The following is a 66,253-nucleotide window of genomic DNA, read 5'->3' on the forward strand; positions in this document are numbered from 1 at the left end:
TCACGTCGTCCTCCCTTTGCCACGGCATCTTGCAAAGGGTGTGTGGACAAGGTACTTGGGGCATCTTCCAAGGCATCTGGCATGCATTTTGCGCTTTATCTTGTGCTTTTCTTCCTTGAAGGCAACAGTGCAGGATTTCCCAGCCTCTACCAGATAGGTCATCTCAAATCCTCATCGACTTCCTTTCTTTTTTTATCTTTAGCAACTGCTCTGTTCTAGAGTGTCTTGTCGTTTTCACTGTCTTGTCACGACTGGATGAATGTTAGTATCCCAGAGGATATAGGCCATTCTTTGCCAGCCGCGACTCAGGGACCCACGAGCAGGGCCCTAAGGTGCATAACAGAGATGTGTAGCTTGGATGCCACAGAGTATGCGGCCTGCTCCCTCAGGCCAGAAATGACAGCTGAGGGAGGAGAGCAGAGGGAAGCAGCTCAAATTCTGCCTCCTCCAGTCTACTGAGCACCAAGCCTTCCAGTGTTCTCGTTGTCCCAATGCCCCTCGGTGTACGTATATGGTTTATGGAAAAACGCAAAGAACTGGGGTCTGGGTGGCTTTTCTCTCTGCCTCTCCATTCAACTGTGTCCTGTGCCAATGAAAATTGGCCATGATTATTCAGAAATCCTGTGTGGGCAACGTTGTCTTTCGTTCTCTCTCTCAGTATTTGATCCACCTCGGCTTGGAGTATGAGGCTTCCACACAGGCACTCAAGTGACCAGGGTTGGATCACAGTTGGCAGGCTATGTCCGTGACTCAACAAGTAACTGCCAATGTTTCACTGCGTTAGCTTTTCTTCTGTCCTTGGAGACCTCCCCTGGGAATTCTGAGACCTCCAACATCTCGCTTGCCCAATTTAAGGGACACGCTCTTTGCCAGAGCAAAGCTCTATTAAGACTCACTAAAGTAGTGTCTGCAGAGGATGGAGGCAGTGAGGAGGAAGGTTGTTGGTAGAAGAGAGGCAGGCTCAGCAGAAATGGACTAGCTGACAAGGTGTTCAGGGTTCAAAATGTGAGGGGGCATGTACCACCTACAATGTGCCCTATTCCTGTGTCCGGTCTCTACAGATTTAGAGGATGCAAACTCAAACTCCGCTGAGAAGTTTCTGAGACCACCTCCTGGAGGCGGACCACCCAGGCCCCCTCCTCCTGAGGAAAGCCAAGGTGAGGGACATCAGAAGAGACCACGACCACCTGGTGACGGACCGGAGCAGGGACCAGCCCCACCTGGTGCCAGACCCCCGCCCGGACCGCCCCCACCGGACCGCCGCCACCCGGACCGCCCCACCTGGTGCCAGACCCCCGCCCGGACCGCCCCACCCGGACCACCGCCACCCGGACCAGCCCACCTGGTGCCAGACCACCGCCCGGACCGCCCCCACCCGGACCACCCCACCGGACCAGCCCACCTGGTGCCAGACCCCGCCCGGACCACCGCCACCCCTGGCGGACTCCAGCAGGGACCAGCCCCATCCCATGTTGGACCAAAGAAGAAACCACCTCCACCCGGTGCCGGACACCCTCCAGACCACCCCCACCTGCTAACGAATCCCAGCCGGGACCCAGACCTCCGCCGGGACCACCATCACCACCCGCTAACGATAGCCAGGAGGGATCATCCCCATCCGCTGACGGACCCCAGCAAGGACCAGCCCCATCCGGTGACAAACCAAAGAAGAAACCACCCCCACCCGCTGGCCCACCCCCACCACCACCACCCCCACCGGACCACCGCCTCCTGGACCAGCCCCACCTGGTGCCAGACCCCGCCCGGACCGCCCCCACCCGGACCGCCGCCACCCGGACCAGCCCCACCTGGTGCCAGACCACCGCCCGGACCGCCCCACCCGGACCACCCCACCGGGACCAGCCCCACCTGGTGCCAGACCCCCGCCCGGACCACCGCCACCCGCTGGCGGACTCCAGCAGGGACCAGCCCCATCCCATGTTGGACCAAAGAAGAAACCACCTCCACCCGGTGCCGGACACCCTCCCAGACCACCCCCACCTGCTAACGAATCCCAGCCGGGACCCAGACCTCCGCCGGGACCACCATCACCACCCGCTAACGATAGCCAGGAGGGATCACCCCCATCCGCTGACGGACCCCAGCAAGGACAGCCCCATCCGGTGACAAACCAAAGAAGAAACCACCCCCACCCGCTGGCCCACCCCACCACCCCCACCCCCACCCGGACCACCGCCTCCTGGACCAGCCCCACCTGGCGCCAGACCCCGCCCGGACCGCCCCACCCGGACCACCGCCACCCGGACCAGCCCCACCTGGCGCCAGACCCCCGCCCGGACCGCCCCCACCCGGACCGCCGCCACCCGGACCAGCCCCACCTGGCGCCAGACCCCGCCCGGTCCGCCCCCACCCGGACCCGCCACCGGACCAGCCCACCTGGCGCCAGATCCCCCCGGACCTCCCCACCCGGACCACCGCCACCCGGACCAGCCCCACCTGGTGCCAGACCCCCCCGGACCCCACACCAGGACCACCACCCGGACCAGCCCCACCTGGGCCAGACCCCGCCCGGACCGCCCCCACCGGACCACCACCACCCGGACCAGCCCACTGGTGCCAGACCCCGCCACCACCCCCCCCCCGCTGAGAACCCCAGCAGGACCAGCCCCATCCTGTGACAACCAAAGAAAAACCACCCCCACCCGCTGGCCCCCCCGCCACCACCACCCCCACCCGACCACCGCCACCCGGACCAGCCCCACCTGGTGCCAGACCCCCCGCCGGGACCTCCCACCACCAGGACCACCGCCACCCGGACCAGCCCCACCTGGCGCCAGACCCCCGCCCGGACCGCCCCCACCCGGACCACCGCCACCTGGACCAGCCCCACCTGTGCCAGACCCCCGCCCGGACCGCCCCACCCGGACCGCCGCCACCCGGACCTGCCCCACCTGGTGCCAGACCCCCACCGGGACCTCCACCACCAGGACCACCGCCACCCGGACCAGCCCCAACCTGGTGCCAGACCCCGCCTGGACCGCCCCGCCCGGACCGCCGCCACCCGGACCCGCCCCACCTGGTGCCAGACCCCTGCCTGGACCGCCCCCACCCGGACCACCGCCACCCGGACCCGCCCCACCTGGTTGCCAGACCCCCGCCACCACCACCCCCACCCGCTGACGAACCCCAGCAGGGACCAGCCCCATCCGGTGACAAACCAAAGAAGAAACCACCCCCACCCGCTGGCCCACCCCGCCACCACCACCCCCACCCGGACCACCGCCACCCGGACCAGCCCCACCTGGTGCCAGACCCCGGCCGGGACCTCCACCACCCGGACCACCGCCACCCGGACCCGCCCCACCTGGTGCCAGACCCCCGCCCGGACCGCCCCCACCCGGACCGCCGCCACCTGGACCAGCCCCCACCTGGTGCCAGACCTCGCCCGGACCTCCCCACCACCCCCAGGTCCCAGCCCACCCAGACCTCCACCAGGCCCGCACCCCAGTGACCCGGAATTCAAGGACAGGTATGATCCAGTTTTCTTTCCTCCCCTGGCCTGAAGCCCTGCAGGTGCAGAACTCTTCAGTGTTTTTCTTGTTTTGGTCATGCCCATGGCATGTGGACGTTCCCTGTCCAGCATTGAACCTGGCCTGGCAGCGGTCACCACAGCCACCGCACGGACATTGCTGGGTCTTTTACCTGCTAAGCCCGCAGGAAGCGCCTCAAACTTTTGGGTGTCCTGAAGGCAACTGGAACCACCGCTGAAACCTGCCTAGCCCCAGGCCCGAGTTTTCAGACATCCCGGCATAGAGTAGCAAGCCTTGGCAGGTTTCACATCCTATCCGAGGTGATTCTCCACCCTCAGAAGCAGACAAAAAGTGCCTTTCCCCAGTCATGACCTGGTCTTACTCAAGTGCGCTGGGAACGAGCAAGGAGAGCTGTGCTTCTGCCTTGGACCTCTCGTCCCCTCGTCTCAGCACACTGTCTTTCTGTCTCAGGTTTCACCTGACCAGGCCTCTCCGGTCCACTGTCACTGCGAAGCAATACTGGAAATACATACGGCTGGATGCTAGCTAGTGTTAAAAACCTCTCCAGCATGTGCTCAAGTTAAAACTAGTAAAGAGAAAGGCCAAGAGGCCACCTCTCAGAGGCATAGCACATCCTCCCTCCCCACTTCCTTCCCGAAAGGGTACTCCGGTTCACGCTGTGGGACACCTCCCTGGACACATTTCTACCTATTTAAGTGCACACGCTTCTTTAGCCACACAGGAGAGCATACGTCTCGATTGCTAATTTCAATAACGCATTTCTTAGAACTCTGCCAGGCAAGCTCATGGACCTCGGTGGAGCTATCTGGACCCTTGTTTTTGTTGCTGCGGTTTTGTTTTAGCACGGCACACCATCCATTACCTGGCTGTGCCGTGGTTTCCTTTACACACCACCCCTACCAGGCTGGAGTCATTCTGGAATATACGGCAGGAACTGTTTTTGTTCACACACCACACACGTATGCACATTATTAGACAGCAATTCAGAGAGATGCCAGCCTAAGAAGGATCTGGCCAACAACAGTTGCAGAGCCCATTATCTGCTGGGGTACCTCAGGCCAGGAACGAAAAGGAACGAGGCAGGGAAGAGGAGGAGGAGGAAGAAGAGAAGGACAAATGTCGGGCTCTCGCCCGCTTCCCTTTAGTGAGTGGCCGGGCGTTATAAAACCACCTGCACACCTCTATGACCTTGCTTTTCTGTGTTCCAGAAAATTGAGCGCGAAAACACCCGTCCTTCGGAGAGCCGTGACATTTGGAATGTGACGGTTGAGCTTCGATTACCAATAAAATCATCTGCATCCAGTTTTCTAAGTGCCCCGTGTCATTCTGGTGTTTGGGAGGCTGACATTCGAGGGCCAGGATCGTGGCATAGGAGCATCCAAGACCCTGTGTCACTCTTGCGTCCAGCAGTTTCCTCCCGGACCGCATGTCTACAAAGCATTTCTGCTTCGTCCTTTGCTTGCGGAAAAGAATGTTTCTGTCCTTTTCTACCTGCCAGGGCCTCTCCTCCTCCCCACTGACCACCGTATTCACAAGCCAGGGGCCTGTCCTGCCCTTCCCTGGGTTCTGCAGCACCAGTGTCCTACGGTGTTATGACTTTCACACCTTTGACTTGAGATTTCTAGGAATTTTAGGGAAACAAGGAGAATAAGCAACTGTGGAAGGAGCTGCACAGGCTGGAGGAAATCCTTAAACTTGCTAAAGTAATTCACCCTGCCGCAGAGGGGCACAAACGTGACGCGAGGTCCCGTTCCCTCCAGCCCACCGTACCCATCCCCCCTTTTGATCATGGCTGAGTGTTCACCCTCCTCGTTTTCTCCCTCCCCGCTCTTTGGCAATCCTGAGTGCGTTTCATAAAGGAGGCACTTTTTGTATTCGAAAAAGCGAGGTGTCTGGATCAATTCACAGCGGGCTAACCTGCTGTAAGAACAGACAGGGCAGACCAGTCAGAAGGCCTCGTGGAGGGATCAGCACCATTAGCCACGACAGTGGCGCTGCAAGGGTCGGAAGCCCCTCCCGAAGGCCGCCTCCAAGTGTGTTGGCGGATAGGGGGTGCCGAGTCTGAATCAGTTGAGGTTCTGAATCCTGGAGAGGGAACGCCCTTCCGGATTCCGCAGTTCACCAGGGCAGGCCGCGGTTAAAGGCCACTGGGGATTGATGCCATTGCACGCCTCAGATGACCCCAGGGCCACCATCCACCTCAGAGCTTCGCAATTTTCACGATGACTAGCAGTAAAGCAGCATACACCCAGACACCAGCCTGACTTTCACCCTTGGGCCTTCAGCCTTGTCTTGCCTGGTCCAGTACATTCCCGGACATGGAGCTGTCGGCTTGAGAAGATGATCAAGAAGCCAGATGCCACTGGGAAAGCACGCTGACCGTCTCTCACAGCAGCCAGAGTGCCGCTCTGTAGTCACCTTATTCATTTTCACGTTGGTTACTGCTTAGTTCCCCTGGTGTCTAGCTTTGCTTGTTGCTCTGGCTATCATCCTGTGTACCGCACATAGAGAAACGTCTATCTTCTTCTGAATCTTGAACGTCTTTCACCTGAATCTCTATCTCTCGCTCTGACTCTGCTGAATTCTAGTCAACTGAGGCTACACTTAGGCATTTCAGGGTCCTTCCTCCTCACGCGGCAGGTAATGTCCATGAAGACACCAGGGCGGGTGGGTGTGCCCGGTTATGAGTCATCTGCTGCTCTGTCTTTATCTCCCCACGGGTCTCCAGTGGTTGGCCCCACAATGGCACCATGATGACTTTTGAGGCTCTAGCTGGTTCTGCTTGTCAGGCAACCTGTCACCATCCCATGGTGTGCCTCTGTCCAGTCTCTCTGCTTCGGCCATTTTCCAGGCCAGTTCATACCTCTCTCGTTCACCTGGGAAAAGACTGTGCCAACGGGGGCAGAGAGGGACCGGTCCAATCGTCTTTGTTCAGTCATTTCCCATCCACTGCACAGCTTCTGGCTGGGCAAGCAGGTTCCTGCACAGGGTTTCAGCTGAAGGCCATCCACAGATAGCCTTGGCGTCATTCTTCCAAGCGTCTTGGACAGACTGATATTTCCTCTGGCAAACCTCAAAATCCTATAGGTTTGGGGTGTGGGCCAGGTGTAGTGGGAGCTTAACAGAGCCTAAAATGCATTTCTCTCCATCGCTTTCCCCTGAGTCATTCTTCTCTGTCCCTAGGCCCAGGGAATTTCTTTGTGACCGGAAACCCTTGCTCTTCAAGTATTTCTGAAGCTTCCAGGCCAAAAATAAACGTCCTCCTCTGTGTATTTTGCAGCTTCGAATACCTTTGAGCGTAAGAGAATTATGGTTGTAGCCGGTGAGTCCATAGTTCAGCTAAAAATGTGGAGCCGGTTGCCACGTCTGAATTACCAAGTGAGATGCACATGGGAGTTTCCCTAAGGAATGGAAAAAACTGGGCTCTTCAGGACTGGGTGAGGCTACGGAACAAGGAGGAACCCAGGCCAGGATGGAGGGACGAAGAATTCCGATGACACAACAGGGAAAGGATGTTTGAAACTCAGATTACCTGCAATGCTCACAAGGAGCAAGTGCATCTGAGGAGGATCACATTCTGCACAGGGATTATGGAAGGGAAAAGTGACAAGCAGAGGTGTTATGGGAGTGCTCAGCTCTCAGGAAAAGGACAGCGCAAGTGGGGGACTGACGACAACAACAACAACTACTAAAATAAGAAGTTAGGTAAACTAAAGAGGCAGGAATGTTCTTCTCAGAAAAATATCCTCCTTTACCACACTCTTCTATCCTGGCAGCCTCCAGTCAGGTTCAGAGCTTTTGCGCCTATGGCCTGAACCCATCAGCTCACAGAAACTAGCAGTGCTTCTCAGATGTGTGGAAAACCCGTTGGAAGTGGGTTTTCTCCCAAATTCCGTCACAAGACTCCTGACTGAGACCATAAAGAAAAGGCACATGCCTCATGAGCTCTTCTTAGAGGCAGCATAGGTTAAAAGGAGAATATTTTAGAAAGGAGGGCTTTCTCACGGACAGTCTCATACATGGGACGTACACGGAGTTGTTGTTGTTGTTGTTGTTTTTTTTTTAGGTCCACACCCGAGGCCTATGGAGGTTCCCAGGCTAGGGGTCAAACGGGAACTGTAGCTGCCGGCCTACACCACAGCCACAGCAACGCTGGATTCTCAACCCACTGAGCCAGGCCGGGGTCGAACCCGCGCCCTCATGAACGTTAGTCAGATTCGTTAACTGCAGAGCCACGACGGGAACGCCGGCGTGTACAGAGATTTTAACTGGAATTTGATTAGCATTTAGGGTATGTTCCCCGACAAGAACTACATTCCATCTTCCCCCTCCATGTCATCTCCTCTCCCCGTCCCCAAGATCCCATGTTCTTCACTTTTCCTTTTAGGAGAGTCCATCTTTCCCCGACAGACGTGAGCTGTGCTGCTCCGAGTCTTGTTATGACTCTTAAAGGGGAAACCTTAAGCTTTCGCGGGCTGCTAAGGCGGGCTGTCTGGGTCGTGAGGGCCATACCAAGCGGAGGGACAAGGTCCACGTCCAGGAATGTGGGTGCTCAAGGGACTTTTCTGAATTTTCCTAAGGTTCACTGTGGCTACAGCTTCACTTTTGGAAAATAATCTTGGATGCCGATAATGTGACTAACGACTTTTATCACAGACCCATAGGGTGATTCCACGTGAAGGAACTCAAAAGCCTCCTGCCCTGGTTTTACAGATATGCCCCCAAACTACTGCACACTCCTGTCAAGTGAAACCTGATTTCCCTTTCCATTAATGCGGACTGGACTGGCTTCTATGGTTACCACAGGCCCAAAAGTACTGGGATGTGCTTTGTGACACACGGTTACGGAAAGATGGTGACTTCCATTTCTGCTTTGTCCCAGCATGGCTTGCTCCGGGGCAGCCGGCCTGTGAGCCGGAAGCTCGCTGGTGTGCTGTGAGGGCATCGGGCCTATGAAGAGGTCCACGTGGTGAGGAACTGAGGACCACGTGCCACCGTGAGGATGTGGAGCAGGTCTTCCTCTGCGGAACCGAGGGGACAGCCCTAGAGGACGGCCTGACTCCACCTCCTGCAAACCCTGAGCCACAGTCACCCATCCATCCACTCCTGGACAGGGAACCCACCGAAATCATGAACCAATGGATGCTGATGCTCAAGCTGCTAAATGTGGGGTAGTTGCTGTACCGCAACAGACAAGCAAATCTCCCTCGTTACTCTCTTGTCCTTTTCAAAGCAAACACCACTGGGAGAAACTTCAAAGGGAGAACTCCCTAAGGACAACGCATCTATTTCCCGGAGGTTGCCTCTACTCTTAGAGTCACCACATAGGATGTCAGGTGCTAGCGTTGTTGTTATCTATGTAGTTTGTTGCCAACTCAGGAATGGATTATTTTTTTTACCCTTTTCTGACAAATGAAGGGTTATTTGGCTTCCCAGTTCACCCTACCACCAATGCTATCTGTCAAGAGGAGTCCATGGTCTGCAGAAATATACTTTACCGAACGGAAGACTTAAAAATCCAAAGCTCCCAATCGGGAAGTAGGAGACCTCCTGTAATTTCAAGCACGCTCAAGTTCCCAGAAGCAGATGAATTGCATCCTTGCTCATTAGGGAACTAGTAGATAGGATCTGAAAGGACAGAACATTTTGAGTTAAACAAGTTCCAGGAAAGAAGGGCGCATGAGGAGAAGGGTTTAGAATCCTGGCCTCCATCCAAAGTGGAACAAAATAATACAAGAGAGAACGGCAACAACAACAACAAGTGAAAAGGCGTGGGGGGATTGTCCAGTGCTGAAACCATAGGACATGGTTGATTTTGGGGGGCAGCCTGCCCAATCCTTGTCTCCGGGGAAAGTACTTCAAGATGTGGCATCCCATTAAAGCTCCCCATCATAGGTGCCCAACCCCAGGCCACCGAGTTGGTATAGGTCTGGGCCCACCATAATACTTAGCTTTACTCCCAGGCATCGGCTGAGCAGCTGGCATTGACTGGAGCCTCCCTGGTCACTGTCTTCCAGAGATTTCATATCTGAGTGAGCCGTGGAAGATGCGGGGACGGCATACGGAGCTCATACCAGGTCATCCTGGCAGCCGCATGGAAGACGAGGCGTTAAAGCCTTCTCATACACGGGCCATTAAATCCACGCATATTGGACCTCTCTGTTTGTGCATTTCCCTCCCCTTTTCCGCATCAGCGAATTTTCGTGGGGTTCTTGCCTCTGGAACCAAAATGTTCTGGGGGCAAGAAAAGATACAAATTGTGACCCACAACATTTGAGACATTCCTGCCAGACCCAAAGAGTTTTGGACTTCCTTGATAAGAAAGCACAGATTTTTGTCCACCAACTGATGGTCCTTCTGCCAAATTCTGTTACCTTGACTTTCTGAAGCTGGAGGAGGGGCTGCAACAGGAGTCCCCTTCTGCCCCTTTGGGAGCCTCTTTTTCTGTCACAGACCATTGGACTGGAGCTGCTCTGAGTGGGTGCGGTTGGGGGTAGGAGGGCTGCAAAGGAGAGTAGATATCTCAGGCCATTTTCTTGCAAGCCGGCTTAGGGGGGCACTTTGGTGCTTTCTGCCACTTTCAGCGAGCAGAACACACGAGGGTCTCCTGGTCAGAGCTTGGGAGCACCACTGACAACAGGTCCTAAGACCACGTAGGTGTATGATTCACTTTGCTGTAAACCCGCGAGGCTAGGGCGACACTGTAAATACTCTTCCCCAATAAAGCAGTTTCAAAAAGTAATACGTCTGAGGAAAGAACAAAACGCAGAAAACACTTGCCGGTTGTAGTAGGACGTGGGGAGGCCCGGCTCTCCCGGGCCGGACCTAAAACGCGCCAGAAGAGGCATGGACACGGCTGGCTGGCGAGAGGGTCGGCCCTTCGGGTTCCGCCCCGGGGCTCGCGCCTCTGCCGCCGGCCGGGCGGTGGTGTGTGGCAGGCGGGGGTGCGCAACGTGTGCCGCCCTGCTTCTCCCGCCGGTGCCCCACGGGTCCAGCGGCCTCGGCCCTCCCAAGGGGCAAGCCTCAGGCCTGGCCGCCTGGGCGCGCGGCTCGCCGGAGGCCCGCCCCCGCCCGGGCGGGGGAGGGGGCTTCGCGCGCCGCCCCGCGCCGCGCTCGGGGCGGGAGCGCGCCTTGCCCGTCCCAGGGCGGTTTCCCCTGCCGGGCTCGAGGGCCCTGCCTCAGGCGCCTGCCCGCTGGCGCCGTTTCCCGCTCCTGCGAGCGCCGGGGGATCCCCCTCACGGTGCGGGGGCTCCGCGGGCCGCGCTCTGGGGGTGGAGAGGGGAAGGGTGACCCTGGGGGTGGAGGCGGGGGTTGCCTCGTCGTGCTCCTTCGCGCGGCGTGTCGGGGGCACCGACTTGGCTGCGCCCGCGCCCTGGGTTCCCTTCATCGGGTTCGGGGCGCGCGCACGAGGGATGGCTGGCGGCGGCGGCGGCGGCCCGGCGACGGAAGGAGGCTCTGTGCGCCTCCAGGAAAGTGCCCAGGTGAGGCGGGCGGGTGTCCCTGAGGCTGCGCAAGCGTTTTCCCTGTTGCCCACAAAGGCGAACGTTGGCCCCACTGGTACCCGAACTGCAGGCCACGGCCCAGCCACGAACTGGCATCTCCGGAAGTGCCTTGGTGGACCCGCTGGGGAGACGCTGTGTGGGGCGCGAGGCGCCTTTCTCATGAGAAAGCCTCCTCTAGCGAGCAGAGAGGGAGCCTTGAGTGTGGGACCCCCCAGCCGCTGCTCCTCTCAGGGGTGCGGTTGCCATGTGGACCACAGCCACAGCCTGTGCCCAGAACCCCTCACGTCTGCCCGAGGGGCACGGCGCCGAGACAGAAGTTAGAGAAAGAAAGTAGAAAGCGGAAAAGAATTTCTTTACAAAAAGACTTGTCCAAATTAGGCGAAGTGCATTTGTATCTCTAGAGGAAAGGGAGACCAGAGGGAGCAGTTTGAGGACAGAAAGCTGAAATTTCTTGTTTCACTTGGTGGATACCAAAGTCAGGCTTGGAAGTCTCTCAGTTCAAAGCGACAGTCAACAGCGTATGAAGTTTTGAACTAGATTTAAACATGCACTACTGGAGAATCAAGTTTAAGGGCAGTCTCTTTGGTGCAGTTAACTTTGTTTCGGCCACCTGCTGGCTCAGTTGGAGTTAGTTGTGTGACATAGTGTGTAAGAAGTTAAAATCATTCAAGGGAAGAACACTGACTGACAAGCCCTGGAGGGAGGATGGTTCTAGCTCTGAAGGAGTGTTCCTCAGATCCCTTCCTGCCAGGCTATGCGGGTTGTCAGAGTTTCCCAGGGATGCTTGGGGATGGGCTCTGTGCCACCATGGAGGTGTCCCAGAGGAGATTTTCATCACTGGCGGAGTGTCGGGGGCAGGGACCCGGCTGCGCCCGCGCCCTGTGTTCCCTTCACCGGGTTCGCGGGCGCGAAGACAGATGGAAGTGCCAGGTGCAACCCAAATATACTTTTGCTCCCCGTGTTAACAACACCCCCCCCCCCCCGCCCTGGTAGGTTTCTTTTTAAATGCTGATTTCCTCGTGTCCATTGTAAATGTGTCTGTTAGGCCAGGAACTCTTCCCAAGTTTGTGAGAAAAGGGAGGGAGGAGTTAGCAGTGTGTCGTGATGGAGCAAGTATTGCCCCAGGAAACAAAGACACCAGAAGATGCTCTTAAAAAACAAACAAACAAACAAACAAACAAAAAAATAGACAGAGTGACTGTTTTCCCTTTCTTTTTAAAACTTGTAAGACGCATTGTCAGAGAATATTGTTGTCTGATATTTTGGGAATGCAGTCTGAACAGTTTTCATTTAGGAGCCTTTAATTTGTTAGCAATGTTATGTCTATGGTTCTTCCCTGTCGTCATAATTAGGAAGTGCTGAAGGCGATCTCTGCAGGGCTTTTCTGTATGCTACCTCAATACTCTGTGTCTTCTAGGGTAGATATTATTATTATGAATATCCTCATTTTATGGGTGAGGAACCTGAGGCTCTGAGAGTCGAAGGAGCTTGCTAAAATGCAGTGCGAACAAAAAACAGAGAGGCTAGAAGCTGATGTCCGAAGGACTCCAAATTCCTGCTGGCTTTTTAACATATGGCATGCTGCCTCGTTCATGAAGTACCCTCAGGTTTCCTTCGAGAGTGGTGGGGGATCTAGGCAGGGAGAGACTTGGGCAGTGAATCAGAAACAGAAAATGGGGATGAGTGGGTTTGAGGGAGAAGGAACCTAGAAGCAAGCTTCCTTCCCTAGCAAAGAGGATCAGTTATTTTGGCCATCTTAAGGATTCTTCCCTTGGGTTGAGCACCTGCTTCACCTTTGCAGTCTTTCCTTGTTTCCCTCACATTTTCAGACTCTCAGGAAAAGGTCTGAAAATGATGAAAAGCACTGCGTTCTTGGTGTGGAATCCAGGGGAGGTGAGAAACAATGGAGCTTTTTGACTCGCAGCTGGCTTGTGCATAAAGATGTCATTGGCAAGGAGGTAGACAGCCTGGAGAGATCTGTTCCTGTCCCCGAATCAAAAAGCAAAGCAGAAACGTTTTCCAGGAAAGTGTTCCTGGAGGAAGCCTGCTAGAAACATCCATAAGAAGGGGTCTCGGACGTTCCTATGCTGTGTTCGTGGCCCTCACATCCCAGACTCGCAAACACCCAGAACGACACATGGCGCTTAGAAACGGGAGGCTGGCTGATTGTTTTATTGGTAAATTGAAGATAGCTTGCCTCGTTCCAATGTCATGGCCTTCTGAAGGACAGGTGTCTCCCTACTCATTGTCTGAAACAAACAAAAAGGAAGTTCAGAGCGGTTTGGCCGGTGGTTCCTTGTCCCTACCGGTAATTGGCAATTGAAGGAGGTCGGTGAGAGCCCATCTTCTCTCTCTCTTCTTCTTCCTCCTCTCCATTCCTTCCTAATTCCTCTTTGTGTATGGTTTGTATGCAGCTAACAGAGAGTGGGCTCAAAATTGTTGCTTGCAAGATGAATGAAAAAGATCTTCTGAAGTTCTTTAGCTCTTGAGTGCTGTGGATGATTCTTAGTACGTCTTTACAGAACTATTCACTGGAACCTATCCTATAGCAGCAAAAGCCTGCATCCAGCCTAAGTGTCCACTGATGGCGGTTTGCTTAAAGGGATCATGGCACAGCCAGGCGATGGGCTGGGGTAGACTTGAAAAGAAAAGGGAGAGGGGCCAACTTGATCCCTGTGGCTCTGGGCAACGACATGGACGTGTTCTGCGAAATAAGTAATTTGAAGTGAGCAGCGTATAGGGCTGCATATGAAGTATGAGAGCACTTGTGGATCAAAGAAGAGGGTAGGTATTTATAGAGGCCTAAGCGCTTCCAAGGGTTGTTCACAAGACTTGACTGTGGTGGCTTTGGGGGAAGCTTGTGGGGAGGGAAGATGTGATCTGCCTTTGCAATTTGGCCTCATATCTTTGTTTTTGGTTCTCTTTTCTGTTCCCTTGAATGTAAGTGAATGTAATAGGAAATATTTAAAAGACCTGGAAAACACCGACCAGGATGAAAGCTAAGGTGTCATTGGCAGCACCACTGGACCTGATAGGCCTGGCCAGCTGGAAACCTGAGATGGGAAGGCACTGAGCCTGAGGAGGAGGAGGAGGAGGAGGAGGAGGAGGAGGAGGAGGAGAGGAGAGGACGAAAGGCAGACGCTGCTCTACTTGCTCATTACCAGCCCACATGAAGAAGGTAGTCATCGGGGAAGAGGCAGTTTGGGGGCCATGGTTCTTACAGTCAGAATCGCCCTGGCCGGTCTGTCAAAAATATGCAGGCTTGCTCCTCTCTAGCAGGGAACGGAATAGAAGTCATTAGAACTGGTATCCAGGACTGTGCAGTTTCAAGCTGTTTCTGGTTGATTCCATGACACGTTAAAGTTTCAGACCTGTAAGGCTTAGGGCCCTCGATCCTCCCTGTCACTGAGTTCCAGATTACCGGGGTGGCTGTCCTGGGCGGGCCTTTATGGTTTCCCCCCTGGGTGGGGGTGGTCTGTGGTGTTCTCAGGAGGAGGTGGAGGAGGATGGTGATGCTGATGATGGTGTGCTGGTGGGGTGGTCTCTGCTGAGCTCCATCACCTTGTGGGGGTGGTCCTACGTTGGTCCATCACCTTGGTCTTCACCATTAGGTGGAGGTCTCTGCGGTGGTCCTCCAGGTCCTCCGGGAGGTGGGCTGGGAAACTGCTCCTGGGAGCTCTGATTTGAGTTGTGTACATCTGTTGTAAGGTATGGCACAGGAATAGAGGAACTAGGGGAAGGAAAGGGTTCCTCTCATTTTGGTCTCTGGTCACCCCATCAGGCAGTCTCTTCCTTTTGAACCTGCCTCTCCACTATCGACTTCCCTCCCACCCACAGCGTTATTTGGCAGTACTCCTATTCATTCAGACACTAGAAATGTTGCATCTTAGTTCTTTGCTCTAGAGACAAACGAAATTGCCTTAAATTGGGCAAAAAAAGAAGTCATGGAATTCTTAGGTTTCCTAGAGGTTGTTTCCAAGGAAAGAAGAAAAGCAAAGAGATTATCAGTGTCAGTTATGATGGCCCTTACATTTGGAGACAGTGACAGGGCTTGCCAACTGTGACTCCAAGTCTGGCCACTTGAGTGCATCAGGGGAGCCCTCATGCTCCAAGACTGGATGAAGAAATACTAAGAGCAAGTGATGGCCTACACAGGATTCACTAAATAACTGTGGCCAGTGTTAATTAGATATGAGGACACATTTGAATGGAGCAGCACAGAAAGAGGGAACCAGACCCCAGTTCTTTGCATTTTTCCATAAACCATATACGTATACCGAGGGGCATTGGGGACAACGAGAACACTGGAAGGCTTGGTGCTCAGTAGACTGGAGGAGGCAGAATTTGAGCTGCTTCCCTCTGCTCTCCTCCCTCAGCTGTCATTTCTGGCCTGAGGGAGCAGGCCGCATACTCTGTGGCATCCAAGCTACACATCTCTGTTATGCACCTTAGGGCCCTGCTCGTGGGTCCCTGAGTCGCGGCTGGTAAAGAATGGCCTATATCCTCTGGGATACTAACATTCATCCAGTCGTGACAAGACACTCTAGAACAGAGCAGTTGCTAAAGATAAAAACAGAAAGGAAGTCGATGGAGGATTTGAGGTGACCTATCTGGTAGGAGGCTGGGAAATCCTGCACTGTTGCCTTCAAGGAAGAAAAGCGCAAGATAAAGCGCAAAACGCATGCCAGATGCCTTGGAAGATGCCCCAAGTACCTTGTCCACACACCCTTTGCAAGATGCCGTGGCAAAGGGAGGACGACGTGAAGGGGTGACGGGGTGGTTCTTATGCTGAGGGTCCACCACAGACTCCAAAGAGAGGAGGCCCTGGGTTTTCGTTTTGGTTTGGTTTTCCTGTCCCCCTGGTTTCCGGTCTACCCTCATGCTGGTTCAGGTAAAGTGCTGGGTGTTTCTGTGTCTTATTTTCCTGTCCTTCTGCTCTCCCTCCACATGAGACACTTGACCTACATTAACATGGCCTCACCCAGGTGGGGTGACCGGGAGTCAACACGCGGGTACCACCTTCCACAGCACTATGGAACGGGGCGTGTGAATGGGAGCAAATTGCAACCCCTGGGCCCTGGGATCTCTGTGTCTCTGTGGAGAGTGAGCTAGAGAGATTGAGGGTCCTGATCCCTTTCGCTTCAGTAAAAAGTCTGACCCGGGCGTCCCTCCTGCATGTGTGTGACCCCCTCTCGCGAGGCCACCTTCTCCCCCTGCCTGCTCTGATGACTGTAATGCCTTCCTGAGGACACTTCTCTGTATTGGTCGGGCCTCCCTGCAGTGCATCCCTCACAGTCGAGTCAGTGAGACGTGTGCAGAAATGCCAGTCTTCCCTTGTCAGTCTGTGGTTCAAGACTCTGTACGGGGTTCCAGGTACACTTTATGTAGCGTCAGCCAGGGTGTGAGGGGCCTTATCCTTGCCTTAAGCACCTGCAGCCCAGGCTTTCCACCTCCCCGCCCCTTCTCTACCAGCACCCTCACTCCCGTGGCATCTAACGAACCCCACGCAGAGTCTCAGCAACGCCCCCCCCCCCTTCTTGGTGCTTACCAAAAAACGGGCTCCGAGCTGAGCTCAGGGCCAGCAAGGCCACTGAGAGCAGGATCGGCAGCATCTTGGAGGAAGTGCTGCGGTTGTTCTCAGCTCCGTCCTGGGAGAATCCAGGCAGCTTCCTTTATAAAGACCAGCAGGACAATGGTATCTTTGAGCTCCGTGCTGGGCGGACCTCATCACTGGATGGAAAGGTTAGAGCTGAGCTTTAGCCCAGCAGGATGGAGGGGGTAAGAGGGTGTCCGTGTGTCATTTCTCAAAGGTGCAGCATGTGACTTGAGCCCGAGTTGTGAAGGAACAGTGTCCAAGCCATCGGCGCAGACGTCAAAGTTGTTCTGTCATCCTTTGACTGCCATCTGTTCCCTGAGACTGTTGCTCTGTCCTTCGTGGAGCTGTTGGTGTGTGGGCTGTGCATGTGTCTGCGTGTCTGTGTGTTGGCCGTGATCCTGTAGCCCAGACGACGCTGGTCAATATCTCTGGCCATGATCGTGGCCCGGGCTCCATCACTCATGGCCTGTCTGTCCATATGTATATGCTAGGTAGCAAAACGTCTTGCTGATACACACATCCTCTCTGTCTGTCTTTGAAACGTATGTGGAAAAGTGCTGTCGTGCACACACGGGTGGCGGAAGGCTGAGCCTCACTCAGCCTGCCCGGGCCCCCAGAGGTCGTCCGGGAGGCTCTCCCTCCACTTGGTGGTGTGGAACAAAGGTGACCCGATACTCTTCCTTCGTATAAACAGCCTTCGGTGTGCTGGTATTTACCGAAGGCAAAGGTAGACACAGAACACTCCGGGGACCTTCTGGGACAGCACCAAATGCATACACAGTTCCTTGAATGGATCATGTCATTGCATGTGTACAAGACTTTGTGCCGCTTCTTTTGTAAGAGTCCATGTCCCTCCTTCCTGCTAAGCAGTGTTTTCAACTCTTGTTCCCCACTGACTGTTCAGTGGCCACGCTTATGCCATCTTGCTGGGCAAACGGCTGTTCCCTTCAAAACCTCCATGGCATCGTCTTGCCCTTCACTTCTTCCGTCAGTTTCCTTGGTAGCAACTGTGTTCTCGGATCGTTGTTCATCACGGGGAATTTTCTCTGCAAAGTTCTGCCACTCGTTTCTCCCCATCCCCTATCTGAAACTTATTTGCTGATGTTATATCACCTTTTCAACCCTCTCTGATTTAATGTAGAGTTTCACCTCCGTTTGGTTTGTGCTGTGCATTTGGGGAGGAGGTTTTTGGGGGGCGGGACTTGTTTTGTTTTGTATTTATGTGTTTTGTTTTGTATTTATGTGTTTTGTTTTGTTTTTGTCTTTTGTCTTTTTAGGGCTGCACCCAAGGCATATGGAGGAATCCCAGGCTAGGGATGGAATCAGAGCTCTAGCTGCCAGCCTACCCCATAGCCACAGCAATGCGGGATCCTAGCTGCGTCTGTGACCTACACCACAGCTCCCGGAAACGAGGGATCCTTAATCCACTGAGCAAGGCCATGCATCAATCCCACGTCCTCATGGATCCTGCTCAGGTTCGCTAACCACTGAGCCACGACGGGAACTCCTTTTTGGTGTTTTATGGCCGCACCTGAGGCATAATAAATTTCCCAGCCTAGGGTTTGAATTGGAGGTGCAGCCACGGACACAGCAACACCAGATCCAAGCCGCCTCTGTGACCTACACCACAGCTCACAGCAACACCAGATCCTTAACCGAAATTATTCCAAAAAATCACAGAGGAAGGGACACTCCCAAACTCAGTCTATGAAGCCACCATCACCCTGATACCAAAACCAGACAAAGATACCACACCAAAAGAAAATTAATTACAGGCCAATGTCACTGAAGAACATAGGTGCAAAAATCCTCAACAAAATACTAGCAAACTACATCCAACAATACATTAAAAGGATTGTACATCATGATCAAGTGGGATTTATCCCAGGGATGCAAGGATTCTTCAATATTTGCCAATCAATCAGTGTGATACACCACATTAACAAATTGAAGAATAAAAACCATATGATCCTCTCAGTAGACGTGGAAAAAGCCTTTGACAAAATCCAACACCCATTTCTGATAAAAACCCTTCAGAGAGTGGGCATAGAGGGAACCTACCTCAACATATTAAAGGCCATATATAACAGTCCTAGGGCTACCATCATTCTCAAGGGTGCAAAGCTGAAAGAATTCCTGCTGAGATCAGGAACAGGACAAGGATGTCCGCTCTCACCACTACTATTCAACATGGTTTTGGAAGTCCTAACCATGGCAATCAGAGAAGTAAAAGAAATAAAAGGAATCCAAATTGGAAAGGAAGAAGTAAAACTATCGCTATTTGCCAATGACATGATACTATACCTAGAGAATCCTAAAGACTCTACCAGAAAACTGTTAGAGCTCATCAATGAATCTGGCAAAGTTGCAGGATACAAAATTAATACATGGAAATCAACTGCATTTCTATATGCTAATAATGAAAGATCAGAGAGAGAAATTAGGGAAGCCATCTCGTTTACCATCACATCCGAGAGAATAAAATACCAAGGAGTAAACCTACCTAAAGAGACAAAAGACCTGTGTTCTGAAAACTATAAGATACTGATGAAAGAAATCAAAGACGACACAAATAGATGGAAAGACATACCATCTCTTGGACTGGAAGAGTCAATGTTATCAAAAGGACTATACTACCCAAGGCCATCTACAGATTCAGTGCAATTCCTATCACACTACCAAGGACATTTTTCACAGAACTCGAACAAAATCTTTTAAAATTTGTTTGGAAGCACAAAAAAACCAAGACTAGCCAAAGACATCCTGAAAAAGAAACCTGGAGGTGGAGGCATCAGCCTCCCTGACGTCAGACTATGCTACAAAGCAAGAGTCATCAAAACCGTATGGTACGGGTACAAAGACAGAAATACAGGTCAGTGGAACAGGATAGAAAGCCCAGAATTAAACCCACGCACCCACAGTCAACTAACCTATGACAAAAGAGGCAAGAATATACAAATGGAGAAAAGACAGCCTATGCAAAAAGTGGTGCTGGGAAACCTGGACAACCACAAGAAAAAGAGTGAAATTAGAACACTTCCTAACACCATACATAAAAATAAACTCAAAATTGATTAAACACCTAGATATGACAAGTTACTATAAAACTCTTAGAGAAAGCCCTCCGTTCTAAAATATCCTACTTTTAACCTATGCTGCCTCTAAGAAGAGCTCATGAGGCATGTGCCTTTTCTTTATGGTCTCAGTCAGGAGTCTTGTGACGGAATTTGGGAGAAAACCCACTTCCAACGGGTTTTCCACACATTTGAGAAGCACTGCTAGTTTCTGTGAGGTGATAGGTTCAGGCCATAGGCGCAAAAGCTCTGAACCTGACTGGAGGCTGCCAGGATAGAAGAGTGTGGTAAAGGAGGATATTTTTCTGAGAAGAACGTTCCTGCCTCTTTAGTTTACTTTACTTTTTATTTTAGTAGTTGTTGTTGTTGTTGTCAGTCCCCCACTTGCGCTGTCCTTTTCCTGAGAGCTGAGCGCTCCCATAACACCTCTGCCTGTCACTTTTCCCTTCCATAATCCCTGTGCAGAATGTGATCCTCCTCAGATGCACTTGCTCCTTGTGAGCATTGCAGGTAATCTAAGTTTCAAACATCCTTTCCCTGTTGTGTCATCGGAATTCTTCGTCCCTCCATCCTGGCCTGGGTTCCTCCTTGTTCCGTAGCCTCACCCAGTCCTGAAGAGCCCAGTTTTTTCCATTCCTTAGGGAAACTCCCATGTGCATCTCACTTGGTAATTCAGACGTGGCAACCGGCTCCACATTTTTAGCTGAACTATGGACTCACCGGCTACAACCATAATTCTCTTACGATCAAAGGTATTCGAAGCTGCAAAAATACACAGAGGAGGACGTTTATTTTTGGCCTGGAAGCTTCAGAAATACTTGAAGAGCAAGGGTTTCCGGTCACAAAGAAATTCCCTGGGCCTAGGGACAGAGAAGAATGCCTCAGGGGAAAGCGATGGAGAGAAATGCATTTTAGGCTCTGTTAAGCTCCCACTACACCTGGCCCACACCCCAAACCTATAGGATTTTGAGGTTTGCCAGAGGAAATATCAGTCTGTCCAAGACGCTTGGAAAAATGACGCCAAGGCTATCTGTGGATGGCCTTCAGCTGAAACCCTGTGCAGGAACCTGCTTGCCCAGCCAGAAGCTGTACAGTGGATGGGAAATGACTGAACAAAGACGATTGGACAAGCGGTCCCTCTCTGCCCCCGTTGGCACAGTCTTTTCCCAGGTGAACGAGAGAGATATGAACTGGCCTGGAAAATGGCCGAAGCAGAGAGACTGGACAGAGGCACACCATGGGATGGTGACAGGTTGCCTGACAAGCAGAACCAGCTAGAGCCTCAAAAGTCATCATGGGTGCCATTGTGGGGCCAACCACTGGAGACCCGTGGGGAGATAAAGACAGAGCAGCAGATGACTCATAACCGGGCACACCCACCCGCCCTGCTGTCTTCATGGACATTACCTGCCGCGTGAGGAGGAAGGACCCTGAAATGCCTAAGTGTAGCCTCAGTTGACTAGAATTCAGCAGAGTCAGAGCGAGAGATAGAGATTCAGGTGAAAGACGTTCAAGATTCAGAAGAAGATAGACGTTTCTCAGATGTGCGGTACACAGGAGTGATAGCCAGAGCACACAAGCAAAGCAGACACCAGGGGAACTACGCAGTAACCAACGTGAAAATGAATAAGGGTGACTACAGAGCAGGCACTCTGGCTGCTGTGAGAGACGGTCAGCGTGCTTCCCAGTGGCATCTGGCTTCTTGATCATCTTCTCAAGCCGACAGCTCCATGTCCGGGAATGTACTGGACCAGGCAAGACAAGGCTGAAGGCCCAAGGGTGAAAGTCACGCTGGTGTCTGGGTGTATGCTGCTTTACTGCCTAGTCATCGTGAAAATTGCGAAGCTCTGAGGTGGATGGTGGCCCTGGGGTCATCTGAGGCGTGCATGGCATCAATTCCCAGTGGCCTTTAACCGCAGCCTGCCTGGTGAACTGCGGAATCCGGAGAGGGCGGTTCCCCTCTTCCAGGATTTCAGAACCTCACTGATTCAGACTCGGCACCCCTAGCCGCCAACACACTGGAGCGGCCTTCGGGGAGGGGCTCCGACCCTTGCAGCGCCACTGTCGTGGCTAATGGTGCTGGTGCCTCCACGAGGCCTTCTGACTGTCTGCCCGGTCTGTTCTTACAGCAGGTTAGCCCGCTGTGATTGATCCAGACACCTCGCTTTTTCGAATACAGCATGCTACCTGCCTCCTTTATGAAACGCACTCAGGATTGCCAAAGAGCGGGGAGGGAGAAAACGAGGGAGGGTGAACACTCAGCCATGATCAAAAGGGGGGATGGGTACGGTGGGCTGGAGGGAACGGGACCTCGCGTCACGTTTGTGCCCCTCGCGGCAGGGTGAATTACTTTAGCAAGTTTAAGGATTTCCTCAGCCTGTGCAGCTCCTTCACGTTGGCTTATTCTCCTTGTTTCCCTAAAATTCCTAGAATCTCAGTCAAAGGTGTGAAAGTCATAACACCGTAGGTACACTGGTGCTGCAGAACCCAGGGAAGGGCAGGGACAGGCCCCTGGCCTGTGAATACGGTGGTCAGTGGGGAGGAGGAGGAGGCCCTGGCAGGTAGAAAAGGACAGAAACATTCTTTTCCGCAAGCAAAGGACGAAGCAGAAATGCTTTGTAGACATGCGGTCCGGGAGGAAACCTGCTGGACGCAAGAGTGACACAGGGTCTTGGATGCTCCTATGCCACGATCCTGGCCCTCGAATGTCAGCCTCCCAAACACCCAGAATGACACGGGGCACTTAGAAACTGGATGCAGATGATTTTATTGGTAATCGAAGCTCAACCGTCACATTCCAATGTCACGGCTCTCCGAAGGACGGGTGTTTTCGCGCTCATTTTCTGGAACACAGAAAAGCAAGGTCATAGAGGTGTGGCAGGTGGTTTCTAACGCCGGCCACTCACTAAAGGGAAGCGGGCGAGAGCCCGACATTTGTCCTTCTCTTCTTCCTCCTCCTCCTCTTCCCTGCCTCGTTCCTTTTCGTTCCTGGCCTGAAGGTACCCAGCAGATAATGGGCTCTGCACTGTTGTTGGCCAGATCCTTCTTAGGCTGCATCTCTCTGAATTGCTGTCTATAATGTGCATACGTGTGTGGTGTGTGAACAAAACAGTTCCTGCCGTATATTCCAGAAGAGCCGAGCAATGACTCCAGCCTGGTAGGGGTGGTGTGTAAAGGAACCACGGCACAGCCAGGTAATGGATGGTGTGCCGTGCTAAAACAAAACCGCAGCAACAAAAACAAGGGTCCAGATAGCTCCACCGAGGTCCATGAGCTTGCCTGGCAGAGTTCTAAGAAATGCGTTATTTGAAATTAGCAATCGAGACGTATGCTCTCCTGTGTGGCTAAAGAAGCGTGTGCACTTAAATAGGTAAAAATGTGTCCAGGGAGGTGTCCCACAGCGTGAACCGGAGTACCCTTTCGGGAAGGAAGTGGGGAGGGAGGATGTGCTATGCCTCTGAGAGGTGGCCTCTTGCCTTTCTCTTTACTAGTTTTAACTTGAGCACATGCTGGAGAGGTTTTTAAACTAGCTAGCATCCAGCCGTATGTATTTCCAGTATTGCTTCGCAGTGACAGTGGACCGGAGAGGCCTGGTCAGGTGAAACCTGAGACAGAAAGACAGTGTGCCTGAGGACGAGGGGACGAGAGGTCCAAGGCAGAGCACAGCTCTCCTTGCTCGTTCCCAGCGCACTTGAGTAAGACAGGTCATGACTGGGGAAAGGCACTTTTTGTCTGCTTCTGAGGGTGGAGAATCACCTCGGATAGGATGTGAAACCTGCCAAGGCTTGCGACTCTATGCCGGGATGTCTGACTGGAAATCCTGAAAACTCGGGCCTGGGGCTAGGCAGTTTCAGCATGGTTCCAGTTGCTTCAGGGACACCCAAAAGTTTGAGGCGCTTCCTGCGGGCTTAGCAGGTAAAAGACCCAGCAATGTCCGTGCGGTGGCTGTGGTGACCGCTGCCAGGCCAGGTTCAATGCCTGGACAGGGAACGTCCACATGCCATGGGCATGACCAAAACAAGAAAAACACTGAAGAGTTCTGCACCTGCAGGGCTTCGGGCCAGGGGAGGAAAGGGAACTGGATCATACCTGTCCTTGAATTCCGGGTCACTGGGGTGGCGGGCCTGGTGGAGGTCTTGGTGGGCTGGGACCTGGGGTGGTGGGGGTGGTCCGGGCGGAGGTCTGGCACCAGGTGGGGCTGGTCCGGGTGGCGGCGGTCCGGGCGGGGGCGGTCCGGGCGGGGGTCTGGCACCCGGTGGGGCGGGTCCGGGTGGCGGCGGTCCGGGTGGGGGCGGTCCGGGCGGGGGTCTGGCGCCAGGTGGGGCTGGTCCGGGTGGCGGCGGTCCGGGTGGGGGCGGTCCGGGCGGGGGTCTGGCACCCGGTGGGGCTGGTCCGGGTGGCGGTGGTCCTGGTGGTGGAGGTCCCGGCGGTGGTCTGGCACCCGGTGGGGCGGGTCCGGGTGGCGGTGGTCCGGGTGGGGGCGGTCCGGGCGGGGGTCTGGCGCCAGGTGGGGCTGGTCCGGGTGGCGGTGGTCCGGGTGGGGGCGGTCCGGGCGGGGGTCTGGCGCCAGGTGGGGCTGGTCCGGGTGGCGGTGGTCCGGGTGGGGGCGGTCCGGGCGGGGGTCTGGCGCCAGGTGGGGCTGGTCCGGGTGGCGGTGGTCCGGGTGGGGGCGGTCCGGGCGGGGGTCTGGCACCAGGTGGGGCTGGTCCGGGTGGCGGTGGTCCGGGTGGGGGCGGTCCGGGCGGGGGTCTGGCACCCGGTGGAGCTGGTCCGGGTGGCGGTGGTCCGGGTGGTGGAGGTCCCGGCGGGGGTCTGGCTCCAGGTGGGGCTGGTCCGGGTGACGGTGGTCCGGGTGGGGGTGGGCCAGCGGGTGGGGGTGGTTTCTTCTTTGGTTTGTCACCGGATGGGGCTGGTCCCTGCTGGGGTTCGTCAGCGGGTGGGGGTGGGGGTGGCGGGGGTCTGGCACCCGGTGGGGCTGGTCCGGGTGGCGGCGGTCCGGGTGGGGGCGGTCCGGGAGGGGGTCTGGCGCCAGGTGGGGCTGGTCCGGGTGGCGGTGGTCCGGGTGGGGGCGGTCCGGGCGGGGGTCTGGCACCAGGTGGGGCTGGTCCGGGTGGCGGTGGTCCGGGTGGTGGGGGTCCCGGTGGGGGTCTGGCACCTGGTGGAACTGGTCCCGGTGGCGGTGGTCCGGGTGGGGGCGGTCCGGGCGGGGGTCTGGCACCAGGTGGGGCTGGTCCGGGTGGCGGTGGTCCGGGTGGGGGCGGTCCGGGCGGGGGTCTGGCACCCGGTGGAGCTGGTCCGGGTGGCGGTGGTCCGGGTGGTGGGGGTCCCGGTGGGGGTCTGGCACCTGGTGGAGCTGGTCCCGGTGGCGGTGGTCCGGGTGGGGGCGGTCCGGGCGGGGGTCTGGCACCAGGTGGGGCTGGTCCGGGTGGCGGTGGTCCGGGTGGTGGGGGTCCCGGTGGGGGTCTGGCACCTGGTGGAGCTGGTCCCGGTGGCGGTGGTCCGGGTGGGGGCGGTCCGGGCGGGGGTCTGGCACCAGGTGGGGCTGGTCCGGGTGGCGGTGGTCCGGGTGGGGGCGGTCCGGGCGGGGGTCTGGCACCCGGTGGAGCTGGTCCGGGTGGCGGTGGTCCGGGTGGGGGCGGTCCGGGCGGGGGTCTGGCACCAGGTGGGGCTGGTCCGGGTGGCGGTGGTCCGGGTGGGGGCGGTCCGGGCGGGGGTCTGGCACCCGGTGGAGCTGGTCCGGGTGGCGGTGGTCCGGGTGGGGGCGGTCCGGGCGGGGGTCTGGCACCAGGTGGGGCTGGTCCGGGTGGCGGTGGTCCGGGTGGGGGCGGTCCGGGCGGGGGTCTGGCACCAGGTGGGGCTGGTCCGGGTGGGGGCGGTCCGGGCGGGGGTCTGGCACCAGGTGGGGCTGGTCCGGGTGGCGGTGGTCCGGGTGGTGGAGGTCCCGGCGGGGGTCTGGCACCAGGTGGGGCTGGTCCGGGTGGCGGTGGTCCGGGTGGTGGGGGTCCCGGTGGGGGTCTGGCACCTGGTGGAGCTGGTCCCGGTGGCGGTGGTCCGGGCGGGGGCGGTCCGGGCGGGGGTCTGGCGCCAGGTGGAGCTGGTCCGGGTGGCGGTGGTCCGGGTGGGGGCGGTCCGGGCGGGGGTCTGGCACCAGGTGGGGCTGGTCCGGGTGGCGGTGGTCCGGGTGGGGGCGGTCCGGGCGGGGGTCTGGCACCAGGTGGGGCTGGTCCCTGCTCTGGTCCGTCACCAGGTGGTCGTGGTCTCTTCTGATGTCCCTCACCTTGGCTTTCCTCAGGAGGAGGGGGCCTGGGTGGTCCGCCTCCAGGAGGTGGTCTCAGAAACTTCTCAGCGGAGTTTGAGTTTGCATCCTCTAAATCTGTAGAGTCCGGACACAGGAATAGGGCACATTGTAGGTGGTACACGCCCCCTCACATTTTGAACCCTGAACCCCTTGTCAGCTAGTCCATTTCTGCTGAGCCTGCCTCTCTTCTACCAACAACCTTCCTCCTCACTGCCTCCATCCTCTGCAGAGACTACTTTAGTGAGTCTTAGTAGAGCTTTGCTCTGGCAAAGAGCGTGTCCCTTAAATTGGGCAAGCGAGATGTTGGAGGTCTCAGAATTCCCAGGGGAGGTCTCCAAGGACAGAAGAAAAGCTAACGCAGTGAAACATTGGCAGTTACTTGTTGAGTCACGGACATAGCCTGCCAACTGTGACTCCAACCCTGGTCACTTGAGTGCCTGTGTGGAAGCCTCATACTCCAAGCCGAGGTGGATCAAATACTGAGAGAGAGAACGAAAGATTCGCCGAATAACCGTGGCCAATTTTCATTGGCACGGGGACACAGTTGAATGGAGAGGCAGAGAGAAAAGCCACCCAGACCCCAGTTCTTTGCATTTTTCCATAAACCATATACGTATACCGAGGGGCATTGTGGACAACGAGAACACTGGAAGGCTTGGTGCTCAGTAGACTGGAGGAGGCAGAATTTGAGCTGCTTCCCTCTGCTCTCCTCCCTCAGCTGTCATTTCTGGCCTGAGGGAGCAGGCCGCATACTCTGTGGCATCCAAGCTACACATCTCTGTTATGCACCTTAGGGCCCTGCTCGTGGGTCCCTGAGTCGCGGCTGGCAAAGAATGGCCTATATCCTCTGGGATACTAACATTCATCCAGTCGTGACAAGACAGTGAAAACGACAAGACACTCTAGAACAGAGCAGTTGCTAAAGATAAAAAAAGAAAGGAAGTCGATAGAGGATTTGAGGTGACCTATCTGGTAGGAGGCTGGGAAATCCTGCACTGTTGCCTTCAAGGAAGAAAAGCGCAAGATAAAGCGCAAAACGCATGCCAGATGCCTTGGAAGATGCCCCAAGTACCTTGTCCACACACCCTTTGCAAGATGCCGTGGCAAAGGGAGGACGACGTGAAGGGGTGACGGGGTGGTTCTTATGCTGAGGGTCCACCACAGACTCCAAAGAGAGGAGGCCCTGGGTTTTCGTTTTGGTTTGGTTTTCCTGTCCCCCTGGTTTCCGGTCTACCCTCATGCTGGTTCAGGTAAAGTGCTGGGTGTTTCTGTGTCTTATTTTCCTGTCCTTCTGCTCTCCCTCCACATGAGACACTTGACCTACATTAACATGGCCTCACCCAGGTGGGGTGACCGGGAGTCAACACGCGGGTACCACCTTCCACAGCACTATGGAACGGGGCGTGTGAATGGGAGCAAATTGCAACCCCTGGGCCCTGGGATCTCTGTGTCTCTGTGGAGAGTGAGCTAGAGAGATTGAGGGTCCTGATCCCTTTCGCTTCAGTAAAAAGTCTGACCCGGGCGTCCCCTCCTGCATGTGTGTGACGCCCTCTCGCGAGGCCACCTTCTCCCCCTGCCTGCTCTGATGACTGTAATGCCTTCCTGAGGACACTTCTCTGTATTGGTCGGGCCTCCCTGCAGTGCATCCCTCACAGTCGAGTCAGTGAGACGTGTGCAGAAATGCCAGTCTTCCCTTGTCAGTCTGTGGTTCAAGACTCTGTACGGGGTTCCAGGTACACTTTATGTAGCGTCAGCCAGGGTGTGAGGGGCCTTATCCTTGCCTTAAGCACCTGCAGCCCAGGCTTTCCACCTCCCCCGCCCCCTTCTCTACCAGCACCCTCACTCCCGTGGCATCTAACGAACCCCACGCAGAGTCTCAGCAACGCCCCCCCCCCTTCTTGGTGCTTACCAAAAAACGGGCTCCGAGCTGAGCTCAGGGCCAGCAAGGCCACTGAGAGCAGGATCGGCAGCATCTTGGAGGAAGTGCTGCGGTTGTTCTCAGCTCCGTCCTGGGAGAATCCAGGCAGCTTCCTTTATAAAGACCAGCAGGACAATGGTATCTTTGAGCTCCGTGCTGGGCGGACCTCATCACTGGATGGAAAGGTTAGAGCTGAGCTTTAGCCCAGCAGGATGGAGGGGGTAAGAGGGTGTCCGTGTGTCATTTCTCAAAGGTGCAGCATGTGACTTGAGCCCGAGTTGTGAAGGAACAGTGTCCAAGCCATCGGCGCAGACGTCAAAGTTGTTCTGTCATCCTTTGACTGCCATCTGTTCCCTGAGACTGTTGCTCTGTCCTTCGTGGAGCTGTTGGTGTGTGGGCTGTGCATGTGTCTGCGTGTCTGTGTGTTGGCCGTGATCCTGTAGCCCAGACGACGCTGGTCAATATCTCTGGCCATGATCATGGCCCGGGCTCCATCACTCATGGCCTGTCTGTCCATATGTATATGCTAGGTAGCAAAACGTCTTGCTGATACACACATCCTCTCTGTCTGTCTTTGAAACGTATGTGGAAAAGTGCTGTCGTGCACACACGGGTGGCGGAAGGCTGAGCCTCACTCAGCCTGCCCGGGCCCCCAGAGGTCGTCCGGGAGGCTCTCCCTCCACTTGGTGGTGTGGAACAAAGGTGACCCGATACTCTTCCTTCGTATAAACAGCCTTCGGTGTGCTGGTATTTACCGAAGGCAAAGGTAGACACAGAACACTCCGGGGACCTTCTGGGACAGCACCAAATGCATACACAGTTCCTTGAATGGATCATGTCATTGCATGTGTACAAGACTTTGTGCCGCTTCTTTTGTAAGAGTCCATGTCCCTCCTTCCTGCTAAGCAGTGTTTTCAACTCTTGTTCCCCACTGACTGTTCAGTGGCCACGCTTATGCCATCTTGCTGGGCAAACGGCTGTTCCCTTCAAAACCTCCATGGCATCGTCTTGCCCTTCACTTCTTCCGTCAGTTTCCTTGGTAGCAACTGTGTTCTCGGATCGTTGTTCATCACGGGGAATTTTCTCTGCAATGTTCTGCCACTCATTTCTCCCCATCCCCTATCTGAAACTTATTTGTTGATGTTACATCTCCTTCATCAGTCCTCCTGGTTTTAAGTCTCATATCTAAGTTTTTTGTTTGTTTTTTTGTTGTTGTTGCTATGCATTTGGGAAGAGTTTTTAAATAGAGCATCCAAATTAGGTCGAGTGTTTACTAGGTTTGTTGACATTTCATTCTAAAATTTGGCAACTAGGTAAGTTTTCCTCCACAAATTTTCTTCTGTGTTCTTGCTTTTGATGGCCGCACCTGAGGCATATGGAAGTTCCGAGGCTAGGGGTCGAATTGGAGCTGCAGCTGCTGGCCTACTCCACAGCCACAGCAACACCAGGCCTGGCCTGCATCTGCAACCTTTCCTGCAGCCTGGGGCAAGGCCAGATCCTTAGCCCACTGAGAGAGGCCAGGGATCGAACCCACATCCTCAAGGACACTGTGTGGGTTTCTCAACTCAATGAGCCACCGCGGGAATGCCCCCTTAATTCTCTTCCTTACCTGCCTGCCTCTTCTCCATTGCTGGCTATTCTCCTCTTCCCAATATTATCCTCCTCAGCTTTTTTCGTTGGATCCTTGGGACTACACGTAGCCTCAGCTACCCGTTATTTCAGAACCGTGTAGGGCTTGTGTTAGTGGTCGGTTTGCAGCCGAGACAAGGGTCATTTTAGGGCAGAGTGTGTGTGTGTGGGGGGCGGTATCAGATGGAGGGCCATGTGGCTGGAAATGCTACACACTGTCCTGCTGGGCCAGTGTTACATGAGTGGGTCCTGGTCTCTGCATGTGCGTGTCAGAATGTGGGCCTTGCTGAAGGGCTGCCAGTAACATTTCAGGACGGCTTCCTGATACGGTGGGGTTTCCTCCAGATACCATTGCCCTGGCAAGGTGACCGGGCACATTGCTTCCTTCTCCTGGCGTAGCTACGGCTGTCGTCCCGAAAAGGGACAGCCGTTGGCAGCGTGGGAAAGCAGCATGGCCCCCGCTGGGCTTGTGTGAGGAAAGGAGTAGCTTCTTGGGCTTCACAGGTCCCATTACCGTTTTGGGAGGACTGTCTCTGGTTTCCTGAGACAGTTTTGTGGAAGAGGATGTGGAGAGGCCCCATCCTGCCCAGGTGGCTTCTGGTCGCCCTTCAAGTGGGAAAGGCGGGTCAGCGGGAAGGAAGGGAAGGGAGTGGAGTGGCAGCAGACGTGGGTGGGGCTGTGGAGGGGGCGGTCCTGCCTCAAGGCAGGCTTCCCTTTGGCGTGGTGAGGACTGGAAGACAGCAGAAAAGTCTTCAAAATATCACTCAGCTCAGGACCTTTCACTCCCCTTCTCCGATGTCAGCAGTGCAGGAAAGAGATTAGTGAGCTGCAACGGGATAAATATCAGCTCTGAACTCGGCAGGCACAACAAAAGCAGAGGAAATGGAGGAGCTGGAAGAGAAGGGTGTCAGTCGGGAAGGGTGGGGCGGATGCCGAGAGCAAGACTTGCAGCAGGAGCTTAGGCACCCGCCGATGAGCAGAAGCCCCCAGGCAGTGCCCTTGCCCTCTTGGAGGTGTGCTTGACGTAGCATGTCCCCATGAGAAATCCTGACTTCCTGTCTGTTTTAACACCTGCCCTCCCTCACTCTTTTCTCAGTTAACAACTGTTCATTCAGCTACTCTTTTCACAATCTGGGAGTCTTTCTTGTGCTCTCATCCCCACTGCCCTCCTCCTTTAGCAGGTCAAGTTGGCTGGACCTTCAAATGTACCTCATATATCAATCCTTCCGCAACCTCTCCTACAATAATCTGGTCCAGGAGATTGTTCTTCTTCTCCTGGTTGGAGTGTAACCGCCTCCAGCTGGTCCTGGTAATGTTCTTGCCTCTACCACATCCGAGATCATTTCTTCACTGAACCGCAAGAATCGTCTTTAGAATTATAAATTAGGTCTTATCACCTTCTTGCTTAAGATCCCCTATGTTTTCCCCTTACACTTGTAGTCAGATGTATATTTCATACCTAGCTTTCATCACTCACATTGGTTTGTGACAGAAAAAGAGGCAGAAGAGGATGTCTTTTTGCATTCAATGGTCCAGCTTCAAGAAAAGAAAGTAACAGCATTTTTCAAACTTTATTCTTTTTCCCCACTGTACAGCAAGGGGATCAAGTTATCCTTTCATGTATACATTTTTCCCCCACCCTTTGTTTTTTTGCGTTATGAGTATCTAGACATAGTTCTCAATGCTACTCAGCAGGATCTCCTTGTAAATCTGTTCTAAGTTGTGTCTGATAAGCCCAAGCTCCCGATCCCTCCCACTCCCTCCCTCTCCCATCAGGCAGCCGCAAGTCTATTTTCCAAGTCCATGATTTTCTTTTCTGTGGAGATGTTCATTTGTGCTGGATATTAGATTCCAGTTATAAGTGATATCATATGGTATTTGTCTTTGTCTTTCTGACTCATTTCACTCAGGATGAGATTCTCTAGTGCCATCCATGTTGCTGCAAATGGCATTATGTCATTCTTTTCTATGGCTGAGTAGTATTCCATTGTGTATATATACACCACATCTTCCTAATCCAGTCATCTGTTGATGGACATTTGCATTGTTTCCATATCCTGGCTATCGTGAATAGTGCTGCAATGAACATGCGGGTGCATGTGTCTCTTTTAAGTCGAGTTTTGTCCGGATAGATGCCCAAGAGTGGGATTGCGGGGTCATATGGAAGTGCTATGTATAGATTTCTAAGGTATCTCCAAACTGTTCTCCATAGGGGCTGTACCAGTTGACATTCCCACCAACAGTGCAGGAGGGTTCCCTTTTCTCCACAACCCCTCCAGCCCTTGTTATTTGTGGATTTATTAATGAGGGCCATTCTGACTGGTGTGAGGTGGTATCTCATGGTTGTTTTGCTTTGCATTTCTCTTATAATCAGTGATGCTGAGCATTTTTTCATGTGTTTGCTGGCCATCTGTATATCTTCCTTAGAGAACAGCCTATTCAGGTCTTTTGCCCATTCTTCCATTGGTTGATTGGCTTTTTTGCTGTTGAGTTGTATAAGTTGCTTATATATTCTAGAGATTAAGCCCTTGTCCATTGCAGCATTTGAAACTATTTTCTCCCATTCTGTAAGTTGTCTTTTTGTTTTCTTTTGGGTTTCCTTTGCTGTGCAAAAGACTTTCAGTTTGATGAGGTCCCATGGGTTTATTTTTGCTCTAATTTCTATTGCTTTGGGAGACTGACCTGAGAAAATATTCATGATGTTGATGTCAGAGAGTGTTTTGCCTATGTTTTCTTCTAGGAGTTTGATGGTGTCCTGTCTTATATGTAAGTATTTCAGCCATTTTGAGTTTATTTTTGTGCATGGTGTGAGGGTGTGTTCTAGTTTCATTGCTTTGCATGCAGCTGTCCAGGTTTCCCAGCAATGCTTGCTGAAGAGACTTTCTTTTTCCCATTTTATGTTCTTGCCTCCCTTGTCAAAGATTAATTGACCATAGGTGTCAGGGTTTATTTCTGGATTCTCTATTCTGTTGCACTGGTCTGTGTGTTTTGATACCAGCACCACGCTGTTTTGATGACTGTGGCTTTGTAATATTTTTTGACGTCTGGGAGAGTTATGCCTCCTGTTTGGTTTCTGTGTCTCAGGATTGCTTTGGCGATTCTGGGTCTTTTGCTGTTCCATATAAACTTTTGGATAGTTTGTTCTAGTTCTGTGAAAAATGTCCTGAGTAATTTGGTAGGGATTGCATTGAATCTGTAGATTGCTTTGGGTAGTATGGCCATTTTTACAATATTGATTTTTCCAATCCAGGAACATGGAATATCTTTCTATTTCTTTACATCTTCTTTGATTTCTTTGATTATAGTTTTATAGTTCTCAGCATATAAGTCCTTTACCTCCTTGGTCAGGTATATTCCGAGGTATTTGATATTCCTTTTCTGAGATTTCATTGCTGGTATACGGAAATGCGACTGACTTCTGAATGTTAATCTTATAGCCTGCTACTTTGCTGAATTTATTAGTCAGTTCAAGTAGTTTTGGGGTTGAGTCCTTAGCGTTTTCTATGTATAGTATCATGTCGTCTGCGTACAGTGACAGAGTAACAGCATTTTGACAGAATGATTTTAGTTGTTTCACAAAATAACTGCTGCTTGGAGTTCCCGTTGTGGTGCAGTGGTTAACAAATCCGACCAGGAACCATCAGGTTGCGGGTTGGATCCCTGGCCTTGCTCAGTGGGTTAAGGACCCGGCGTTACCGTGAGCTGTGGTGTAGGTTGCAGATGGGGCTCGGATCCTGCCTTGCTGTGGCTCTGGTGTAGGCCGGTGGCTACAGCTCCGATTTGACCCCTAGCCTGGGAACCTCCATATGCCATGGGAGCGGCCCTAGAAAAGACAAAAAAGAAAATAAAAACAAAAATCTGCTGCTTTCTTTTTTGGGAAGTTTGATACTATTTGTTTCTGGCAGAAATATTTCAAATTTTGTGTTATCCAATCAGCGTTCTTTCTTTTTTTTTTTTTTTTCCTCCAAGATTCTCTGACTCCGTGTGCAGGAAACCCTACTAAAATTTCCTTCAGTACAGAGGGGAAATGAAATATGTAAATAACAGGCACCTCAAATACGACTGGACTGGTGGCTCAAAAATGTTATCAAAAGGCTTTAATCCACCTCTAGTTCTTTCCACGTGGCTGCCGAAAGGACTGCCAGCAACTCCATATGCAGTCCCTCATCTGAGCAACCCATTCATATATTTTCCTATGGAAGACTTCCACTGGGAAAACAAGGACTACATATGTTTAATCATATGCAAATTCCGTAGCCAATCACTATGATAAAAACTAAGTATTGTGATTGGCCCAGAAATACATGAGCCCCAGTTGCCTGGGGTTAGGGCAACTATGATTAGACTCTTTCATGGGACCACAAGTATTGACGGAGTTTCCACCAAGATGAGGATGTTGGCAGGCTGGCCGACATATTGACACCTTTCCTACAGTTTAAGCACTGATCACCACCCCGCTTTTTCTTTTTTTTTTTTCCCGTCTATTGTTATCTTATTCCATTTTGGATGGGGCAGGAATTCTAAACTCTTCTCCTTATGATCCCATCTTTCCTGGAACTGCCTTATCTCAAAACGCTCTGTCTTTCAGCTCACATCTACAAGTTTCCTATCCCCAAAGGTGCAATTCATCTGATTCTGGGAACTTGAATATAGTTGACAAGTGTTACGGGTTCTCCTACTTTCTGATTATGCACATTGGATCACACGTTCTTCTATGAGATGTTTGCCTACACTTTATGGACTTCCATGTGCATTCCCAGGCTAGTGATCAAATCCGTGCCACATAAGCAACTCTCGGGCTACAAGGACAATACCAGATACTTAATCTGCTGTGCCACAAGGCAACTCCATCATGGGAATCTCCTGATGGAAAATATTGGTGCTAGAATGAGCTGGAAACCCAATATCCTTTCATTCAGTAGAAGAAATAACACATAATCCATTCCTGAGCTGGCAACATCTATCAGAGTTCAAACTAAAACAAGAACAATAAAACTTCCTCCTGTACGGTGATTCTAAGAATATAAGCCAGGCTGAGGAAAGGGTATGTTTTCCTTAAAGACTGGTATCTTTGAGTCTCCTGCAAGAGCTGTTCCTCTCAAAGAGGTGAGATATTAATTTATAGAAGGTGATCTGCTCATTTGTTGCTGTGCAATAAATTGCCCCAAATTGAGCAGCTTAAACCAATCGGCATCTACTGGTTCATGGTTTCTGTGGCTTACGTTCCTAGGAGTGACTTGGCTGGGTGGTTATGGCTCAGGGTCTCTCGGGAGGTGGCAGCCAGCCTGTCACATAGGGCCGTAGTCCTCCCAAGATCCAGGGAGAGATCTGCTTCCATGCTCACTCACAGGTGCTAGTGGTGCCTCAGTTCCTCAGCGCATGGACCTCTTTATAGGCCGAATGTTCTCACAACACACCAGCTAGGTTTCCTTTCCCTGGGCTTCCTACTGACAGGAAGCTGGCTTCCCCCAAAGCAGCTATGCTGGAGAGAATGAGAGAGCACAGCTGGGGTGGAGGTGTCCATCTTTTGGTAACATAATGTCACAATCAGTTCCTAGGATTTCTGCCCTAATCTATTTACTAGATGCCAATCAACATGACACCCAATTAGTTGTAGTTGTTGTACAATTAAAAAAACCTTTTTATTATACTTGACGTACCATGTTCTAACAATATCTGCTGTGCAGTAGAAATAAAGTATATTCACCACTATAATAATGCAGCCAGAAATTTTAGCAAAATCCAATCAAAGCTTAATTAAATGCATCTTAACACAATTTATAACACAGTCCACTGCTCTTTTAATTTGCTCATTACATCATCAGAGTGCTTAGTTACTAATGTACCAGACACATCAGTTCCTTCAGTTCCCATGAACACTTCCTAGACCAGAGAGATCAAGTATAATTCACTCACTCTCTCAGCACAAGTTTATCCCATCTCTCAACATTCCTCCTTTTTTACATACCTACCCCTTGGGGGTTCCTGGCAAACTTGAGCATAATAAGGTTTAAAAAGATTTCCCATACTGTCACACACAGAGAACTTAAGATTCCTTTAGAAAGAAAAGGAGACTTTGTTGTTGAAAGAGCTGAAGTAGGTAAAATACATCAAGGCGTTCCCGTCGTGACTCAGTGGTCAATGAATCTGACTAGCATCCGTGAGGACGCGGCATCCATCCCTGGCCTTGCTCAGGGGGTTAAGAATCCTGTGTGAATGTGGCTGTGGCTGTGGCATAGGCCGGAAGCTACCGCTCACATGTGGTCCCTAGACTGGGAGCTGCCATATGCTGCTGGTGTGGCCCTAAAAGGCAAAAACAAACAAACAAACATTGAGCCACAAGTATAGTGGGGAGAACTATGGTGTACTTTGGCAGAAAAGTCATATGATCTAATTTGTCTTTTTAAAGGATCATTCTGATTGTGAGAAGAGGACTGAATGGGATGAGGTAGAGGCGTAACATGGTCAAGACTCACTAGGCGGCTGCTATGGTCCTTCAGGAGAGAAAGAGTCATCACCAGGACCAGATTCTTCTGGAAGACGTTGTGAAAGGACTTGTTTCAAATTTGGGGTACATTTGAACAACGGGGTTTGCCAAAGGGCAGGAGAGAGTGGGGATGAGACTCCCAGATTGTGAAAAGAGTAGCTGAATGAACAGTTGTTAACTGAGAAAAGAGTGAGGGAGGGCAGGTGTTAAAACAGACAGGAAGTCAGGATTTCTCATGGGGACATGCTACGTCAAGCACACCTCCAAGAGGCAAGGGCACTGCCTGGGGGCTTCTGCTCATCGGCGGGTGCCTAAGCTCCTGCTGCAAGTCTTGCTCTCGGCATCCGCCCCACCCTTCCCGACTGACACCCTTCTCTTCCAGCTCCTCCATTTCCTCTGCTTTTGTTGTGCCTGCCGAGTTCAGAGCTGATATTTATCCCGTTGCAGCTCACTAATCTCTTTCCTGCACTGCTGACATCGGAGAAGGGGAGTGAAAGGTCCTGAGCTGAGTGATATCGTGAAGGCTTTTCTGCTGTCTTCCAGTCCTCACCACGCCAAAGGGAAGCCTGCCTTGAGGCAGGACCGCCCCCTCCACAGCCCCACCCACGTCTGCTGCCACTCCACTCCCTTCCCTTCCTTCCCGCTGACCCGCCTTTCCCACTTGAAGGGCGACCAGAAGCCACCTGGGCAGGATGGGGCCTCTCCACATCCTCTTCCACAAAACTGTCTCAGGAAACCAGAGACAGTCCTCCCAAAACGGTAATGGGACCTGTGAAGCCCAAGAAGCTACTCCTTTCCTCGCACAAGCCCAGCGGGGGCCATGCTGCTTTCCCACGCTGCCAACGGCTGTCCCTTTTCGGGACGACAGCCGTAGCTACGCCAGGAGAAGGAAGCAATGTGCCCGGTCACCTTGCCAGGGCAATGGTATCTGGAGGAAACCCCACCGTATCAGGAAGCCGCCTGAAATGTTACTGGCAGCCCTTCAGCAAGGCCCACATTCTGACACGCACATGCAGAGACCAGGACCCACTCATGTAACACTGGCCCAGCAGGACAGTGTGTAGCATTTCCAGCCACATGGCCCTCCATCTGATACCGCCCCCCACACACACACACTCTGCCCTAAAATGACCCTTGTCTCGGCTGCAAACCGACCACTAACACAAGCCCTACACGGTTCTGAAATAACGGGTAGCTGAGGCTACGTGTAGTCCCAAGGATCCAACGAAAAAAGCTGAGGAGGATAATATTGGGAAGAGGAGAATAGCCAGCAATGGAGAAGAGGCAGGCAGGTAAGGAAGAGAATTAAGGGGGCATTCCCGCGGTGGCTCATTGAGTTGAGAAACCCACACAGTGTCCTTGAGGATGTGGGTTCGATCCCTGGCCTCTCTCAGTGGGCTAAGGATCTGGCCTTGCCCCAGGCTGCAGGAAAGGTTGCAGATGCAGGCCAGGCCTGGTGTTGCTGTGGCTGTGGAGTAGGCCAGCAGCTGCAGCTCCAATTCGACCCCTAGCCTCGGAACTTCCATATGCCTCAGGTGCGGCCATCAAAAGCAAGAACACAGAAGAAAATTTGTGGAGGAAAACTTACCTAGTTGCCAAATTTTAGAATGAAATGTCAACAAACCTAGTAAACACTCGACCTAATTTGGATGCTCTATTTAAAAACTCTTCCCAAAGCATAGCAACAACAACAAAAAAACAAACAAAAAACTTAGATATGAGACTTAAAACCAGGAGGACTGATGAAGGAGATGTAACATCAACAAATAAGTTTCAGATAGGGGATGGGGAGAAAAAAGTGGCAGAACTTTGCAGAGAAAATTCCCCGTGATGAACAACGATCCGAGAACACAGTTGCTACCAAGGAAACTGACGGAAGAAGTGAAGGGCAAGACGATGCCATGGAGGTTTTGAAGGGAACAGCCGTTTGCCCAGCAAGATGGCATAAGCGTGGCCACTGAACAGTCAGTGGGGAACAAGAGTTGAAAACACTGCTTAGCAGGAAGGAGGGACATGGACTCTTACAAAAGAAGCGGCACAAAGTCTTGTACACATGCAATGACATGATCCATTCAAGGAACTGTGTATGCATTTGGTGCTGTCCCAGAAGGTCCCCGGAGTGTTCTGTGTCTACCTTTGCCTTCGGTAAATACCAGCACACCGAAGGCTGTTTATACGAAGGAAGAGTATCGGGTCACCTTTGTTCCACACCACCAAGTGGAGGGAGAGCCTCCCGGACGACCTCTGGGGGCCCGGGCAGGCTGAGTGAGGCTCAGCCTTCCGCCACCCGTGTGTGCACGACAGCACTTTTCCACATACGTTTCAAAGACAGACAGAGAGGATGTGTGTATCAGCAAGACGTTTTGCTACCTAGCATATACATATGGACAGACAGGCCATGAGTGATGGAGCCCGGGCCACGATCATGGCCAGAGATATTGACCAGCGTCGTCTGGGCTACAGGATCACGGCCAACACACAGACACGCAGACACATGCACAGCCCACACACCAACAGCTCCACGAAGGACAGAGCAACAGTCTCAGGGAACAGATGGCAGTCAAAGGATGACAGAACAACTTTGACGTCTGCGCCGATGGCTTGGACACTGTTCCTTCACAACTCGGGCTCAAGTCACATGCTGCACCTTTGAGAAATGACACACGGACACCCTCTTACCCCCTCCATCCTGCTGGGCTAAAGCTCAGCTCTAACCTTTCCATCCAGTGATGAGGTCCGCCCAGCACGGAGCTCAAAGATACCATTGTCCTGCTGGTCTTTATAAAGGAAGCTGCCTGGATTCTCCCAGGACGGAGCTGAGAACAACCGCAGCACTTCCTCCAAGATGCTGCCGATCCTGCTCTCAGTGGCCTTGCTGGCCCTGAGCTCAGCTCGGAGCCCGTTTTTTGGTAAGCACCAAGAAGGGGGGGGGGCGTTGCTGAGACTCTGCGTGGGGTTCGTTAGATGCCACGGGAGTGAGGGTGCTGGTAGAGAAGGGGCGGGGGAGGTGGAAAGCCTGGGCTGCAGGTGCTTAAGGCAAGGATAAGGCCCCTCACACCCTGGCTGACGCTACATAAAGTGTACCTGGAACCCCGTACAGAGTCTTGAACCACAGACTGACAAGGGAAGACTGGCATTTCTGCACACGTCTCACTGACTCGACTGTGAGGGATGCACTGCAGGGAGGCCCGACCAATACAGAGAAGTGTCCTCAGGAAGGCATTACAGTCATCAGAGCAGGAAGGGGGAGAAGGTGGCCTCGCGAGAGGGCGTCACACACATGCAGGAGGGGACGCCCGGGTCAGACTTTTTACTGAAGCGAAAGGGATCAGGACCCTCAATCTCTCTAGCTCACTCTCCACAGAGACACAGAGATCCCAGGGCCCAGGGGTTGCAATTTGCTCCCATTCACACGCCCCGTTCCATAGTGCTGTGGAAGGTGGTACCCGCGTGTTGACTCCCGGTCACCCCACCTGGGTGAGGCCATGTTAATGTAGGTCAAGTGTCTCATGTGGAGGGAGAGCAGAAGGACAGGAAAATAAGACACAGAAACACCCAGCACTTTACCTGAACCAGCATGAGGGTAGACCGGAAACCAGGGGGACAGGAAAACCAAACCAAAACGAAAACCCAGGGCCTCCTCTCTTTGGAGTCTGTGGTGGACCCTCAGCATAAGAACCACCCCGTCACCCCTTCACGTCGTCCTCCCTTTGCCACGGCATCTTGCAAAGGTTGTGTGGACAAGGTACTTGGGGCATCTTCCAAGGCATCTGGCATGCGTTTTGCGCTTTATCTTGCGCTTTTCTTCCTTGAAGGCAACAGTGCAGGATTTCCCAGCCTCCTACCAGATAGGTCACCTCAAATCCTCTATCGACTTCCTTTCTTTTTTTGTCTTTAGCAACTGCTCTGTTCTAGAGTGTCTTGTCGTTTTCACTGTCTTGTCACGACTGGATGAATGTTAGTATCCCAGAGGATATAGGCCATTCTTTGCCAGCCGCGACTCAGGGACCCACGAGCAGGGCCCTAAGGTGCATAACAGAGATGTGTAGCTTGGATGCCACAGAGTATGCGGCCTGCTCCCTCAGGCCAGAAATGACAGCTGAGGGAGGAGAGCAGAGGGAAGCAGCTCAAATTCTGCCTCCTCCAGTCTACTGAGCACCAAGCCTTCCAGTGTTCTCGTTGTCCACAATGCCCCTCGGTATACGTATATGGTTTATGGAAAAATGCAAAGAACTGGGGTCTGGGTGGCTTTTCTCTCTGCCTCTCCATTCAACTGTGTCCCGTGCCAATGAAAATTGGCCACGGTTATTCGGCGAATGTTTCGTTCTCTCTCTCAGTATTTGATCCACCTCGGCTTGGAGTATGAGGCTTCCACACAGGCACTCAAGTGACCAGGGTTGGAGTCACAGTTGGCAGGCTATGTCCGTGACTCAACAAGTAACTGCCAATGTTTCACTGCGTTAGCTTTTCTTCTGTCCTTGGAGACCTCCCCTGGGAATTCTGAGACCTCCAACATCTCGCTTGCCCAATTTAAGGGACACGCTCTTTGCCAGAGCAAAGCTCTACTAAGACTCACTAAAGTAGTGTCTGCAGAGGATGGAGGCAGTGAGGAGGAAGGTTGTTGGTAGAAGAGAGGCAGGCTCAGCAGAAATGGACTAGCTGACAAGGGGTTCAGGGTTCAAAATGTGAGGGGGCGTGTACCACCTACAATGTGCCCTATTCCTGTGTCCGGACTCTACAGATTTAGAGGATGCAAACTCAAACTCCGCTGAGAAGTTTCTGAGACCACCTCCTGGAGGCGGACCACCCAGGCCCCTCCTCCTGAGGAAAGCCAAGGTGAGGGACATCAGAAGAGACCACGACCACCTGGTGACGGACCGAGCAGGGACCAGCCCCACCTGGTGCCAGACCCCCGCCCGGACCGCCCCCACCCGGACCACCGCCACCCGGACCGCCCCACCTGGTGCCAGACCCCCGCCCGGACCGCCCCCACCCGGACCACCGCCACCCGGACCAGCTCCACCTGGCGCCAGACCCCCGCCCGGACCGCCCCCGCCCGGACCACCGCCACCGGGACCAGCTCCACCAGGTGCCAGACCCCCACCGGGACCCCCACCACCCGGACCACCGCCACCCGGACCAGCCCCACCTGGTGCCAGACCCCCGCCCGGACCTCCACCACCCGGACCACCGCCACCCGGACCAGCCCCACCTGGTGCCAGACCCCCGCCCGGACCGCCCCCACCCGGACCAGCCCCACCTGGTGCCAGACCCCCGCCCGGACCGCCCCCACCCGGACCACCGCCACCCGGACCAGCCCCACCTGGTGCCAGACCCCCGCCCGGACCGCCCCCACCCGGACCACCGCCACCCGGACCAGCTCCACCGGGTGCCAGACCCCCGCCCGGACCGCCCCCACCCGGACCACCGCCACCCGGACCAGCCCCACCTGGTGCCAGACCCCCGCCCGGACCGCCCCCACCCGGACCACCGCCACCCGGACCAGTTCCATCTGGCGCCAGACCCCCACCGGGACCCCCACCACCCGGACCACCGCCACCCGGACCAGCCCCACCTGGTGCCAGACCCCCGCCCGGACCGCCCCCACCCGGACCACCGCCACCCGGACCAGCTCCACCGGGTGCCAGACCCCCGCCCGGACCGCCCCCACCCGGACCACCGCCACCCGGACCAGCCCCACCTGGTGCCAGACCCCCGCCCGGACCGCCCCACCCGGACCACCGCCACCGGGACCAGCTCCACCAGGTGCCAGACCCCCACCGGGACCCCACCACCCGGACCACCGCCACCCGGACCAGCCCCACCTGGTGCCAGACCCCCGCCCGGACCGCCCCCACCCGGACCACCGCCACCCGGACCAGCCCCACCTGGCGCCAGACCCCCTCCCGGACCGCCCCCACCCGGACCGCCGCCACCCGGACCAGCCCCACCGGGTGCCAGACCCCGCCACCCCCACCCCCACCCGCTGACGAACCCCAGCAGGGACCAGCCCCATCCGGTGACAAACCAAAGAAGAAACCACCCCCACCCGCTGGCCCACCCCCACCCGGACCACCGTCACCCGGACCAGCCCCACCTGGAGCCAGACCCCCGCCGGGACCTCCACCACCCGGACCACCGCCACCCGGACCAGCTCCACCGGGTGCCAGACCCCCGCCCGGACCGCCCCCACCCGGACCACCGCCACCCGGACCAGCCCCACCTGGCGCCAGACCCCCGCCCGGACCGCCCCCACCCGGACCACCGCCACCCGGACCAGCCCCACCTGGCGCCAGACCCCCGCCCGGACCGCCCCCACCCGGACCACCGCCACCCGGACCCACCCCACCGGGTGCCAGACCACCGCCGGGACCTCCACCACCAGGACCACCGCCACCCGGACCAGCCCCACCGGGTGCCAGACCCCCGCCCGGACCGCCCCCACCCGGACCGCCGCCACCCGGACCAGCCCCACCTGGCGCCAGACCCCCGCCCGGACCGCCCCACCCGGACCGCCGCCACCCGGACCCGCCCCACCGGGTGTCAGACCCCCGCCCGGACCGCCCCCGCCCGGACCGCCGCCACCCGGACCAGCCCCACCTGGTGCCAGACCTCCGCCCGGACCACCCCCACCACCCCCAGGTCCCAGCCCACCAAGACCTCCACCAGGCCCGCCACCCCAGTGACCCGGAATTCAAGGACAGGTATGATCCAGTTCCCTTTCCTCCCCTGGCCCGAAGCCCTGCAGGTGCAGAACTCTTCAGTGTTTTTCTTGTTTTGGTCATGCCCATGGCATGTGGACGTTCCCTGTCCAGGCATTGAACCTGCCCTGGCAGCGGTCACCACAGCCACCGCACGGACATTGCTGGGTCTTTTACCTGCTAAGCCCGCAGGAAGCGCCTCAAACTTTTGGGTGTCCCTGAAGCAACTGGAACCATGCTGAACCTGCCTAGCCCCAGGCCCGAGTTTTCAGGATTTCCAGTCAGACATCCCGGCATAGAGTCGCAAGCCTTGGCAGGTTTCACATCCTATCCGAGGTGATTCTCCACCCTCAGAAGCAGACAAAAAGTGCCTTTCCCCAGTCATGACCTGTCTTACTCAAGTGCGCTGGGAACGAGCCAGGAGAGCTGTGCTCTGCCTTGGACCTCTCGTCCCCTCGTCCTCAGGCACACTGTCTTTCTGTCTCAGGTTTCACCTGACCAGGCCTCTCCGGTCCACTGTCACTGCGAAGCAATACTGGAAATACATACGGCTGGATGCTAGCTAGTTTAAAAACCTCTCCAGCATGTGCTCAAGTTAAAACTAGTAAAGAGAAAGGCAAGAGGCCACCTCTCAGAGGCATAGCACATCCTCCCTCCCCACTTCCTTCCCGAAAGGGTACTCCGGTTCACGCTGTGGGACACCTCCCTGGACACATTTCTACCTATTTAAGTGCACACGCTTCTTTAGCCACACAGGAGAGCATACGTCTCCATTGCTAATTTCAAATAACGCATTTCTTAGAACTCTGCCAGGCAAGCTCATGGACCTCGGTGGAGCTATCTGGACCCTTGTTTTTGTTGCTGCGGTTTTGTTTTAGCACGGCACACCATCCATTACCTGGCTGTGCCGTGGTTCCTTTACACACCACCCCTACCAGGCTGGAGTCATTCTGGAATATACGGCAGGAACTGTTTTGTTCACACACCACACACGTATGCACATTATAGACAGCAATTCAGAGAGATGCAGCCTAAGAAGGATCTGGCCAACAACAGTGCAGAGCCCATTATCTGCTGGGTACCTTCAGGCCAGGAACGAAAAGGAACGAGGCAGGGAAGAGGAGGAGGAGGAAGAAGAGAAGGACAAATGTCGGGCTCTCGCCCGCTTCCCTTTAGTGAGTGGCCGGCGTTAGAAACCACCTGCCACACCTCTATGACCTTGCTTTTCTGTGTTCCAGAAAATGAGCGCGAAAACACCCGTCCTTCGGAGAGCCGTGACATTGGAATGTGACGGTTGAGCTTCGATTACCAATAAAATCATCTGCATCCAGTTTCTAAGTGCCCCGTGTCATTCTGGGTGTTTGGGAGGCTGACATTCGAGGGCCAGGATCGTGGCATAGGAGCATCCAAGACCCTGTGTCACTCTTGCGTCCAGCAGGTTTCCTCCCGGACCGCATGTCTACAAAGCATTTCTGCTTCGTCCTTTGCTTGCGGAAAAGAATGTTTCTGTCCTTTTCTACCTGCCAGGGCCTCCTCCTCCTCCCCACTGACCACCGTATTCACAGGCCAGGGGCCTGTCCCTGCCCTTCCCTGGGTTCTGCAGCACCAGTGTACCTACGGTGTTATGACTTTCACACCTTTGACTGAGATTCTAGGAATTTTAGGGAAACAAGGAGAATAAGCCAACGTGAAGGAGCTGCACAGGCTGAGGAAATCCTTAAACTTGCTAAAGTAATTCACCCTGCCGCGAGGGCACAAACGTGACGCGAGGTCCCGTTCCCTCCAGCCCACCGTACCCATCCCCCCTTTTGATCATGGCTGAGTGTTCACCCTCCCTCGTTTTCTCCCTCCCCGCTCTTTGGCAATCCTGAGTGCGTTTCATAAAGGAGGCAGGTAGCATGCTGTATTCGAAAAAGCGAGGTGTCTGGATCAATCACAGCGGGCTAACCTGCTGTAAGAACAGACAGGGCAGACAGTCAGAAGGCCTCGTGGAGGGATCAGCACCATTAGCCACGACAGTGGCGCTGCAAGGGTCGGAGCCCCTCCCCGAAGGCCGCTCCAGTGTGTTGGCGGCTAGGGGTGCCGAGTCTGAATCAGTGAGGTTCTGAAATCCTGGAAGAGGGGAACCGCCCTCTCCGGATTCCGCAGTTCACCAGGCAGGCTGCGGTTAAAGGCCACTGGGAATTGATGCCATGCACGCCTCAGATGACCCCAGGGCCACCATCCACCTCAGAGCTTCGCAATTTTCACGATGACTAGGCAGTAAAGCAGCATACACCCAGACACCAGCGTGACTTTCACCCTTGGGCCTTCAGCCTTGTCTTGCCTGGTCCAGTACATTCCCGGACATGGAGCTGTCGGCTTGAGAAGATGATCAAGAAGCCAGATGCCACTGGGAAGCACGCTGACCGTCTCTCACAGCAGCCAGAGTGCCTGCTCTGTAGTCACCCTTATTCATTTTCACGTTGGTTACTGCGTAGTTCCCCTGGTGTCTGCTTTGCTTGTGTGCTCTGGCTATCACTCCTGTGTACCGCACATCTGAGAAACGTCTATCTTCTTCTGAATCTTGAACGTCTTTCACCTGAATCTCTATCTCTCGCTCTGACTCTGCTGAATTCTAGTCAACTGAGGCTACACTTAGGCATTTCAGGGTCCTTCCTCCTCACGCGGCAGGTAATGTCCATGAAGACAGCAGGGCGGGTGGGTGTGCCCGGTTATGAGTCATCTGCTGCTCTGTCTTTATCTCCCCACGGGTCTCCAGTGGTTGGCCCCACAATGGCACCCATGATGACTTTTGAGGCTCTAGCTGGTTCTGCTTGTCAGGCAACCTGTCACCATCCCATGGTGTGCCTCTGTCCAGTCTCTCTGCTTCGGCCATTTTCCAGGCCAGTTCATATCTCTCTCGTTCACCTGGGAAAAGACTGTGCCAACGGGGGCAGAGAGGGACCGCTTGTCCAATCGTCTTTGTTCAGTCATTTCCCATCCACTGTACAGCTTCTGGCTGGGCAAGCAGGTTCCTGCACAGGGTTTCAGCTGAAGGCCATCCACAGATAGCCTTGGCGTCATTTTTCCAAGCGTCTTGGACAGACTGATATTTCCTCTGGCAAACCTCAAAATCCTATAGGTTTGGGGTGTGGGCCAGGTGTAGTGGGAGCTTAACAGAGCCTAAAATGCATTTCTCTCCATCGCTTTCCCCTGAGGCATTCTTCTCTGTCCCTAGGCCCAGGGAATTTCTTTGTGACCGGAAACCCTTGCTCTTCAAGTATTTCTGAAGCTTCCAGGCCAAAAATAAACGTCCTCCTCTGTGTATTTTTGCAGCTTCGAATACCTTTGAGCGTAAGAGAATTATGGTTGTAGCCGGTGAGTCCATAGTTCAGCTAAAAATGTGGAGCCGGTTGCCACGTCTGAATTACCAAGTGAGATGCACATGGGAGTTTCCCTAAGGAATGGAAAAAACTGGGCTCTTCAGGACTGGGTGAGGCTACGGAACAAGGAGGAACCCAGGCCAGGATGGAGGGACGAAGAATTCCGATGACACAACAGGGAAAGGATGTTTGAAACTTAGATTACCTGCAATGCTCACAAGGAGCAAGTGCATCTGAGGAGGATCACATTCTGCACAGGGATTATGGAAGGGAAAAGTGACAGGCAGAGGTGTTATGGGAGCGCTCAGCTCTCAGGAAAAGGACAGCGCAAGTGGGGGACTGACAACAACAACAACAACTACTAAAATAAAAAGTAAAGTAAACTAAAGAGGCAGGAACGTTCTTCTCAGAAAAATATCCTCCTTTACCACACTCTTCTATCCTGGCAGCCTCCAGTCAGGTTCAGAGCTTTTGCGCCTATGGCCTGAACCTATCACCTCACAGAAACTAGCAGTGCTTCTCAAATGTGTGGAAAACCCGTTGGAAGTGGGTTTTCTCCCAAATTCCGTCACAAGACTCCTGACTGAGACCATAAAGAAAAGGCACATGCCTCATGAGCTCTTCTTAGAGGCAGCATAGGTTAAAAGTAGGATATTTTAGAACGGAGGGCTTTCTCTAAGAGTTTTATAGTAACTTGTCATATCTAGGTGTTTAATCAATTTTGAGTTTATTTTTATGTATGGTGTTAGGAAGTGTTCTAATTTCACTCTTTTTCTTGTGGTTGTCCAGGTTTCCCAGCACCACTTTTTGCATAGGCTGTCTTTTCTCCATTTGTATATTCTTGCCTCTTTTGTCATAGGTTAGTTGACTGTGGGTGCGTGGGTTTAATTCTGGGCTTTCTATCCTGTTCCACTGACCTGTATTTCTGTCTTTGTACCCGTACCATACGGTTTTGATGACTCTTGCTTTGTAGCATAGTCTGACGTCAGGGAGGCTGATGCCTCCACCTCCAGGTTTCTTTTTCAGGATGTCTTTGGCTAGTCTTGGTTTTTTTGTGCTTCCAAACAAATTTTAAAAGATTTTGTTCGAGTTCTGTGAAAAATGTCCTTGGTAGTGTGATAGGAATTGCACTGAATCTGTAGATGGCCTTGGGTAGTATAGTCCTTTTGATAACATTGACTCTTCCAGTCCAAGAGATGGTATGTCTTTCCATCTATTTGTGTCGTCTTTGATTTCTTTCATCAGTATCTTATAGTTTTCAGAACACAGGTCTTTTGTCTCTTTAGGTAGGTTTACTCCTTGGTATTTTATTCTCTCGGATGTGATGGTAAACGAGATGGCTTCCCTAATTTCTCTCTCTGATCTTTCATTATTAGCATATAGAAATGCAGTTGATTTCCATGTATTAATTTTGTATCCTGCAACTTTGCCAGATTCATTGATGAGCTCTAACAGTTTTCTGGTAGAGTCTTTAGGATTCTCTAGGTATAGTATCATGTCATTGGCAAATAGCGATAGTTTTACTTCTTCCTTTCCAATTTGGATTCCTTTTATTTCTTTTACTTCTCTGATTGCCATGGTTAGGACTTCCAAAACCATGTTGAATAGTAGTGGTGAGAGCGGACATCCTTGTCCTGTTCCTGATCTCAGCAGGAATTCTTTCAGCTTTGCACCCTTGAGAATGATGGTAGCCCTAGGACTGTTATATATGGCCTTTAATATGTTGAGGTAGGTTCCCTCTATGCCCACTCTCTGAAGGGTTTTTATCAGAAATGGGTGTTGGATTTTGTCAAAGGCTTTTTCCACGTCTACTGAGAGGATCATATGGTTTTTATTCTTCAATTTGTTAATGTGGTGTATCACACTGATTGATTGGCAAATATTGAAGAATCCTTGCATCCCTGGGATAAATCCCACTTGATCATGATGTACAATCCTTTTAATGTATTGTTGGATGTAGTTTGCTAGTATTTTGTTGAGGATTTTTGCACCTATGTTCTTCAGTGACATTGGCCTGTAATTAATTTTCTTTTGGTGTGGTATCTTTGTCTGGTTTTGGTATCAGGGTGATGGTGGCTTCATAGACTGAGTTTGGGAGTGTCCCTTCCTCTGTGATTTTTTGGAATAATTTCGGTTAAGGATCTGGTGTTGCTGTGAGCTGTGGTGTAGGTCACAGAGGCGGCTTGGATCTGGTGTTGCTGTGTCCGTGGCTGCACCTCCAATTCAAACCCTAGGCTGGGAAATTTATTATGCCTCAGGTGCGGCCATAAAACACCAAAAAGGAGTTCCCGTCGTGGCTCAGTGGTTAGCGAACCTGAGCAGGATCCATGAGGACGTGGGATTGATGCATGGCCTTGCTCAGTGGATTAAGGATCCCTCGTTTCCGGGAGCTGTGGTGTAGGTCACAGACGCAGCTAGGATCCCGCATTGCTGTGGCTATGGGGTAGGCTGGCAGCTAGAGCTCTGATTCCATCCCTAGCCTGGGATTCCTCCATATGCCTTGGGTGCAGCCCTAAAAAGACAAAAGACAAAAACAAAACAAAACACATAAATACAAAACAAAACACATAAATACAAAACAAAACAAGTCCCGCCCCCCAAAAACCTCCTCCCCAAATGCACAGCACAAACCAAACGGAGGTGAAACTCTACATTAAATCAGAGAGGGTTGAAAAGGTGATATAACATCAGCAAATAAGTTTCAGATAGGGGATGGGGAGAAACGAGTGGCAGAACTTTGCAGAGAAAATTCCCCGTGATGAACAACGATCCGAGAACACAGTTGCTACCAAGGAAACTGACGGAAGAAGTGAAGGGCAAGACGATGCCATGGAGGTTTTGAAGGGAACAGCCATTTGCCCAGCAAGATGGCATAAGCGTGGCCACTGAACAGTCAGTGGGGAACAAGAGTTGAAAACACTGCTTAGCAGGAAGGAGGGACATGGACTCTTACAAAAGAAGCGGCACAAAGTCTTGTACACATGCAATGACATGATCCATTCAAGGAACTGTGTATGCATTTGGTGCTGTCCCAGAAGGTCCCCGGAGTGTTCTGTGTCTACCTTTGCCTTCGGTAAATACCAGCACACCGAAGGCTGTTTATACGAAGGAAGAGTATCGGGTCACCTTTGTTCCACACCACCAAGTGGAGGGAGAGCCTCCCGGACGACCTCTGGGGGCCCGGGCAGGCTGAGTGAGGCTCAGCCTTCCGCCACCCGTGTGTGCACGACAGCACTTTTCCACATACGTTTCAAAGACAGACAGAGAGGATGTGTGTATCAGCAAGACGTTTTGCTACCTAGCATATACATATGGACAGACAGGCCATGAGTGATGGAGCCCGGGCCACGATCATGGCCAGAGATATTGACCAGCGTCGTCTGGGCTACAGGATCACGGCCAACACACAGACACGCAGACACATGCACAGCCCACACACCAACAGCTCCACGAAGGACAGAGCAACAGTCTCAGGGAACAGATGGCAGTCAAAGGATGACAGAACAACTTTGACGTCTGCGCCGATGGCTTGGACACTGTTCCTTCACAACTCGGGCTCAAGTCACATGCTGCACCTTTGAGAAATGACACACGGACACCCTCTTACCCCCTCCATCCTGCTGGGCTAAAGCTCAGCTCTAACCTTTCCATCCAGTGATGAGGTCCGCCCAGCACGGAGCTCAAAGATACCATTGTCCTGCTGGTCTTTATAAAGGAAGCTGCCTGGATTCTCCCAGGACGGAGCTGAGAACAACCGCAGCACTTCCTCCAAGATGCTGCCGATCCTGCTCTCAGTGGCCTTGCTGGCCCTGAGCTCAGCTCGGAGCCCGTTTTTTGGTAAGCACCAAGAAGGGGGGGGGGGCGTTGCTGAGACTCTGCGTGGGGTTCGTTAGATGCCACGGGAGTGAGGGTGCTGGTAGAGAAGGCGGCGGGGGAGGTGGAAAGCCTGGGCTGCAGGTGCTTAAGGCAAGGATAAGGCCCCTCACACCCTGGCTGACGCTACATAAAGTGTACCTGGAACCCCGTACAGAGTCTTGAACCACAGACTGACAAGGGAAGACTGGCATTTCTGCACACGTCTCACTGACTCGACTGTGAGGGATGCACTGCAGGGAGGCCCGACCAATACAGAGAAGTGTCCTCAGGAAGGCATTACAGTCATCAGAGCAGGCAGGGGGAGAAGGTGGCCTCGCGAGAGGGGGTCACACACATGCAGGAGGGGACGCCCGGGTCAGACTTTTTACTGAAGCGAAAGGGATCAGGACCCTCAATCTCTCTAGCTCACTCTCCACAGAGACACAGAGATCCCAGGGCCCAGGGGTTGCAATTTGCTCCCATTCACACGCCCCGTTCCATAGTGCTGTGGAAGGTGGTACCCGCGTGTTGACTCCCGGTCACCCCACCTGGGTGAGGCCATGTTAATGTAGGTCAAGTGTCTCATGTGGAGGGAGAGCAGAAGGACAGGAAAATAAGACACAGAAACACCCAGCACTTTACCTGAACCAGCATGAGGGTAGACCGGAAACCAGGGGGACAGGAAAACCAAACCAAAACGAAAACCCAGGGCCTCCTCTCTTTGGAGTCTGTGGTGGACCCTCAGCATAAGAACCACCCCGTCACCCCTTCACGTCGTCCTCCCTTTGCCACGGCATCTTGCAAAGGGTGTGTGGACAAGGTACTTGGGGCATCTTCCAAGGCATCTGGCATGCGTTTTGCGCTTTATCTTGCGCTTTTCTTCCTTGAAGGCAACAGTGCAGGATTTCCCAGCCTCCTACCAGATAGGTCACCTCAAATCCTCCATCGACTTCCTTTCTGTTTTTATCTTTAGCAACTGCTCTGTTCTAGAGTGTCTTGTCACGACTGGATGAATGTTAGTATCCCAGAGGATATAGGCCATTCTTTACCAGCCGCGACTCAGGGACCCACGAGCAGGGCCCTAAGGTGCATAACAGAGATGTGTAGCTTGGATGCCACAGAGTATGCGGCCTGCTCCCTCAGGCCAGAAATGACAGCTGAGGGAGGAGAGCAGAGGGAAGCAGCTCAAATTCTGCCTCCTCCAGTCTACTGAGCACCAAGCCTTCCAGTGTTCTCGTTGTCCCCAATGCCCCTCGGTATACGTATATGGTTTATGGAAAAATGCAAAGAACTGGGGTCTGGTTCCCTCTTTCTGTGCTGCTCCATTCAAATGTGTCCTCATATCTAATTAACACTGGCCACAGTTATTTAGTGAATCCTGTGTAGGCCATCACTTGCTCTTAGTATTTCTTCATCCAGTCTTGGAGCATGAGGGCTCCCCTGATGCACTCAAGTGGCCAGACTTGGAGTCACAGTTGGCAAGCCCTGTCACTGTCTCCAAATGTAAGGGCCATCATAACTGACACTGATAATCTCTTTGCTTTTCTTCTTTCCTTGGAAACAACCTCTAGGAAACCTAAGAATTCCATGACTTCTTTTTTTGCCCAATTTAAGGCAATTTCGTTTGTCTCTAGAGCAAAGAACTAAGATGCAACATTTCTAGTGTCTGAATGAATAGGAGTACTGCCAAATAACGCTGTGGGTGGGAGGGAAGTCGATAGTGGAGAGGCAGGTTCAAAAGGAAGAGACTGCCTGATGGGGTGACCAGAGACCAAAATGAGAGGAACCCTTTCCTTCCCCTAGTTCCTCTATTCCTGTGCCATACCTTACAACAGATGTACACAACTCAAATCAGAGCTCCCAGGAGCAGTTTCCCAGCCCACCTCCCGGAGGACCTGGAGGACCACCGCAGAGACCTCCACCTAATGGTGAAGACCAAGGTGATGGACCAACGTAGGGACCACCCCCACAAGGTGATGGAGCTCAGCAGAGACCACCCCACCAGCACACCATCATCAGCATCACCATCCTCCTCCACCTCCTCCTGAGAACACCACAGACCACCCCCACCCAGGGGGGAAACCATAAAGGCCCGCCCAGGACAGCCACCCCGGTAATCTGGAACTCAGTGACAGGGAGGATCGAGGGCCCTAAGCCTTACAGGTCTGAAACTTTAACGTGTCATGGAATCAACCAGAAACAGCTTGAAACTGCACAGTCCTGGATACCAGTTCTAATGACTTCTATTCCGTTCCCTGCTAGAGAGGAGCAAGCCTGCATATTTTTGACAGACCGGCCAGGGCGATTCTGACTGTAAGAACCATGGCCCCAAACTGCCTCTTCCCCGATGACTACCTTCTTCATGTGGGCTGGTAATGAGCAAGTAGAGCATTGTCTGCCTTTCTTCCTCTCCTCTCCTCCTCCTCCTCCTCCTCCTCCTCCTCCTCAGGCTCAGTGCCTTCCCATCTCAGGTTTCCAGCTGGCCAGGCCTATCAGGTCCAGTGGTGCTGCCAATGACACCTTAGCTTTCATCCTGGTCGGTGTTTTCCAGGTCTTTTAAATATTTCCTATTACATTCACTTACATTCAAGGGAACAGAAAAGAGAACCAAAAACAAAGATATGAGGCCAAATTGCAAAGGCAGATCACATCTTCCCTCCCACAAGCTTCCCCCAAAGCCACCACAGTCAAGTCTTGTGAACAACCCTTGGAAGCGCTTAGGCCTCTATAAATACCTACCCTCTTCTTTGATCCACAAGTGCTCTCATACTTCATATGCAGCCCTATACGCTGCTCACTTCAAATTACTTATTTCGCAGAACACGTCCATGTCGTTGCCCAGAGCCACAGGGATCAAGTTGGCCCCTCTCCCTTTTCTTTTCAAGTCTACCCCAGCCCATCGCCTGGCTGTGCCATGATCCCTTTAAGCAAACCGCCATCAGTGGACACTTAGGCTGGATGCAGGCTTTTGCTGCTATAGGATAGGTTCCAGTGAATAGTTCTGTAAAGACGTACTAAGAATCATCCACAGCACTCAAGAGCTAAAGAACTTCAGAAGAATCTTTTTCATTCATCTTGCAAGCAACAATTTTGAGCCCACTCTCTGTTAGCTGCATACAAACCATACACAAAGAGGAATTAGGAAGGAATGGAGAGGAGGAAGAAGAAGAGAGAGAGAAGATGGGCTCTCACCGACCTCCCTTCAATTGCCAATTACCGGTAGGGACAAGGAACCACCGGCCAAACCGCTCTGAACTTCCTTTTTTGTTTGTTTCAGACAATGAGTAGGGAGACACCTGTCCTTCAGAAGGCCATGACATTGGAACGAGGCAAGCTATCTTCAATTTACCAATAAAACAATCAGCCAGCCTCCCGTTTCTAAGCGCCATGTGTCGTTCTGGGTGTTTGCGAGTCTGGGATGTGAGGGCCACGAACACAGCATAGGAACGTCCGAGACCCCTTCTTATGGATGTTTCTAGCAGGCTTCCTCCAGGAACACTTTCCTGGAAAACGTTTCTGCTTTGCTTTTTGATTCGGGGACAGGAACAGATCTCTCCAGGCTGTCTACCTCCTTGCCAATGACATCTTTATGCACAAGCCAGCTGCGAGTCAAAAAGCTCCATTGTTTCTCACCTCCCCTGGATTCCACACCAAGAACGCAGTGCTTTTCATCATTTTCAGACCTTTCCTGAGAGTCTGAAAATGTGAGGGAAACAAGGAAAGACTGCAAAGGTGAAGCAGGTGCTCAACCCAAGGGAAGAATCCTTAAGATGGCCAAAATAACTGATCCTCTTTGCTAGGGAAGGAAGCTTGCTTCTAGGTTCCTTCTCCCTCAACCCACTCATCCCCATTTTCTGTTTCTGATTCACTGCCCAAGTCTCTCCCTGCCTAGATCCCCCACCACTCTCGAAGGAAACCTGAGGGTACTTCATGAACGAGGCAGCATGCCATATGTTAAAAAGCCAGCAGGAATTTGGAGTCCTTCGGACATCAGCTTCTAGCCTCTCTGTTTTTTGTTCGCACTGCATTTTTAGCAAGCTCCTTCGACTCTCAGAGCCTCAGGTTCCTCACCCATAAAATGAGGATATTCATAATAATAATATCTACCCTAGAAGACACAGAGTATTGAGGTAGCATACAGAAAAGCCCTGCAGAGATCGCCTTCAGCACTTCCTAATTATGACGACAGGGAAGAACCATAGACATAACATTGCTAACAAATTAAAGGCTCCTAAATGAAAACTGTTCAGACTGCATTCCCAAAATATCAGACAACAATATTCTCTGACAATGCGTCTTACAAGTTTTAAAAGAAAGGGAAAACAGTCACTCTGTCTATTTTTTGTTTGTTTGTTTGTTTGTTTGTTTTTTAAGAGCATCTTCTGGTGTCTTTGTTTCCTGGGGCAATACTTGCTCCATCACGACACACTGCTAACTCCTCCCTCCCTTTTCTCACAAACTTGGGAAGAGTTCCTGGCCTAACAGACACATTTACAATGGACACGAGGAAATCAGCATTTAAAAGAAACCTACCAGGGCGGGGGGGGGGCGGGTGTTGTTAACACGGGGAGCAAAAGTATATTTGGGTTGCACCTGGCACTTCCATCTGTCTTCGCGCCCGCGAACCCGGTGAAGGAACACAGGGCGCGGGCGCAGCCGGGTCCCTGCCCCCGACACTCCGCCAGTGATGAAAATCTCCTCTGGGACACCTCCATGGTGGCACAGAGCCCATCCCCAAGCATCCCTGGGAAACTCTGACAACCCGCATAGCCTGGCAGGAAGGGATCTGAGGAACACTCCTTCAGAGCTAGAACCATCCTCCCTCCAGGGCTTGTCAGTCAGTGTTCTTCCCTTGAATGATTTTAACTTCTTACACACTATGTCACACAACTAACTCCAACTGAGCCAGCAGGTGGCCGAAACAAAGTTAACTGCACCAAAGAGACTGCCCTTAAACTTGATTCTCCAGTAGTGCATGTTTAAATCTAGTTCAAAACTTCATACGCTGTTGACTGTCGCTTTGAACTGAGAGACTTCCAAGCCTGACTTTGGTATCCACCAAGTGAAACAAGAAATTTCAGCTTTCTGTCCTCAAACTGCTCCCTCTGGTCTCCCTTTCCTCTAGAGATACAAATGCACTTCGCCTAATTTGGACAAGTCTTTTTGTAAAGAAATTCTTTTCCGCTTTCTACTTTCTTTCTCTAACTTCTGTCTCGGCGCCGTGCCCTCGGGCAGACGTGAGGGGTTCTGGGCACAGGCTGTGGCTGTGGTCCACATGGCAACCGCACCCTGAGAGGAGCAGCGGCTGGGGGGTCCCACACTCAAGGCTCCCTCTCTGCTCGCTAGAGGAGGCTTTCTCATGAGAAAGGCGCCTCGCGCCCCACACAGCGTCTCCCCAGCGGGTCCACCAAGGCACTTCCGGAGATGCCAGTTCGTGGCTGGGCCGTGGCCTGCAGTTCGGGTACCAGTGGGGCCAACGTTCGCCTTTGTGGGCAACAGGGAAACGCTTGCGCAGCCTCAGGGACACCCGCCCGCCTCACCTGGGCACTTTCCTGGAGGCGCACAGAGCCTCCTTCCCGTCGCCGGGCCGCCGCCGCCGCCGCAGCCATCCCTCGTGCGCGCGCCCGCGAACCCGATGAAGGGAACCCAGGGCGCGGGCGCAGCCAAGTCGGTGCCCCCGACACGCCGCGCGAAGGAGCACGACGAGGCAACCCCGCCTCCACCCCAGGGTCACCCTTCCCCTCTCCACCCCCAGAGCGCGGCCCGCGGAGCCCCCGCACCGTGAGGGGGATCCCCCGGCGCTCGCAGGAGCGGGAAACGGCGCCAGCGGCAGGCGCCTGAGGCAGGGCCCTCGAGCCCGGCAGGGGAAACCGCCCTGGGACGGGCAAGGCGCGCTCCCGCCCGAGCGCGGCGCGGGGCGGCGCGCGAAGCCCCTCCCCCGCCCGGGCCGCGGGGCGGGCCTCCGGCGAGCCGCGCGCCCAGGCGGCCAGCCTGAGGCTTGCCCCTTGGGGAGGGCGAGGCCGCTGGACCCGTGGGGCACCGGCGGGAGAAGCAGGGCGGCACACGTTGCGCACCCCCGCCTGCCACACACCACCGCCCGGCCGGCGGCAGAGGCGCGAGCCCCGGGGCGGAACCCGAAGGGCCGACCCTCTCGCCAGCCAGCCGTGTCCATGCCTCTTCTGGCGCGTTTTAGGTCCGGCCCGGGAGAGCCGGGCCTCCCCACGTCCTACTACAACCGGCAAGTGTTTCTGCGTTTGTTCTTCCTCAAGACGTATTACTTTTTGAAACTGCTTATTGGGGAAGAGTGATTTACAGTGTCGCCCTAGCTCGCGGGTTTACAGCAAGTGAATCATACACCTACGTGGTCTTAGGACCTGTTGTCAGTGGTGCTCCCAAGCTCTGACCAGGAGACCCTCGTGTGTTCTGCTCGCTGAAAGTGGCAGAAAGCACCAAGTGCCCCCTAAGCCGGCTTGCAAGAAAATGGCCTGAGATATCTACTCTCCTTTGCAGCCCTCCTACCCCAACCGCACCCACTCAGAGCAGCTCCAGTCCAATTGGTCTGTGACAGAAAAAGAGGCTCCCAAAGGGGCAGAAGGGGACTCCTGTTGCAGCCCCTCCTCCAGCTTCAGAAAGTCAAGGTAACAGAATTTGGCAGAAGGACCATCAGTTGGTGGACAAAAATCTGTGCTTTCTTATCAAAGGAAGTCCAAAACTCTTTGGGTCTGGCAGGAATGTCTCAAATGTTGTGGGTCACAATTTGTATCTTTCTTGCCCCAGAACATTTTGGTTCCAGAGGCAAGAACCCAACGAAAATTCGCTGATGCGGAAAAGGGGAAAGGGAACATGCACATAACAGAGAGGTCCAATATGCGTGGATTTAATGGCTCCGTGTTATGAGAAGGCTTTAACGCCTCCGTCTTCCCATGCGGCTGCCAGGATGACTGCGTATGAGCTCCGTATGCCGTCCCCGCATCTTCACGGCTCACTCAGATATGAAATCTCTGGAAGACAGTGACCAGGGAGGCTCCAGTCAATGCCAGCTGCTCAGCCGATGCCTGGGAGTAAAGCTAAGTATTATGGTGGGCCCAGACTATACCAAGCTCGGTGGCCTGGGGTTTGGGCACCTATGATGGGGAGCTTTAATGGGATGCCACATCTTGAAGTACTTTCCCCGGAGACAAGGATGTGGGCAGGCTGCCCCCCAAATCAACATGTCCTATGGTTTCAGCACTGACAATCCCCCACGCTTTCACTTGTTGTTGTTGTTGCCGTTCTCTCTTGTATTATTTTGTTCCACTTTGGATGGAGCCAGGATTCTAAACCCTTCTCCTCATGCGCCCTTCTTTCCTGGAACTTGTTTAACTCAAATGTTCTGTCTTTCAGATCCTATCTACAAGTTCCCTATGAGCAAGGATGCAATTCATCTGCTTCTGGGAACTTGAGCGTGCTTGAAATTACAGGAGGTCTCCTACTTCCCGATTGGGAGCTTTGGATTTTAAGTTCTTCGTTCGGTAAAGTATATTTCTGCAGACCATGGACTCCTCTTGACAGATAGCATTGGTGGTAGGGTGAACTGGGAAGCCAAATAACCCTTCATTTGTCAGAAAAGGGTAAAAAAATAATCCATTCCTGAGTTGGCAACAACTATCATAGATAACAACAACGCTAGCACCTGACATCCTATGTGGTGACTCTAAGAGTAGAGGCCAACCTCCGGAATAGATGCGTTGTCTTAGGGAGTTCTCCCCTTTGAGTTTCTCCCAAGTGGTGTTGCTTTGAAAGGACAAGAGAGTAACGAGGGAGATTTGCTTGTCTGTTGCGGTACAGCAACTACCCCACATTTAGCAGCTTGAGCCATCAGCATCCATTGGTTCATGATTTCGGTGGGTTCCCTGTCCAGGAGTGGATTGGATGGGTGACTGTGGCTCAGGGTTTGCAGGAGGTGGCAGTCAGGCCGTCTCTAGGGCTGTCCTCTCAGGTTCCGCCAGAGGAAGACCTGCTTCCACACTCCCTCACGGTGGCACGTGGTCCTCAGTTCCTCACCACGTGGACCTCTTCATAGGCCCGATGCCCTCACAGCACACCAGCGAGCTTCCGGCTCACAGGGCCGGCTGCCCCCCGGAGCAAGCCATGCTGGGACAAAGCAGAAATGGAAGTCACCATCTTTCCGTAACCGTGTGTCACAAAGCACATCCCAGTACTTTTGGGCCTGTGGTAACCATAGAAGCCAGTCCAGTCCGCATTAATGGAAAGGGAAATCAGGTTCCCTCACTTGACAGGAGGAGTGTGCAGTAGTTTGGGGGCATATCTGTAAAACCAGGGCAGGAGGCTTTTGAGTTCCTTCACGTGGATCACCTATGGGTCTGTGATAAAAGTCGTTAGTCACATTATCGGCATCCAAGATTATTTTTCCAAAAGTGAAGCTGTAGCCACAGTGAACCTTAGGAAAGATTCAGAAAAGTCCCTTGAGCACCCACATTCCTGGACGTGGACCTTGTCCCTCCGCTTGGTATGGCCCTCACGACCCAGACAGCCCGCCTTAGCAGCCCGCGAAAGCTTAAGGTTTCCCTTTAAGAGTCATAACAAGACTCGGAGCAGCACAGCTCACGTCTGTCGGGGAAAGATGGACTCTCCTAAAAGGAAAGTGAAGAACATGGGATTTGGGGACCTGGGGAGAGGAGATGACATGGAGGGGGAAGATGGAATGTAGTTCTTGTCGGGGAACTACTGACAAAGCCCTAAGACTGCTAATCAAATTCCAGTTAAAATCTCTGTACACGCCGGCGTTCCGTCGTGGCTCTGCAGTTACGAATCTGACTAACGTTCATGAGGGCGCGGGTTCGACCCCGGCCTGGCTCAGTGGTTGAGAATCCAGCGTTGCTGTGGCTGTGGTGTAGGCCGGCAGCTACAGTTCCCGTTTGACCCTAGCCTGGGAACCTCCATAGGCCTCGGTGTGGACCTAAAAAAAAAAACAACAACAACAACAACAACTCCGTGTACGTCCCATGTATGAGACTGTCCGTGAGAAAGCCCTCCTTTCTAAAATATTCTCCTTTTAACCTATGCTGCCTCTAAGAAGAGCTCATGAGGCATGTGCCTTTTCTTTATGGTCTCAGTCAGGAGTCTTGTGACGGAATTTGGGAAAACCCACTTCCAACGGGTTTTCCACACATCTGAGAAGCACTGCTAGTTTCTGTGAGCTGATGGGTTCAGGCCATAGGCGCAAAAGCTCTGAACCTGACTGGAGGCTGCAGGATAGAAGAGTGTGGTAAAGGAGGATATTTTTCTGAGAAGAACATTCCTGCCTCTTTAGTTACTACTTCTTATTTTAGTAGTTTTGTTGTTGTCGTCAGTCCCCCATTGCGTGTCCTTTTCCTGAGAGCTGAGCACTCCCATAACACCTCTGCTTGTCACTTTTCCCTTCCATAATCCCTGTGCAGAATGTGATCCTCCTCAGATGCACTTGCTCCTTGTGAGCATTGCAGGTAATCTGAGTTTCAAACATCCTTTCCCTGTTGTGTCATCGGAATTCTTCGTCCCTCCATCCTGGCCTGGGTTCCTCCTTGTTCCGTAGCCTCACCCAGTCCTGAAGAGCCCAGTTTTTTCCATTCCTTAGGGAAACTCCATGTGCATCTCACTTGGTAATTCAGACGTGGCAACCGGCTCCACATTTTTAGGCTGAACTATGGACTCACCGGCTACAACCATAATTCTCTTACGCTCAAAGGTATTCCGAAGCTGCAAAATACACAGAGGAGGACGTTTATTTTTGGCCTGGAAGCTTCAGAAATACTTGAAGAGCAAGGGTTTCCGGTCACAAAGAATTCCCTGGGCCTAGGGACAGAGAGAATGCCTCAGGGGAAGCGATGGAGAGAATGCATTTTAGGCTCTGTTAAGCTCCCACTACACCTGGCCCACACCCAAACTATAGGATTTTGAGGTTTGCCAGAGGAAATATCAGTCTGTCCAAGACGCTTGGAAGAATGACGCCAAGGCTATCTGTGGATGGCCTTCAGCTGAAAACCCTGTGCAGGAACCTGCTTGCCCAGCCAGAAGCTGTGCAGTGGATGGAAATGACTGAACAAAGACGATTGGACAACGGTCCCTCTCTGCCCCGTTGGCACAGTCTTTCCCAGGTGAACGAGAGAGGTATGAACTGGCCTGGAAAATGGCCGAAGCAGAGAGACTGGACGAGGCAACCATGGATGGTGAAGGTTGCCTGACAAGCAGACCAGCTAGAGCCTCAAAAGTCATCATCGGTGCCACTGTGGGCCAACCACTGGAGACCGTGGGAGATAAAGACAGAGCAGCAGATGACTCATAAACCGGGCACACCCACCCGCCCTGTGTCTTCATGGACATTACCTGCCGCGTGAGGAGGAAGGACCCTGAAATGCCTAAGTGTAGCCTCAGTTGACTAGAATTCAGCAGAGTCAGAGCGAGAGATAGGATTCAGGTGAAAGACGTTCAAGATTCAGAAGAAGATAGACGTTTCTCAGATGTGCGGTACACAGGAGTGATAGCCAGAGCACACAAGCAAAGCAGACACCAGGGGAACTACGCAGTAACCAACGTGAAAATGAATAAGGGTGACTACAGAGCAGGCACTCTGGCTGCTGTGAGAGACGGTCAGCGTGCTTCCCAGTGGCATCTGGCTTCTTGATCATCTTCTCAAGCCGACAGCTCCATGTCCGGGAATGTACTGGACCAGGCAAGACAAGGCTGAAGGCCCAAGGGTGAAAGTCAGGCTGGTGTCTGGTGTATGCTGCTTTACTGCTAGTCATCGTGAAAATTGGAAGCTCTGAGGTGGATGGTGGCCCTGGGGTCATCTGAGGCGTGCATGGCATCAATCCCCAGTGGCCTTTAACCGCGGCCTGCTGTGACTGCGGAATCCGAGAGGGCGGTTCCCCTCTTCAGGATTTCAGAACCTCACTGATTCAGACTCGGCACCCTAGCCGCCAACACACTGGAGCGGCCTTCGGGGAAGGGGCTCCGACCCTTGCAGCGCCACTGTCGTGGCTAATGGTGCTGATCCCTCCACGAGGCTCTACTGTCTGCCCTGTCTGTTCTTACAAGCAGGTTAGCCCGCTGTGATTGATCCAGACACCTCGCTTTTTCGAATACAAAAAGTGCTCCTTTATGAAACGCACTCAGGATTGCCAAAGAGCGGGAGGGAGAAAACGAGGGAGGGTGAACACTCAGCCATGATCAAAAGGGGGGATGGGTACGGTGGGCTGGAGGGAACGGGACTCTCCGCGTCACGTTTGTGCCCTCGCGGCAAGGTGAATTACTTTAGCAAGTTTAGGATTTCCTCAGCCTGTGCAGCTCCTTCACGTTGGCTTATTCTCCTTGTTTCCCTAAAATTCCTAGAATCTCAGTCAAAGGTGTGAAAGTCATAACACCGTAGGTACACTGGTGCTGCAGAACCCAGGGAAGGGCAGGGACAGGCCCCTGGCTTGTGAATACGGTGGTCAGTGGGGAGGAGGAGGAGGCCCTGGCAGGTAGAAAAGGACAGAAACATTCTTTCGCAAGCAAAGGACGAAGCAGAAATGCTTTGTAGACATGCGTCCGGGAGGAAACCTGCTGGACGCAAGAGTGACACAGGGTCTTGGATGCTCCTATGCCACGATCCTGGCCCTCGAATGTCAGCCTCCCAAACACCCAGAATGATACGGGGCACTTAGAAACTGGATGCAGATGATTTTATTGTAATCGAAGCTCAACCGTCACATTCCAATGTCACGGCTCTCCGAAGGACGGGTGTTTTCGCGCTCATTTTCTGGAACACAGAAAGCAAGGTCATAGAGGTGTGGCAGGTGGTTTTATAACGCCGGCCACTCACTAAAGGGAAGCGGGCGAGAGCCCGACATTTGTCCTTCTCTTCTTCCTCCTCCTCCTCTTCCCTGCCTCGTTCCTTTTCGTTCCTGGCCTGAAGGTACCCAGCAGATAATGGGCTCTGCACTGTTGTTGGCCAGATCCTTCTTAGGCTGCATCTCTCTGAATTGCTGTCTATAATGTGCATACGTGTGTGGTGTGTGAACAAAACAGTTCCTGCCGTATATTCCAGAATGACTCCAGCCTGGTAGGGGTGGTGTGTAAAGGAACCACGGCACAGCCAGGTAATGGATGGTGTGCCGTGCTAAAACAAAACGCAGCAACAAAAACAAGGGTCCAGATAGCTCCACCGAGGTCCATGAGCTTGCCGGCAGAGTTCTAAGAATGCTTATTTGAAATTAGCAATCGAGACGTATGCTCTCCTGTGTGGCTAAAGAAGCGTGTGCACTTAAATAGGTAGAAATGTGTCCAGGGAGGTGTCCACAGCGTGAACCGGAGTACCCTTTCGGGAAGGAAGTGGGGAGGGAGGATGTGCTATGCCTCTGAGAGGTGGCCTCTTGCCTTTCTCTTTACTAGTTTTAACTTGAGCACATGCTGGAGAGGTTTTTAAACTAGCTAGCATCCAGCCGTATGTATTTCCAGTATTGCTTCGCAGTGACAGTGGACCGGAGAGGCCTGGTCAGGTGAAACCTGAGACAGAAAGACAGTGTGCCTGAGGACGAGGGGACGAGAGGTCCAAGGCAGAGCACAGCTCTCCTGCTCTTCCCAGCGCACTGAGTAGACAGGTCATGACTGGGGAAAGGACTTTTTGTCTGCTTCTGAGGGTGAGATCACTCGATAGGATGTGAACTGCAGCTTGCTACTCTATGCCGGATGTCTGAATCGGCCTGGGCTAGCAGTTCAGCGTGTTCCAGTTGTTCAGGGACACCAAAGTTTGAGCGCTTCTGCGGCTTAGCAGGTAAAGACCCGCAATGTCCGTGCGTGGCTGTGTGGGACCGCTGCCGGCAGGTTTCCAATGCTGGACAGGAGTCCACATCCCATGGGGAGACCAAAAAAGAAAAAACTGAAGAGTTTGCCCTGCGGGGTTCAGGCCGGGGAGGAAAGAAACTGGATCATACCTGTCCTTGATTCCGGGTCATGGGTAGGTGGCGGGGCCTGGTGAGGTCTTGGTGGCTGGACCTGGGTGGTGGGGAGGTCCGGCGGGAGGTTGGGACCAGTGGGGGTGGTCCATGTGGCGGCCGGTCGGGTGGGCGGTCGGCGGGGGTCTGCAAGGTGGGGGCGGGTGGGGCTGGTGGGGTGGTGGAGGTCCCGGCGGTTGGCACCAGGTGGGGGTGTCGGGTGGCTGGTGGGTGGGGTGGTGGTGGCGGGGTGGGCCGCGGGTGGGGGTGGTTTCTTCTTTGGTTTGTCACCGATGGGGCTGGTCCCTGCTGGGGTTGTCAGCGGGTGGGGTGGTGGTGGCGGGGGTCTGCACCAGGTGGGGCGGGTCCGGTGGCGGTGTCCGGGTGGGGCGGTCCAGGCGGGGTCTGGACCAGGTGGGCGGGTCCGGGTGGCGGCGGTCCGGGCGGGGGCGGTCCAGGCGGGGGTCTGGACCAGGTGGGCTGGTCCGGGTGGCGGTGGTCCGGGTGGGGGTCCCGGCGGGGGTCTGGCACCAGGTGGGGCTGGTCCGGGTGGCGGGGTCCGGGTGGGGGGTCCCGGCGGGGTCTGGCACCAGGTGGGGCTGGTCCGGGTGGCGGGTCGGTGGGGGGGTCCGGGCGGGGTCTGGCGCCAGGTGGGGCTGGTCCGGGTGGCGGGTCCGGGTGGGGGCGGCCGGGCGGGGTCTGGCGCCAGGTGGGGCTGGTCCGGGTGGCGGCGGTCCGGGTGGGGCGGTCCGGCGGGGGTCTGGCGCCAGGTGGGGCTGTCCGGTGGCGGCGGTCCGGGTGGGGGCGGTCCGGGCGGGGGTCTGGCACCAGGTGGGGCTGGTCAGGAGGCGGTGGTCCGGGTGGGGTGGTGGTGGTGGGGGTGGGCCAGCGGGTGGGGTGGTTTCTTCTTTGGTGTGTCACCGGATGGGGCTGGTCCTTGCTGGGGTCCGTCAGCGATGGGGGTGACCTCCTGGCTATCGTTAGCGGGTGGTGATTGGTGGTCCCGGCGGAGGTCTGGGTCCCGGCTGGGATTCGTTAGCAGGTGGGGTTGGTCTGGGAGGGTGTCCGGCACCGGGTGGAGGTGGTTTCTTCTTTGGTCCAACATGGGATGGGGGCTGGTCCCTGCTGGAGTCCGCCAGCGGGTGCGGTGGTCCGGGCGGGGGTCTGGCACCAGTGGGGCTGGTCCGGTGGGGGTGGTCCGGGTGGGGGCGGTCCGGGCGGTGGTCTTGGCACCAGGTGGGGCTGTCCGGGGTGGCGTGGTCCCGGGTGGGGGCGGTCCCGGGCGGGGGTCTGGCACCAGGTGGGGCGGGTCCGGGTGGCGGCGGTCCGTGGGGGCGGTCGGGCGGGGGGTCTGGCAACCAGGTGGGGCTGGTCCCTGCTCCGGTCCGTCACCAGGTGGTCGTGGTCTCTTCGTGTCCCTCACCTTGGCTTTCCTCAGGAGGAGGGGGCCTGGGTGGTCCGCCTCCAGGAGGTGGTCTCAGAAACTTCTCAGCGGAGTTTGAGTTTGCATCCTCTAAATCTGTAGAGACCGGACAAGGAATAGGGCAATTGTAGGTGGTACATGCCCCTCACATTTTGAACCTGAACATTGTCACTAGTCCATTTCTGCTGAGCCGCCTCTCTTCTACCAACAACCTTCCTCCTCACTGCCTCCATCCTCTGCAGACACTACTTTAGTGAGTCTTAATAGAGCTTTGCTCTGGCAAGAGCGTGTCCTTAAATGGGCAAGCAGATGTTGGAGGTCTCAGAATTCCCAGGGGAGGTCTCCAAGGACAGAAGAAAAGCTAACGCAGTGAAACATTGGCAGTTACTTGTTGAGTCACGGACATAGCTGCAACTTGTTCCACCCTGTCACTTGAGTGCCTGTGGGAAGCCTCATATCAAGCCGAGGTGGATCAAATACTGAGAGAGAGAACGAAAACAACGTATGGCCCAACAGGATTTGCTGAATAATCATGCAATTTTCATGGCACAAGGACAAGTTGAATGAGAGCAGAGAGAAAAGCCACCAGACCCAGTTCTTTGCGTTTTTCCATAAACCATATACGTACACGAGGGGCATTGGGGACAAGAGACACTGGAAGCTGGTGCTCAGTATGGAGGAGGCAATTGAGTGCTTCCCTCTGCTCTCCTCCCTCAGCTGTCATTTCTGGCCTGAGGGAGCAGGCCGCATACTCTGTGGCATCAAGCTACACATCTCTGTTATGCACCTTAGGGCCCTGCTCGTGGGTCCCTGAGTCGGCGGCTGGCAAAGAATGGCCTATATCCTCTGGGATACTAACATTCATCCAGTCGTGACAAGACAGTGAAAACGACAAGACACTCTAGACAGGCAGTTTGCTAAAGATAAAAAAAGAAAGGAAGTCGATGGAGGATTTGAGATGACCTATCTGTAGGAGGCTGGGAAATCCTGCACTGTTGCCTTCAAGGAAGAAAAGCACAAGATAAAGCCGCAAAATGCATGCCAGGATGGCCTTGAAGATGCCCCAAGTACCTGGTCCACCACCATTTTTTTGCAAGATGCCGTGGCAAGGGAGGGACGACGTGAAGGGGGGTGACGGGGTGGTTCTTATGCTGAGGGTTTCCACCACAGACTCCAAAGAGAGGAGGCCCTGGGTTTTCGTTTTGGTTTGGTTTTCCTGTCCCCCTGGTTTCCGGTCTACCCTCATGCTGGTTCAGGTAAAGTGGCTGGGTGTTTCTGTGTCTTATTTCCTGTCCTTCTGCTCTCCGTCCACATGAGCACTTGACCTACATTAACATGGTCCTCACCCAGGTGGGGTGACCGGGAGTCAACACGCGGGTACCACCTTCCACGTGTGGAGCACTATGGAATGGGGCGTGTGAATGGGAGCAAATTGCAACCCTGGGGCCCTGGGATCTCTGTGTCTCTGTGGAGAGTGAGTCTAGAGAGATTGAGGGTCCTGATCCCTTTCGCTTCAGTAAAAGTCTGGACCGGGCGTCCCTCCTGATGTGTGTGACCCCTCTCGCGAGGGCATTCTCTTCTGGCTCTGTGATGTATGCCTTCCTGAGGAACTTCTTGTATTGTTCGGCCTCCTGCGTGCATTCACAGTCGAGTTCAGTGAGTGTGCAGAAATGCCAGTTGTCCTTTTTTTTTTCTTGGTTCAAGCTCTGTACGGGGGTCCAGGTTATTTATGTAGCGTCAGCCAGGGTGTGAGGGGCCTTATCCTTGCCTTAAGCACCTGCAGCCCAGGCTTTCCACCTCCCCCGCCGCCTTCTCTACCAGCACCCTCACTCCCGTGGCATCTAACGAACCCCACGCAGAGTCTCAGCAACGCCCCCCCCCCTTCTTGGTGCTTACCAAAAAAACGGGCTCCGGAGCTGAGCTCAGGGCCAGCAAGGCCA

At 53.7% G+C, this 66,253-nt stretch overlaps 1 protein-coding gene and 2 pseudogenes across 2 annotated transcripts; 2 read left to right on the top strand and 1 right to left on the bottom strand.

Annotated features, from left to right (window-relative positions):
- LOC110260586 overlaps nt 1-4,775 on the top strand; it is a 16,370-nt pseudogene extending 11,595 nt beyond the window's left edge.
- Nucleotides 19,608-28,184, bottom strand: SL44-1 (basic proline-rich protein). 2 transcript variants are annotated; one of them, NM_001101025.1, is given in 6 exon segments: nt 22,433-22,527; nt 23,774-23,837; nt 23,840-24,312; nt 24,376-25,343; nt 25,581-26,057; nt 27,892-27,978. In NM_001101025.1, coding segments are annotated over 5 exon segments (2,028 nt in total). In that variant the 5' UTR covers nt 27,956-27,978; the 3' UTR covers nt 22,433-22,527; nt 23,774-23,791.
- LOC110260740 lies at nt 32,337-52,597 on the top strand (annotated as a pseudogene).

The sequence above is a fragment of the Sus scrofa genome, chromosome 5, assembly GCF_000003025.6.
Source record: "Sus scrofa isolate TJ Tabasco breed Duroc chromosome 5, Sscrofa11.1, whole genome shotgun sequence".
NCBI lineage: Eukaryota > Metazoa > Chordata > Mammalia > Artiodactyla > Suidae > Sus > Sus scrofa.

What these genes read in the sequence shown, in the direction of transcription:
- SL44-1 (XM_021090851.1), bottom strand. Translation starts at nt 27,955, where the DNA reads ATGCTGCCGATCCTGCTCTCAGTGGCCTTGCTGGCCCTGAGCTCAGCT. An exon ending in AGCTCGGAGCCCGTTTTTTG is followed by an intron (nt 26,058 to 27,891) that starts GTAAGCACCAAG and finishes CGGACTCTACAG; the next exon opens with ATTTAGAGGATGCAAACTCA. An exon ending in GCCAGACCCCCGCCCGGACC is followed by an intron (nt 25,574 to 25,810) that starts GCCCCCACCCGG and finishes ACCTGGTGCCAG; the next exon opens with ACCCCCGCCCGGACCGCCCC.